This window comes from Pinus tabuliformis, chromosome 6 (assembly GCF_031772625.1).
Source record: "Pinus tabuliformis cultivar Carrire ecotype Pingquan chromosome 6, CPIR1, whole genome shotgun sequence".
Classification (NCBI taxonomy): domain Eukaryota; kingdom Viridiplantae; phylum Streptophyta; class Pinopsida; order Pinales; family Pinaceae; genus Pinus; species Pinus tabuliformis.
In genome coordinates, this window is record NC_142292.1 from 19,527,571 (window position 1) to 19,599,659 (window position 72,089).

At 38.9% G+C, this 72,089-nt stretch overlaps 1 protein-coding gene across 2 annotated transcripts; it reads right to left on the bottom strand.

The window, feature by feature from the left end:
* Positions 1-39,281: 39,281 nt before the first annotated feature.
* On the bottom strand, positions 39,282-54,387 carry LOC149257012 (uncharacterized). Of its 2 annotated transcripts, XM_089413456.1 has the most exons (3): positions 52,311-54,387; positions 52,061-52,149; positions 39,282-39,467 (listed from the first exon to the last, which is right to left on the bottom strand). In XM_089413456.1, exon 1 carries the CDS (start codon positions 54,248-54,250, stop codon positions 52,451-52,453), a length of 1,800 nt encoding a protein of 599 aa, XP_089269582.1. In that variant the 5' UTR covers positions 54,251-54,387; the 3' UTR covers positions 39,282-39,467; positions 52,061-52,149; positions 52,311-52,450. The 2 variants fall into 2 exon arrangements, with proteins under 2 accessions (XP_089269582.1, XP_089269579.1); XM_089413453.1 differs by lacking the exon at positions 39,282-39,467 and having other exon boundaries at positions 51,990-52,149.
* Positions 54,388-72,089: the final 17,702 nt, after the last annotated feature.

The window sequence follows — 72,089 nt, forward strand, 5'->3', positions numbered from 1 at the left end:
CCCTAATCTGCAGCTACAGAAGGCCTAAATCCGCTACCTTATCTGCTTCCCTAGCTGTTGTTTATCTAGCCCTTAATCCGCATTCAAGAGACCTTACACGTAGTTAAAAGGAAGGCCTTAACCACAGCAAGAAAGGGTCTCATCGCTACATGAATAAGCCTGTAAGGACAGCACGTTTGTTGTGATAAAAGAAGTTTTTTATCATATGCCTTAAGGACTGTTTGACAAGCCACAGTTATACAGTGAAAGAAAGCAAGTCTGCTCCTTAATGTTGTTTCATTAATGATGTTTATGTAACTAGGACATTTACTTCAGAGTTGCTATGTGCTAGGCCATAGGCCATAGCATCATAGCAAGGGTCTCTTAGAGCTACTCTTTTGGACTATTTAGTGATTATGAAGAAAGTTTAGGTTTGCCTCAAGTATCCTCATCAAATCAGCAAGCTTATACATGGGTCAGTTGTAATCATGAAGAATCATGTATTGCAACAGCGTGATGTAGCAACAAGGTATTGCAGCATGATGGAGCAACAGAAGTATTGCAGCAGCATGATGTAGCAACAAGGTATTGCAGCATGATGATGATGATGTATTGAGTATGCCTTGAGTGTATGATTGGGTGAAACACAATGACAGGTGCAACTGATGATGAAGTGAAGCATAGCAGTCATTGAGTACATATCATTGATGGTACAGCTCGGTGAGGTGCAGCAAGTGGACGAGATGTAGCACTATGATAGGTGAAGGAATCACCTTGGAGAATTAGTTAAAGCAGCATGTTCAACTGATCTCATGTAGGTATAGAAAGTCAATGTGTTGACTTCTGTTGTAAATGCACTATCTCTCTCTCTCTCTCTCTCTCTCTCTCTCTCTGTTGAACTATTGAAGAACATATAAGAAGAATTGATCAAGGGTTTCCCGACATTGGGGTTTGTCCTTGGGTAGCGCCACATCTTGTGTCCTCTTGTCTTGGCTTGTCTTTTGTGATTTATGTTTATGTTCTATTTGCAGTTTACTTGATGTGATTGCTAATCTGGAAAAGATATTGAGCTAACTGTGAAAATTGAAATAAATTGCTCAAGCATAGAACATACCTAAAATTAACAAAACGGGTAAAAGAAATTCCTGAAATCACAAAACCAGCAAACACCATACACAAATATTGTCAGCATGGAAAGTAGACCAGAGTCAAATTTAAGACCAAGGAACACTCTACTTCAAATCCATTGGAGTTAGTGCACACTAACTTATGTGGACCCATGAGAACTAAAGGGTTGAAATGTGAGCTTTACTTCATATTGTTCATTGATGATTACACTTGAATTATAGCTATCAATTGCATTAAGAAGAAGTCGGAAGCTTTTAAACATTTCAAGTTATAGAAAGAAATGGTTGAAAATGAAATAAATCTGAAGATAAAGTTCTTAAGATCAGACAATGGAGGTGAATTTACGTCCAAATAATTTTAGCACTATTGTAAAGAACGTGGCATAAAAAGGCAATTCTTTGCAGCTAGGACGACTCAACAAAATGAAGTCGTGGAAAGAAATAATAGGACTATAATTGAAATGGCCAGGACCATGTTGAGTGACTCCAAGCAGTTGAAGCCATAGTACATATTTTGAATAGAGGAATGCTTAGGAGCAACAGTGAAAAAACCCCTTATGAATTATGGAAAGGAAGACTAGCAAATGTCAAGCACTTAAGGTCTTCGGCATTAAATGCTACATAAAGAGGGATGACTCAAAAATCGGAAAACCAGATTCCCAGGTGGATGAAGGCATACTTTTCGGGTACTCCACCAAAAATCAAGGAGTCTAAATGTTACAATCTGAGACTCAAAAAAATAGTGGAAAGCATCAATGTGACATTTGATGGAAGTTGTAAAACATAGACTAGACAAGATTCAGCAGCATCAGAGATAAATGAACCAAGGAAAGAAGAGAAGGTGAAGGAAGAACCATTAGAAGAAGAACCAAAGGAACCAGCAGATAAGCAAGCGGAGATTGAAAAACAAAGATCTCAAGCATCTTCTTGAGCACCTAAGAAACAGTACAAGAAAAATCATCCGTTCAGAACATATAATTGGAGACATAGATGCAGGAATTGGGACTAGAAGAAGGTAGCAAGCACATGTGGCAGAAGAAAGAAATTTTTCCTTGCTATCCACCTTTGAGCCTAGTAGTTTTGATGAAGCTAGCAACGATGAACACTAGGTCAAGGCCATGAATGAAGAACTTGATCAAATTGAAAAGAATGATACATGGGAATTGGTGCCAAGACCAAAGGAAAAAAATGTCATAGGCACAAAATGGGTCTTCAAGAACAAGATGAATGAAGATGGACATGTTACTAGGAATAAATCCAGATTATTCTGCAAGGGATATGCATAGGTGGAAGGAATTGATTTCGAAGAGTCCTTTGTTCCCATGGCCAAAATGGAAGCCATCTGGATGTTCTTGGAATATGCTTGCTCAAGAAAAATCAAATTATATCAAATGGATGTCAAATCAGCTTTCTTGAATGGAGAATTGGAAGAAGTTTACATAGAGCAACCTAAAGGATTTATCCTTAATAATAAGAAAGAATATGTTTGCAAGTTAAAGAAAGAATTGTACGGTCTCAAGCAAGCCCTGAGAGCAAGGTATGCCCGCTTGGACAAATATTTGCAGAAGCAAGGTTTCAAATGTTGACAGTAACTTATATTTTAAGATCGAATACGACAACTTAATGTTCATCAACGTATATGTAGACAGTATCATCTTTGGAAGTGATGATGACAAGTCTAAGCAAGAAATTTGTCAGTGATATGCAGAGGGAGTTTGAGATGACTTTACTTGGAGAAATAAAATTTCTTCTTAGGACTTCAAATTTCTCAAGAAGAAGATGGGATATTCATCTCTCAATCTAAGTACATCAGAGACATGTTGAGGAAATTTTGAATGGAGGATTGCAAACTAGTTAGCACTCCCATGGTTACAGGATGCAAGCTAAGCAAGGATGATGAATCTAAGGAAGTTGACCAGAAACTATATAGATCCATGATTGGTAGCCTACTATATGTAATATCCTCCTGACCAGATGTAATGCAAGTAGTTGGACATGTTGCACAATTACAAGTAGCACCAAAAGAATCGCATGTCCTTGTTGTAAAAATGATCTTCAAATATCTCAAAGGGACAACTAGTTTTGGTCTGGTATCCTAAAGGGAATAAATTGGTTATTACAAGTTATATTGATGCAGATTGGGCAAGTTGCATTGATGATCTCAAAAGTACCAGTGGAGCATCTTTTTACTTAGGTGGATGTCTTGTATCGTGGCTAAGTAAAAAATGGTCTTCAATTTCTTTATCTACAATGGAAGTAGAATATATAGCAATAGTAGCATGTTGTACTCAAGTCCTCTAGATGAAACAAATGTTGCAGGACTTACATGTGAAGGTCGATGATCCCATTGTGATCTTTTGTAACAACACCAATTCCGTAAGTATCTCCAAGAATTTGGTCATGCATTCAAAAACAAAACTCATTCCTCTCAAGTACCATTTTGTCTGTGAGTGGGTTTCAGGAAAGAACATAAATGTAGAATACATTGGGACAAAGGAGAAAATAGCAAACATCTTCACCAAACCTTTGCCTCATGAGATTTTTTAGTATCTTCAACAGAAGCTCAAAATTTTACCAAGACCACATTGATCTCTTTTAGTTTGGATGATAGGGGAAGCAAAGGTATGTTGTAGAAATAGAGAAGCGGGCGGCTTGCTAGGGGGAGTCATCCTTTTCCATTTATGTCAAAGGAGGAGAGTAGACAGGACAAGAGGATCAAAGGCATGCAATCAAGGGGAGCAGTAATCACTGAGGAAGATTTTGTATTGCTATCAATGCTAAAGGGGGAGATTGATGAACTATGGTTTTCATTGATGTCAGCCCAAGAAGCACTAGAAGATACCCCGCATTTGTTGACCAAAATGACATGGAAAATCATAGCTTTTTTAGATCAAACCAACCTTGTTGGATTCTCCTCTCAAGTTGATTTCAGTGGTATATGGCACGCCATAAGAGCATTAATAGTTTGATATTTATGCTTGTTTGAAGTTAAAATCCCCAACTTGGGGGCAAAAAATCTAAAGGGAGATGATGTGATACCCTATCATTAGCCAACTCATGAAAGTAGGGTTTTCTATGGCTAAAATAATTCATGGGGGATTTCAAGCTTATGAGGGGATTTTAATTTCGAATAAAAATTAAATCTTGACCCCTAAAGGTAGACAACCTCATTTGGGCACCAAATTTGAATTTTTGAAATAAAGATGTTCCCTCCAAAAATTTTTGAATTTCAAACATTTTTTCCCTCCAAACCATTAATTCGGTTGCCTTCATATGAGCCCATCAAAAACTATATAAGGGAATTCATTAGTCCCCCACAAGCAATCATTTGATGCACATTTAATCAAGTAATCTTGCTCTGAAATTTTCAACGTTGTGGAGAAGAGATAGATCTAAGGAGGCTTCAAGTTGCAAGGGTTTATGGTTTATGGTTTGTTTTAAGGGCATCATTCGATTTCCTCATATCTCTGCAACTGGATCTACTTCATTTTGGAAGGAAAATTGCTTGTTCAAATTCCCTTGATCACATCTGAAGCAGTGGAAGGTGTCTAAAGTTTTTGGCCTCAATTTTCTAACCTTTATTCTCTCTGTGGCCTTTAATCTCTACTTGATTTTTGTAGGTCGTTGAATCTCAGGTCTAAATATTTGAATATTGAAGCACTGCATATTTTCCTTGAAGCATAAATTTTGAACATACCAGTGAAGGATTTTGAGTATAATTTTGAAGCATGGATCACATACAGAGCAAGGCCTAATAGCCCTATCTGTGCAGCCTTGATCACCAACCCTCTACGACACAATTTCTAGGTGGTTAACACACCAATATTTCAAGGATAGTGTGCCCTATTCTGGCCATCTCTATGGAAACACTTCTAGACGTAAGGGTTTCAATGTTTTGTCTCTGTGATCGATCAAGGATCAATGAAGAAGGAATGGAAACGTTGCACCTTATCCCTATGGTCATTAAATTTTGTAGCTGGATTTGTTCCACAATTGTAGCATCAAGAAAGTTGGCTCCTAGAGCAATTTGCGGCCTATACATATATGTATAGTTTGTTGATACTTCTAAGCATTTATTGTTAAAGTTAATAAGGCTTGAATCCCCTAAAATGTCAACCATCTTGGACTACTTTGAAGAGTAAAGGTTTGGTCCTCATCCCAGTGATTCAAGTATTCAACTAAGCACCACTATGTGACCTCATCTCTAGAAGTTGCAACCTATAAACAAGAGCTCAGCACAGACCATCAATAATTATTGCAAAATATCTTGTCACTTTGCCTTCTTGTTCCTAACATTATTTGAAGATGTTCGGTGTTACAATTTAAGCCAGATTTGTTTTGTTGTATGACTGGTTGGCTTCACATTAAACAAGGAAGTTGTTGGTATAAATATATACACATGTATGTGCCTACAAACACCTAATTGAAGTGACTAAGCTATGTTAGCATTGTCTCAAACAAACTTTTCAAATCTTGTACAGACATACCTTTTGGTAAAGACAAAGGTTGTGTAAATGCTTTGCTTCTTGACTAGAAGATAGATCTGGAGGTTTTCTCATTAATTGGCCAAACTTTGTGACTGTCTCTGATAACTTTACTAATAAGGTTTGGATCAAGGACAAGTTGTCTTTTTAAAACATTACTCAAGCCCCTTTGATTGACAATAATCTGCCTTACAAGTATCCTAGCATGATTGAGGCATTCAATTGTTATTGTGGCATTATTGCATCATAATTAGCGGTATTGAAGTAGGTTGGGAAACATTACAGATCTCACAAAGTGATTCATAGTTTGACTAGAACTGCATTGGCCTTATCTTTTGGCATACCCTTAGATCATTGTTCAGTTGAAGAAGTGTGCTCGAGTACAAGGACTTCTACAAAAGAGGCAAAAGGCATCATTGCTCAGTTTCATTGACACGTTGACTGGAAGCAAATGGAAGAGGTCTATGAAGTTGACTACAATATTGACCAAGTTGCACATCAAAAGGTACTGCATCAAGGTATAGAATCTCATTGCCACTATCATTCTACAAAAAATTGGCAAGAAAGACTTCGTTGTTAAAGCTCTACATTCATGGTTCAATTGTGAGGGTTTTATTGTTCCATTGTACATCTAAAATATTTTGCAATAAGGATTTCATTGTCTCATTGTATATCTAAAGTAGAAAGAGTGTGGTTGTCACTTCTAACAACAAGGGTTCTAGTATTGAAGAATTTGGTTGTGCCTTACAGTTAGGGGTTCATTGGTATATCATTTTGTAGCAGCCTATTCTTGTAAGTGGGTCATTGTCCTGGTACGGGAACCCACAATGTAGAAATAACTCAAAATTTGCAATTGCTAACTAAAGCATACTGAAATCAATAGACACAAATCTCTTATACTCAATCTGTGAAAAGGAAAACATATAATAGAAACACATGCAATCATTCAATCACAATGAGCACAATTTTTATTGGGGAATCCAACTGGGAAAAACCTCTCCTCTATTTGTATTATATCATATGAGAATATAGATCTATTACATTGGCAGCTTCAATCCTTGAAGCTCAACCTGCACTACAATAATGATCTCCTCCTACTCTAACCAATACTTGGCCAAAATAGGCCTTATGCTTCCCCCTATTTCCTTGCACATTTGTTGCTCCTAAAGAATAGGAAGATCATGTTTCCTTGCACAAATCCCGAGAAAATTAGCTCACTTGTTGCATGCAAACTTTGTACAGTCACTAGTATACAATAATGATTACATTTATTTCTTTTCCCTCCACACAACTACGCAATTTGAATTGCATGCATGACTAAGGCTATTTTTAGTAAATTGACTAGTTAACTGAGAGATCAGTGAGTTAACAACAGTTACAACTACTCAATTAAACTCCTATTGACTCTATTCATGACTAGAGCTCAGATAATTGAGTTTCACTAACTATAACTCCACTAGATTGTTAGATCTTAGCAATCAACTCATGCACAACTCTACTTCTAGCCCACAAACTCGAATTAACTGACTTAACTAAGTGACTTGGTCATGTCACTCCTGCTAACTGCAACTCAAGTCATCTTGTTGATGTGGAAATTCGAATTTCTCCATTTGACTAAGGCATAAGTCAAATGAAGTCTTTTCTTGCTACAATTTAACACTCCCTCTTTGCAAGAAAAAGGTTATGCACAACCCCAATCTTGCTCCTCTTAGGAATGTATTGTAACACAACTAACACTCCCTCTCACTGTTTGTGTTGCTATTACAACAACTACAATTGAGAAACATCCAAAATACTGAATCAATAGTGTCTTTGAACTGCAACTATCTCCTGAGTCTCTGACTGTTGCTAGCCTCTGCACTGTCGCTCAAGATTTGACTGCATCAACTGACACTGATCCTTCTCCTATTGAATATTTTGGACCCCTATAGCAAGGGTAATGATCCATGAGAAGAGTATATACTACAACTGCTACTGCTCTCCTATGGGTCCTGCCCAAATCTTTGCAACTCTAGGACTAAGGCTTTACATTGCCCCACCTCACTCCTGGAGGTATAGTTGCATACATGATGAAATCTACCTCTAGCTTGTAAATATTTTTAAATCGAGCACCAATTTGTTTTACTTGTCCAGTAGCAACATGCTTTAGATAAGCTCTCCCCTTATTGAACACAACATCATATCCACGATATTCATGTACAGCTACAAAAACTAATTTTTTCTTCGAACTAAGCACATTCATTACATTCTTTAGGTGAAGATGGGAGCTTGACTCCCTCTTAAAGGTGACAGTGTCAATCCCTTTGGTACTATACCTCCTATCATCTCCAAGTTCTATGTGTGATTGTAGTTCCTTCTCCTCCAAGCTACTAAAGAACTCCTTATTTCCTATCATATGAAATGAAGCACCAGAATCTAAGTACCATACAATGCCTCGTACACTACTTTCCATGCATCACCTCCTACTGCTCTTGTAGTTTTCTTACTGGATTTCTTGTGCGGACACTTGGTTGCATAGTGTCCATACTCATGGAAGTGAAAACGTTTAATTTTACTGAGGCCTTTGTTCTTGCCATGGTTCTAGCTGGATTATGCCTCGCCTTGGGCCTTCTTGCCTTTGGCATTCTTTCCTTTGCAAACTAGAGCACATTCTTCTTCCTCATCAAATCTAGATGAGACTACATCTTTAGTGTTTCTTATAATCTCCTCCTGCACCAAGTCAAACCAAAGTCTCTCCCAATTTGGGAGCTTGTCTCTTCCATTCACTGAATCTCGATAGCTATGTCAGGACTTCGAAAGACTAAGGAGTGTTAAGCTCACAAGCTCATATGGCGGCATGGTCTCTCCTACTCCTCCAAGGTCATCTCGGACCTCAATGAATCTAGATAGATATTTAACAATGGTTTCATTTTTTTGCATCTGAATGTTCCTGAGCTTATCTTTCAATGACAATTTCCTGGCATCAGTGTTTCTTTTGAATAAATATGTGAGGGTTTTCCACGTTGCATAAGTAGTCTGCTTGGCATGCAAACTCAAAACCGCATGGTCTTTGACTCCCTCCAATATAATCCTCCTGGATTTTGTTGTCTATCTTCCATTGAGCCGGTTGTTGTGCATCTGATGCTTCTAGTTTTGGAATATCAGTTTGTGTGCACTCTAATACTCCATTGTCATTCAAAACAGCTTCCATCTTGTCTTGACAAGCTATGAAATTTGAAGTGCCCTCCAATGCATACTCAAGCCTCAATCCATAGAAAGACATTGCTCCTGCACTAAAGAAAATTCCTGCACCACAAATCTGTTATTCAAAATTTCTCTGAAAGATGATCAAGAACCTGGTTTCTATGTAGTTTTCAATAGCTCTCATACCATGTAGAAATAACTCGAAATTTGCAATTGCCAATGAATTCAGATTGAAATCAACAAACTCAAATTTCTTCTACTCAATCTGCAAAATGGAAAACATACAATAGAAACACATGCAATCATTTAATCACAATGAACACAATTTTTACTGGGGAGCCCAATTGGGAATATATCAAATGAGAATATATATCTATTACAATGACAGCATCAACCCTTGAAGCTCAACCTGTAGTGCAATACTGATCTCCTCCTACTCTCACCAATACTTAGCTAAAATAGGCCTCATGCTTCCTCTTATTTCCTTGCGCAATTTCTGCTCCTAAAGAATAGGAGTCTACTATTTCCTTGTGCAATTCTTGAGGAAATTAGCTCACCTGCTACATGCAAACTTTGTACACTCATTAGTATACAATAATGATTACATTTATTCATTTTCCCTCCACTCAACTAGGCAACTCGAATTACATGCATGGCTAGGGCTATTTTTAGTAAATTGAATATTTAATTGAAAGATCCATTCGAGGAATTTTAAGCCTAAAGTGATCTCCTAAGGAAAATAATAAAATAAGAGATGAATTTTGAAGAGAAAAGAAGAAAACTACTTTTTTAATTGTATTTTTGGCTTATCTCCTTATAGATTTACTCAAATTTCAAGTGTAAACACTCGTTGGATGCAGAATGAAATTCCACATCTAACGAGTACCCATTATGCATACTTTTAAAAAGAGCCGCATTGATAAAAATTGAAGATACATTAAAAAAGCATATTCAAGATACATTAAAATAGTGTGTTTGAACACGCTTTTTTAATGTATCTTCAATTTTTATCAATGTGTGCCTTCTCAAAAGCATGCACAATGGGTACTCATTGGATGTGGAATTTCATTCTGCATTCAAATTGTGTCTACACTTGAAATTTGAATAAACCTAAAAGGAAATAAGCAAAAACTACAATTATAAAAAATTGTTTTTCTTCTTTTTCCTCCAAAATACTTCCATGTACCTCTTTTTAAATTTAAATGATTTTGATTGGTCTACATATTATGACATGGAAATTGTGTGAAAAATTCTTGACCACTTGTAGGCTGAAATTTCCTCTAATGAGTGAGTTAACAACAATTACTACTCAGTTGAACTCCTACTAACTCTATTCATGACTAGAGCTCAGATAATTGAGTTTCACTAACTATAACTCCACTAGATTGCTAGATCTTAGCAATCAACTCATGCACAACTCTACTTCTTGCCCACAAACTCGAATTGAATGACCTAAGTGACTTGGCCATGTCATACCTACTAACTGCAACTCAAGTCATCTTACTGATGTGGACATTTGATTTTCTCCATTTAATTAAGGCACAAGTCAAATAAAGCATTTTCTTGCTACAATTTAACACACAATTGTTTGTCTATTTTACTATCATTTTTAGGGTGGTTGGGTGGTGTAAGACAAGTGGTTGAAGTCACCTTCATGCTGTAGCCTAAAAACACTTTAGGGTGGTAGGATTATGTTAGGGCAAGTTGGAGCTTGCAGGGCATTGGAGCATCCTCACAGTGGGTGCTGGTAAAATAGGGTGTAGAAGCATCCTTTCAGGAGTTAAAGTTGTCTAATAAAACTAGAATGTTTTTCTAGAGTACTAGGGAGGTGGTGCTTCTCTCTCATTTAGACTTGATGTATTGTACTCATAAATCATATTAGAAAAGTGTTCGGTGGTATTTCTCCCAGAAAGGTTTCCACCTAAAATTTATGGTGCATGTTCTTGATGTTCATTGTTAATGCTCTAAAAATTTATAAATATTAATTGTAATAAGAAATATTGATTCACCCCCTCCCAATATTTCCAACATACACGCCCTTTTAAATTGAATGTTTCCCAACTTGAATTTGAAGATGTTTGTGCTCTAATTTCCAAGGTATGGAATTGGGAGCCAAGACACAATGCGAGATTGGATGGAAATTGTGATGGAAAATAGCAATTACGAAAAATATTAAATTTCTTTAACATTGCGGTAGCATGATCTAGGAGAAGATGAGAGATCCAAGAGGATAAAACTAACTAAATTTTTAAAATTCCTCAAAAAATACCTCGATTCGTCATAATGTTATGTTAAAAGAAGAGGCAACTAACAAAGAACAAGTACTTCCATGCATGGAATAATATCATGCACATGGAGTTAAAATACAAAACTATTTGCAATGGGTTAAAGAAGGCAATGATCCATCAAAATTCTATTTTGACCGTCTAAAAAGTGTGATAATTCTTTAGAAAGGATCATGGGATTAAGAAGCTTTGAGGGTGTTTCAATGTAGGGTTTGATGGAGATTATGCATATGTGTATGCTCCATTTCCAAAACATATATGGAGAGTGTCCCTTATTGTAGAAAGCTATATAATTACCTAAGAAGCATATAATAAGTTTATCCTATACCAAGTGCATAGCACTGATAATTAGCGCATAAATCACTAAACATGGCATTCTTGAAGCACTGGAAAGATGAAGAATAGAAAACCACATATATGAATGGTCTGTAATGTGAATTCCTCAAAAACATGATCATGGGACATGATATTTATACACAACATTATCCAAGGCCACCTATAGACTCTATAGACCAAAACCATGTGGTAAGACATAGTTGCACCTTGACACAATATGGACTAGCCATACATCAGTGGTCACCCCTACATATGAAGGCTCCTATAAAACCATGAGTCCTCAAGTAAGATCGCATGATACTTAGCAATCCTATATAGGACGAGAAGTACCCAAAGTGAACTACAATGGATTAGCCATATTCTAACCAAGACATCAAGATACAAACGCTGAGAGATATGCACAAGCTTGGATTACCTAACACAAAACCTTACATAGTTGTTACAATACTTTGACCTATGAGCTTAGGCTTACAAAGGTGGTGATAAACGCTACAAAATATTTGTATGTACCCCTACTAGCATGTAGGGTAATGGAACATTTTTCAAAACAAAATGATAATAATATAATCATATTAGTAATAAGTGAAATGCGTAGTAATAAACGATAATGAGATAGATAAGTATCTATATATGACTAATGAAAGCAATAGGTTACATAAGATGTACTTAACAGTGACATTAATAAACACATTAATATTCAAAAACCATCACACATTTCTTCAAGGATGGCCGTCCCTTTTCTTTTTTTTGAAGCTAGACCATGAATTTGCATTCCAAAGTGTGAATTTTACGACAAACCACAACAACTTTAAATTAATCAAAACCTGATTAAGAAGCAATTCTTCAAGTGTGATGGAATTTTAATGGTTTAAGAAGGAATTTGTTAGAGACTATCGTAACCCCCTTACTTAATATTTAATTAAATAATGACGTCACCTTCCTTGAATAAGACCCATTAAATAAGTAGTTAATTGTTATTTATTACAAAAGGTATTATTTTTATTAATAAGGCCCAAATTAGTTGATCAGCCCTCATTATATGGGGCCCATATGTAGTTAAGATTATCTATAGAGTAAAATATTATGTAATAGTTGATCAATAACTGTTATTGTATTTGGAGCATTTCTCTTGGAGGTTGCCTCCTTGTAGAGGTAAGTAAATATAACTCCATTTCCTATTATCAGAAAAAACATTTTTTAGGATTTATCTCTTTTTCCTGTGCTCTTGGATTTTGCACGGTATTTCATGTGAATCACACTACAGAATTTTGGGGTAGTTATCACCACCTTGGTAATGTTGCTACCATCTCAATAGTCTAGGCTTACCTTTGCAAGCTAATATTGGACCATGGGTATATCATTTGTCAAAAAGGATGTGTCACAATGTTGTCCATTAGTCCTAGATGTGTGGTTGTGACATATATCTTAGTTTATTTTAACATAATTATATATACAAAACAAAGTTAAATGAAAATAAAATGTCAATTCTAGCTGTTGAACTAGAAGAAAATGAACATAATGACTTAATCCACAATTGAAATTTATTGGATGTCTAATTTTAAGATACGATAAAATTATTAAAGAAAAACAATTATCACCACCCTGGTAATGTTGCTACCATCTCAAGAATCTAGGGTTACCTTTGCAAACCAATATTGGACCATGGCAATATCATTTGTCAAAAAGGATGTGTCACAATGTTATCCATTAGTCCTAGATGTGTGGTTGTGACATATATCTTAGTTTATTTTAACATAATGATATATACAAAACAAAGTTAAATGAAAATAAAATGTCAATTCTAGTTGTTGAACTAGAAGAAAATGAATATAATAACTTAATCCACAGTTGAAATTTACTGGAGTTTAATTTTAGGTACGATAAAATTATTAAAGAAAAACAACCAGCAATTGTTGTTGAAGGTGAAAAAATATGTTGTTACAAAGTGAAAAAGTTGAAAAGTATATTTTTGAAATTGATTGAATAAACTAATAACATGGTGATCATATGAAGGGAAGTTTAGGAATTTTCCCTTTGTCACATTGAAGTAATGTTTGAGAAAGTGCAATGTGTCACACAGATAAAATGCCACATGATTAGTAACTCTGAGTGCAATACATTGTGTATTGCATTTAAAAAAAGATTTGGTGTTAGGTCTATCTAAGGTTGATCACTGAAAAGAACATATCTTTCATGTAGCATTTTTTAAGAAACTTTTGGCTTATGCGCATCACATTAAAAGTACCTTTCATTTATGCATATCACACCTCTTTTAGGGTTGGGTGCATGTTCATTCAAAAAGATTTTTTGGTATGTGCACCATGAAACTTTGTGTTGTGCTCCTTTATGTATTTAAAGTTTTGGTACATGTGAAACATGAAAATAAATTTTCTTTTGTTGTGAAATTTCGTATGGTTGTAAGCTTTGTCTAGTGGCGACATATTTCATCGCGTGAAAGTTACATTTTATGTGATATAACACATCTCATATTATTTGTGTCTTGTGCAACATCACAACATAGCAAATCACTCAAGGCATTCCTTTCTCACAACATATTGCATCTTGTCAAATTCTTTTTTCATGCGACACATTACACCTTCAAACTTTCCTTCATCATAACAAAGGGGAAATTATAAAAGAACTCCCTTTTAATGTATTACATATCTAGCCCCAAGTGTTAGCTCAATTGGTGGTCTTGTTGTTAAAGCACCTCAAGATTGGGAGGTCACAAGGTCAATTCTTCTCGACATCCTCGGGGTTAGGCTCTGATTAGTTTGGCTAGTGGGATTTGATCACATCCCACCAACCAAACTAATCAGAGCCTAACCCATATATATATATATATATATATATAGCAACTCCTCAAACTTTCTATCTCTACAACATAGTGCACCACATGAAAGTTTTGTTTCATAAGATACATTTTTCAAAGGAGGTGCATAAAGATAAGTGTGTAGAGCAACTAAAATGCTTTTGGTTGTGACATCAAATCAATCCAAACTTTTCTTTGTTATGACATCAAAAAGAATATTTTTTTCTTCCCTCACAATATAATGCATCCCCCAAGCCTAATATGAGCATTCTAGGCTAGAGTTCACTTGAATAGAACTCACTTTTTTCTTGGCAAAGGCTAGAGTGGTGTAGCTCAATATGCCAACATTCTCTTCCACCTCTAGTTCTTCTCAAATGGCTTCTATCTCACCTCTACGTGGGATGTAGTGCATAGTGTCCAAGTCCATTGTTGATTGAATTGGGTAGGTAGATCAACTCTTTTTGTTGGTTTTTGATCCACGATGGTATGTCTCCTTGTAGATTTTAGTGATTTTATTGCATGGGAGTTCTGCATTGCAATGGTTTCTCTAATATAAGATTTCTCGTCTTCAAACTAAATTTTAGTTTTAGTGTTTTGATATCACAACGTAAATTGTGCTCTTTTTCCTACTATTGTTTGTCTTTGTCTTAGACACCTAATCCTTGAGGCTTGGGAGAAAATGTGTAAATATGTAAAAAGAGAAATTCAAACAGTTAGAATGAGAAAAGACCTTGGAATTTGAATCCCAAAGGTTTCACGTATATAACGATGCTCACATTAATGCAAATCATACAATTAGGAGTTACCTTCCTGGCCTAACACATTCGATGAGGTGTAAGCCCTAAACCTCAAGCTATATCTATATAGTAAGGACTTCAGTGAATTTTATATACATGTAGTTTATAGAAGCATCTTCAGAATCAAAATACACACACGGTCATATATATATATATAACAAACTAAACCAAAAAGACAAAAAGTAACATTCTACTGCAGGCTGGAACGCAACCCTCGCATATTTTTTACTTTCATTATTTTCCTTCGCAGAGCTACTGGCAGCCCTTTCCATAAACATGTATATGCCCTCCACAAATATGTAGGCATCATTAACCAAATTTCAATCATCCGATCAAAGTGCAGCGGCAACTACAATAACAACAGCATCATCAAACAAATTCCGTCAAAATAATGGAATATCAACTCATTGCAAGAAAAAGAAAATCTCTGTAGCAAAAACATCAAACAAAGAAACTAAAAATCATTGTCTCAGCACCTTAAAAGGTACACATTATCAAAGATTTAAACTATTCTTGTAAAAAGGCAGGATTGAAGTGTGATTGCACACTGCAAATCCAATTGAAAAAACCCACTTCTACCATCCAGATGTTTAGGGATGAGGATAACCTCCTTGGCCAAATGGACCGAATAAACAAGGTTTAAAATGTGCACCCCACTGCTCACATGTATAAACCTCCGCTTTGAGCAAATGCCATCTGCCAAGAGCTGCCCTCGTATTCCATTGAAAATGTCCACACTTGAAGCAGGAAACAACACATCAAAAGGTAGAAGATCTATCATCCCATGGTAGCCCACAGCCCTCCAGTAAGCATCTTCATCCAACAGAAGAGCATCAAAAATAGTGGAAGGGCTAACAGAATTCTGCCAAACATCTCCCCAGCACCTCAATGCTGAAAGTGCAAAATTATTAAAATAATTCACTATATATGTTGTTAAACACCATCGAAGTCTGATTCAGGGTGAAATTAATGTCCACATGACAACGAACAGGCCATTGATTTTTTAATCCATGCCTTGACAACGCCCTGATTTGATTTTAACATTGAGATGTGAAGCTTGGGGCTCAAATATAACACTATGCTTAGTAGGCACCTATTCTCCTCCCCGTCACTTGGGAAGTCCACCTAATGTAAAACCCTATATTGCATAATATATCGCCCTCTCAACAAACTTGGAAAATTACATCCAGAGACTGGCTTGCCACTTGGTGCTTGTTGGGGCTGAACTGATAGCTATATCATTAATTTCAATTTTTCTTACGAGTTCTATTAGGAGCAAAAGGTGGAATATTCCCGCAAGTTCTATTAGAAGCAAAAGGTGGAATATTCCAGCCTATGTTGCGGGGGAGCGCCCCCCCCCCCGAACCCGCTCCCGAATCGCGCTCCGGGCGGGAGCGCGCTCCCGAAAATCGCTCTTCAATTGATGAGTACCAAGACCATGACAAAGACCCTTGACTCTAGTATCCTCCCAAGAACCTTGTCACTAACCTTGATGCTCTGCCTCTTTCCTTTCTTGACTTTCTTCTTAATCTCGAACTGCTCTCCTCAGCTCCTTCTAGAGAAACTCGATCTCTATCCTTCACATTGCTTCTTCTCGACTTCCTTTAGAGAAACTCGGTCTCTATGATCTCACTGGCTTCCTCTAGAGAATCTCGGTCTCTAGATCTCTATCTCGGTTACCCAGAACAAGTATCCCAGAAGAATCCTTCCTTCGCTGCCCCAAAAGAAACCTCTCCTTCGCTTGCCCAAAAGAAACTCTCCTTCGTTGACCCCAGAAGAAACCTTCTTCGCTATGCCCAAAAAAGTCCTCCTTCTATGCCCAGAAGAATCCTTTCTTCGCACTTTCCTTTATAGCCCCTTCTTCGCACTACTTCTTCACCTCTTCTTCGCACTTCTACTTGACCTCTTCTTCGCACTTCTTCTTGTCAAGTTGCTTGCTTTCAAGTGAGGCCGAGTTAGGCTTTATATACACCTCATCTTATTTCCTTTCAGCTGACATGATCACTAGAGGTTAGGCCAACTTCTTCTAGCATGTTCTTCCATCGTTGTAGGCCGACTTGAAGAGGATAAGCGACAAGGTCTTGGAGGATACTTTACATAGACAAGATTGACTTTTTACAGAGTGTCACATGACTTCATTACATGACAATGACTCGATCATTTTATGACTAGATGACAAATAATTCCTAAAGACTCTCAATGGGAGTCTTGACTCAAAAACAAAATCTCTTGCTCATGAAACCCATGAAGCAAGCAATACAATAATTTTATTTTCTTCTTTACGTCTCATTACATAAAATCATAATTACATGTCATTATGAAGACCAAACCTAGTTACACTTTTCAACACTCCCTCTTAACTAGGGAGGTATTCATAATGGTACTTGGACTTTCTCAATCTGAAGAATTTCTCATAAGAAGAATTTGGATTGGTAACTCATTTGTATAACATCATATCAACCAACATTGTTACATAGCAAGGCCTTGACTAACAGCTCCATATCTCCACAAGATCTGAGCTCAATGTTGGTGAGACCAATGATTTATAGACACTCTCATCATTGTCTCTCTCGGAACATCCCCTACTTAGGTACTCAGGGTGTGTTCCATGAGGACTATTCTTATCTTGGACTCCCCAGCCCTCAAAGAATATCGGTCCTCCACGACTACTCTTCTATTGGATGCCCTATCTCATCCTCAAAGAGTATTGGATGCCAAATGATTACCCAATCCTCCATTCTATCTTCCCAAGTGAAGACTAGAATGACATGTCTATCTCTCCCTCTCAAATAGGGAGGACATATTCCAATAAAGGAATGTACTCATTCCTACCAAAAAGGAATGTACCTAAGCTCCCTCTTGGCTTAGGAATTTCAAGTTTCTTCCAAGTAAGAAACTTCTTTTCAGGCTCCCTCTTAACTAGGGACCTACAACAGCTCCTCATGTGGAACAACCAGCTGCTTGAAGAACTCCTCTCTTCTTTGATGTCATAAATTTCTTTTGTCATGGAGTCTTCATCTTTCGGGGACTTCTTCATAGGGCATAGACCATCCATCACTTTCATCCATGAGTTAGTCATGTCCTCATATCATCAGAAAGTGATCCATCAGTTTTCTCTAGCTTTGTTGCATGTCATTCTGCTTTCATGCCATATTTTCCGGAAGGATCTTACATCCCTTGATATGGTCCTCTTGGAAGTCATCCACAGATCTTCCTTTTGGCAGTTCTATATAAGCCCATCTAGATATTAGTTCAAAAATAAGAAATGAACACTTAAATCAAAATTACCTTTGTGATGGCCTTTCTGTTGAAGAAAGTGTAACTAGGTTCAGTCTTCATAATGACATAATCTTTGTAAATGACGTAATAAAAGAGAATAAAGTATTTTTGTATGCCTTGCTACATGGGTTTCATGAGCAAGAAGTGTCATAGGTCAAAAGACTTCTTCTTGATGTCTTTAGGATTTTATTATTATGTCAAAGAGTCAAGTCATGTATGAAGAAGCTCTTCATGAGCTTATGTAAAATGTATTCAAGCTAAAGCAGCCCTCCAAGACCAAGAACAATCCTCCATTAGCAAGCTCAAGAAGTTTGCAAGCAAATCATCAAGGAATTCATCATGTCAACTCCAAAAATGAATTAAATACATAATTAAATGTCATGTCGGCTTGGGCAATAGACATGTCGATTCATGTATTCAAGTCGGCTCAATATAGGAGGCAAAAACCACTATAAATACCCGTCTAGGGTATCCGCAAATGGACAGGACAGAACTTGCATTTCTCTCTGAGATTTCGTATGTATAGAAGGAGAAGATCCGCATTAGGGCAAGTTTTTAAGGGTCTGAGAGCACCTCGGATGGGTATAAGGTGTAGGCAGACTAGGTCTCGATGGATAGAAGGAGCAGGAAGGAGACCTCGCATTACAGGAAGACAGTAGATCAGTTCCACGGATGGAATCTTCACGTGAATAAACAGAGGTACAGTCTCGGCATTACAGTCAAGAGTATTTGGTCTCCTAGCAGCCTCAACATATGTATATACATGTATCTTGGTGCTCTCACAAGAGTAGTGCATTATCTAGGCACTTATTCCATAAGCAATTACAATTTAGGCATCATTGTGAGAATGGTTACAATGATACACTCTAGGCATCACTACAGTAGATCTTGGTGCAAGGAGATCTTAGCCTCAGTGAAAGTGCAGACACGGTCCTAATCTCAGTGACTATCACAATCTCGGTGTAATGAGAAGGAGCAATACCATAGTCTCGGCATAATTAGAAGAAGCAGTGACAAGGAAGATCAGTCTCATCATAATGAGAAGGAATGACAAGGATCATCACAGTTTCAACATGATGATGATGAAAAGGATCTCATAGTGACACACGTACAGTCATGATCCTATCTCAGTTATGATCCCGGTCTTGAAGGTCATGATCTCAATGAAGACAAGAGATCTCAGTGACATGATGAAGAAGCAGCAATGAAGATCTCAGTGATGCAGCAATAATAGTTTCAATGGTGTAGCAATCATGATGATCTCAGTAGTGACAGAGAAGAGGATTGATGGCTTGGTCTTGGAGTGGCAGAATGTGTCAAGGGTCATGGTCTTGGTATTCGTCAATTGGAATCTCTATAAGAAGAATTTTTGTGCGGGTTTTCCTCTCCAAGAGGGAGAGGTTTTAGCCCTAGCAGAGAGCCAAATATCTTGTGTTATTGTCTCTTTATTTTGGTAGCAGTTTGATGAAGTAATTACACACATAATAATAAGAAGATCAAGCTAAGAAGACCTGTAAAAGAACTTCACAAATTTGTTATCATGCTAAGAAGAATCACCTTAATTCTGAATGCCCTAGATTCTTCAACACTTTCTTCATGAAATCTTCATGTAGGTATCAGCATCCTGCATACATGTGGACACATTTCCCAAAGATATTCATTGTCAAGGGTCTCCATCTTTTTCCAACTCCTATCAGAGTCTTCATATCTTTCTAGGAGATATTCTAGTCAACTCTTCTTTGTCTCAGATATTGAATGCCTTCTACCTTTGTTGCATAATTTTACGATCTCTTCCTTTCTTTTCACACTTCATTCCCATGAACTTCCAATCAGGGTTCCTCAATTGTAGTCAGCTTCCTCGTGATTCATATGAGAACATACTATGTTGATTTCATCTAGTATGACTTATGCTTTTCTGCAATCTTTTAGAGCAGGAGATCCTTTCTTCTTTTGATCATATTTCCCAAGATGGAAATAGTGATCCATATTAACTGCAACCATATGACATGACTTTCATAATATCAAATACAAGTATACATACCTCATTTACCTTTAGGTCATCTAGGCTTCTTTCAGTAGCTTCCTTCATTGAAAAGATCTTCAACCCCTTGATCTGCTTCATCTCTCATGTCATCATACCATCATCCCATGAACTCCACAAGTTGGAGTTCCAAGATGACTGCAATTTTTTGAGCTTGTTGTTGCAATAGTTGCCCTAACTATTCGCACGTGAGAGGTAGTAACCCTAAAACAATCCTTAATCAAGTTGGTTTCTTCTTGTGAAATTCATTGGCCCAATAGAATTTTTTCTCCTCCTCGATCAAACTTCTTGTGATGATAAATGGATGATCTCAAATATTGTCAACTTCCTTGTATATATCAGTGTTTTAGAAAACGGTCGGCTTGAACTGAAAACCGGTTAAACCGGTTGGTTCATTAGTTGACCGGGTTAAACCGGCAGAAAAACTGGGTTCAACCCACCTCCTCGCCCAAAAATCAGAAAATTCGGTGCTAACAGACTGGTTTAAGACGGAACCAATCGGTTTATGGTCAAATCGACAGGTTTCGTCCTAAACCAGCAGGTTAGCTGCCAAGGCCGCGAAGGATCCACGCAATGCACTTTAGGAAGGTTCTAGGGTGTTTTGGAGGGAAAATAAGGGTTGTTCCCCACCAAAAACACCCTCTCCAAGCCTTTAAAAGGAGCTTACCCCTCTCATTTGTCCCACACTTCTATTTCACTGCTGTCCATGTATTAAATTTTTTTATGTGTTCTATGCTATCAAATCTCTAGTTCTATGCTATCAAATTTTATAGGCTACATGTGCATTTGTTTTCCTAAATTTAGCTTTGGTTTTCCATTTTTCTTAGCTGCAAATTTTTTTTAAATGGCAGATTTCTTTGCAAATTTTAATTATTTCAAGCCAACATGGCTCCAAAAGCCAAGGATAGTGCATGGGCTCATTGTGATTTGATTGATGGAAAAATGATATGCAAATTTTGCCATAAACCTATTGGAGGTGGGGGTATTCTCAACTTGAAACAACACTTGGCTACGATAAGAGGCCAAGTAAAGTCATGTGAAGCACCAAATGAAGTGTTAGGCAAGCCCTATTAGGGCAGAATACCTTTCCAAGTTTGAAAATTTTGAGAATAAGTCTAGGGAGAAGGCCACCCAAGATGACATTGCAAGGAAGAGGGAATTATTAGAAGCCATGAAAGAGAGTGTGTATGATGATTATGAGATTCAAGTCTCCTCTTCTACCCCTTCCACCAATGACCCCTTTCACTATGTTCCTACTTTTGGCCAACAATCAGAAGGAACAAAGAGAACAAACATCTAGAGTTATTTCTCATCCTATGCCACCATTTCCTTTTCTAATCCCACTTCTTCCAAGCCAAGTCGTCAACCCACTTTGGATCAACATGTACATTGCTAGATGGTGGTATGATGCAGATAACCCATTTAATTTTGCTTGCTCCTTATTACCAAGCTATGTGGGACATTGTTATAGCTACAGGAAAGGGCTTCAAAGGCCCTAGTATGCATGACTTGAGGGGAGCTCCTTTGCAAAAAGAGATTTCTTCCATTGATGAGTATTTGGCTGAGTATAGAGATTCATGGCTCAAAATGGGTTGTTCCATCATGTCAGATGGATGGACCGACGGAAAGAACCGCACTATCATTAATTTCCTTGTTTCTTGCCCTCAAGGAACCATGTTTTTGAGATTTGATGCATATTATAAGGTGAAGGATGCAACCCTTCTATTTGAGCTTTTGGATGGCATTATTCAGGAAGTGGGGGAGCAGAATGTTGTGCAGGTCATCACTGATAATCCCTCAAACTATCTTCTTGCTGGAAAGATACTTGAGTCCAAATATAGGACCATATTTTGGACTCCATGTGTTGCACATTGCATAGACTTCATGCTTGAGGACATAGGCAAAGTGGAGTGGGTAAAAAACACCGTAGAGCATGCCAAGTGCATTACAAAATACATTTACAACCACTCATGGGTATTGAGCCTAATGAGGAAAAACACTAGGGGCAAAGAACTTGTTAGGCCTGCAATTACAATATTTGCAACTCACTTCCTCATGTTGCAATGTCTCAATGCTCAACAGAACAACTCACTTCCTCGTGTTGCAATGTCTCAATGCTCAACAGAGAAACCTACAAAGAATGTTTTCTTCTAATGATTGGACTGAATCTCAATGGGCTCGTAGACAAGATGGCAAAGACACCAAAAAAAAGTGTTTGATAATTATTTTTGGAAAAGGTCAACAAAGCTTGTGAAATTACCGAGCCCCTTGTTAAGGTGTTAAGGATGGTGGATGGGGAAAAATTGGCCATGGGCTGCATTTTGTTAAAATTGGCAACTAGGGCCAAACTCCATGTGGATCACCTTATTTATGGCTTCTGATATTTTTCCTAGATCCTCTCATCGAGAGGTGTAGGATTGATCTAAAGATCATCCGATTCCGATAAATATTTATGGAGATATGAATTTATTTTGATTATGGACAATCAAGGTCGGCCAGCAAACTTATGTAGGCTCAGAAGTCCAACAGTCACGTCTATTCACCCTCAACGTTTGCATATAAATACAAGGAGCCTCCTCCTCATTTGGACAATTCATTCACTCATCTTCTCTCTCTCTCTCCCCTACGCATAAAAGGAGCCTCTCTCTCTCTCTCACACACGTGTGGCTGAAAGGAAGACATCCTAGGGTAAGGAAGACGCAGAAAGGACGTTAGGGCAGCAGGTCATCTCTTTGACCAGCGTTGACCAAGCATTGACCATCCAGAAGTGCGGATTGGGTGTGGTTGCCTCTCCTAGGCAGGCCACAATTTTTGGCACGAAAACCGAGGTGATCTGACCTCTGGTTTGACCAGTGTTGACTGCCCTAGTTTAGGGCTGCAAGTTGACTTCAGAAATCTGCAAATTGACTATACTTTTGGGGTTGTTCAAGGATTGTTTCTTCAGGCTGTTCGAGGACAAGTTGACCGAAAATTGACCAAGCATTTTGGAGGTCAATTTCAACTAGTTTGACCAAGTTTGACTTTGTTGATCTAGGGTTTGTTGCTGCTGATATAAAATTACAAAATTCATATTTTGTACTATTTCTCTCTGCTGAACTATTGAAGATAAAAGAAGATTTGATCAAAGGGTTTCCCCGCATTGGGGTTTGTCCATCGCTAGTCGCCACATCTTGTGTCTCTTGTCTTGGCTTGTTTTCTGTTGATCATTTAATGTTCTATCTACACTTTACTTAATGCATATGTGATTGCTAATCTATGGGTAATAAGAAGAAGAATAAGTAAATTGTTTTAAGCATAGAACATACCATAAGTGAACATGGTATCAGAGCTGAGGTGAAGACAAAGTCCAAGCAAGAGCAAGAGCAAGAGCAACCACCGAAGAGAAGGTTGACAAGGCTATCTTAAAGAAATCATGGGGTCCTCAACGCACTTCCCTGTTGAAGATAAACTCTGTGAGAAGTTTGACTATCACGGATGGAAGATGTCTCTCGATCTAACATTAGAATAGGAAGTGTTGGACCATGTGAGAGGCTGAATTGTTGAGCCTCCATCAAATGCATCCGCAGCTGCTAGGAACAAATGGACCAAGGGAGAAGTCAAAGCAAGGAAGATCATCCAGGACTCTATCAACAAGCACTTGGTGGCCTATTTTTCCGAGCTGAACACCTCCAAGGAAATCTACGATAGACTGGTGAGTTTACTTAAAGTTAATGATGCAAATCAAGTCTTGTTTCTTAGAAATAAGCTGAGGGAAATTAAGAAGGGAAAAGATGAGAGTATGCAAGCATATTTCTTAAGGATCGCCGAGATCAAGAACGATCTCCTATCTATTGGGGAAGTAATTCCTGACAAGGAAATGACACTCACAACTCTTGGAGGACTGCCATCTGAATGGTATATATTCAGGACTACTCTTCTCAACAATAACATAATTCCTGGATTTGAGGAATTAATGGCCAGATGCATCCATGAAGAAACGAGGATGGAAGAGCAAGAAATGCCCATACTTAAGGTCATCCCTCTGCCTTTTCTTCACATACTAAAAGAAGAAACAATTCCAGGGCTAAATTCAAAGGAAAGGTTGGACCAAAGGGTGGAAGAAAAGGACAATGATACAATTGCAATAAAACAGGTCACTATGCAAGGGAGTGCCCTGATAAAAGGGACTCACACCGGGACGATGATCAAAATCCCTCTCAAGGCAATCAAAGGAATGGCAGGTCAAATGGCAGAGGTAAAAGAAGTGCCAGAAATCAAGGAAGAGGACAACCATTCAAGAAGACAAGAAATTCCAGGTATGAATCTAACACTGTTAACAATAAGCAAGATGAATATTATCTACCAGCAACTCTATCTACTATTGCTCCCCCGAACTCGCTGGGAAATTGGCTTATTGATAGTGGTGCCTCAAGGCACTTCACTGATTACAAAGAAGCTCTATATACTCTGATAGAGAAGGAAACCAACCTGGAAATTGTTCTTGGAGATAATTCAAAATATCCCGTGAAAGACGTAGGAAATGTCACTCTTCAATTGAATCAGGGTAATACCATCCACTTACAAGATGTATTATATTTACCTGCTCTCAAAAAGAACCTAGTGTCCATTTCAGCAATGGAAGACAAAGGCTACAAGGTGGCCTTCAGCGATGGCAAAGTACGTGTGTATGGAAAAAAAACTTTAAAGATGCTTTTACTCTTGGGTTTCAAGTTGATTCATTATATCAGGTCGAAGGAAGTCTGTTGGGTGTCATGTCTCGTGACACATCTCTTCAATCTAAACTATGGCATCGGAGGTTTGCTCACCTTCATTATAAAGCTCTACCCGATGTAAGAAAAATGGTGACCGAGATGCTTGAGTTTAGATTAGAGCAAGAAGGTGTATGTCCAGGATGTGCCGAAGGAAAGCTCAAAAGGGGACCATTCCCCTCAAGCCAAAGCAAGACCTCCGATATATTGCAATTAGTTCACTCAGACATATCCGGTATGATGCCTATGAACTCCTTCGGAGGCTATTTATATTACCTCACTTTTACAGATGATTATTCTCACAAGACTTCGATATACTTCTTGAAAAAGAAGGATGAAGTGTTCTCCTGGTTTCGACACTTCAAAGCCTTGATCAAGAATCAAACTGAAAAGAAGATCAAGACCTTAAGGACTGATAATGGGACTAAATATGAATCCAATGAGTTTCATGACTTTTGCAAAGAGGCTAGCATTAAGAGGGAGACTACTACACCATATACTCGTGAGAAGAATGGTGTGGCGAAAAGGAAAAATCATACAATTGTGGAAGTTGTCCGTGCTATGCTCCATGATCAAAGACTTCCAAAGTTTCTATGGGCCGAAACTGCAAACACTACCATATATGTACAAAACCAATGCCCTCATCAGGCATTGGGTTCCAAGACTCCCGAAAAAATGTTCACCGATAAGAGACTGACGTATCTCATTTTAGAATTTTTGGAAGCCCTGTATATTTTCATGTGCCTAAAGAGAAAAGGAATAAATTGGGTGCTTCTGGAAAGAAAGAAATCTTCGTGGGCTATAGCGAAAATACTAAGGGCTATAGAATCTATGTAGCTGGTCAAAGGGAAGTCGAGATTAGTCATGATGTCACCTTTGACGAAGATATGGCTCTTAGCAAAGTAGACAATTTTCCTACTTTAAGGGGATCTAAAGAAGTTGACATCGAGGAACCGAAGGAAAATGAAGATGAGACGATGCCCGATGTGGAAGAACCTATGGATCCTATTGACCCTCCTCCGCAAGAGCCTTCCTCTTCTAGGAAGAGGCCTTCATGGCTTAGGGGGGCACTTGATGATGCTGCAGGACACATTGCACCCTGAGGAACCTTCTGTGAAAGTAAGAAGCCGAACAAGTATCAGGGATACCTGACCATCATGAGCACGATCATCCAAAATGAGCCTTCATCATTCACAGATGCCATCAAGCATCAAGTACGGAAGGATTCTATGATCGAGGATGAGTCCATTATGAAAAACGATGTTTGGGATGTGGTCCCCCAACCCAGGACAAAGCAGTTGTCACTTCAAAATGGCTTTATAAGATAAAGCATGCAGTTGATGGAAGTGCGGAAAAGTATAAGGCTCATTTTGTCGCTCGTGGCTTCTCCCAGAAGGAAGGTATAGATTATGACAAGATATTTGCATCTGTTACCCGATATACCACCATCCGCTCGATCATAGCCCTTACTGCTTCGCAAGGATGGAACCTACATCAGATGGATGTCAAGACTGCGTTCTTACATGGTTCGATCAAAGAGGAGGTCTATGTGGAGCAACCCGAAGGATTTGAGATTTATGATCGAGAATCTCATGTGTGCAGGTTGAAGAAGGCCCTCTATGGGCTAAAGCAAGCACCCCGAGCATGGTATGAGAGGATCGATAGCTACTTGATGAAGCTGGGATTCACTAGGAGTGAAATCGACCCTAACCTTTAATTTAAGGTTATAGATGACATGCCTCTCATACTGGTGCTATATGTTGACGACCTCTTTCTAACAGGTGCAAACCCTCTCATTCACGAATGTAAGAGGGAGATGGCTTCTGAGTTCGAGATGAAAGACCTAGGACTTATGCACTATTTCCTAGGACTAGAAATCTGGCAGAAACCAGGGGAGATTTTCCTATCTCAAGGAAAATATGTGGTGAAGATATTGGAGAGATTCGGCATGGTGGACTGCAAAACTGTAACTACCTTGATCGAGCTTGACTTCAAGAAGTTAAGCGGTAGTGTTGTCAGACCTGTTTTACGAAATGCTACCGAGTATCGTCAACTCGTCAGAGCATTAATGTTCTTGGTGAACTCCCGTCAGTATATATGCTTTGCAATCAACACATTGAGTCAACATATGGTTGAGCCTCACCACTCACATTGGATTGGTGCCAAGAATCTGTTGAGATATCTCCGTAACATAATCACTCATGGGTTGAGATACACTGCTGGAGATGTGAGACTACTTGGGTATACTGATGCTAATTGGGCAAGCAGTGTGGTGGACCGAAATAGCACTTTCGAGTGTTGTTTCTCTTTGGGATCTGCCTTGATATCCTGGATGAGCAGGAAGTAGAAGTCGGTGGCTTTGAGCACCGCTGGGGCAGAGTACATTGCTACTAGCATGGCCTCCTGTGAGGCAGTGTGGTTGCGAAAGCTCTTCAGTGAGCTGTTTGGATTTACATTGGATACCACCGTGATCCTGTGTGACAACCAGAGCGGGATCCGTTTATCAAAGAATCTCGTATTTCATGATCGCTCCAAGCATATTGATATCAGGTACCACTATATTCGAGATATGGTGCAGCGAGGAGCAATAAGGCTCCAACATATTGGTACAGATGAACAAGTCGCCGACATTTTAACAAAGCCCCTAGGAAAGGTCAAATTCCTGACTTTCCGAGAACGACTTGGTGTCGTTCAAAGACCCTCTTATGAGGGTCGAGTATGATGTATTGAGCTCTGGGAGCTCCAAGGGGGCACGGGGTACTTCTTGGAGCGACATGTGACCACAGGGCGACTCACCATCCCCTGGTGGTGCACTATGTACAGGGTAAAGGTTCAACCTTCCTCTATGACACCCCGTGGCGACTGTGGAACAGGATGATTAGTTCTCCTGTGGGCCAGGATAATTCGTTCTTCGTGGCGACTGTGGAACAAGATGATTAGTTCTCCTGTAGGCCAGGATAATTAGTTATCTGTGGCATCCACTGGACAGGATGATTCGTTCTCCTGTGGACAGGATGATTAGGTCTCTTGTCGAGGCATCCTACCCATGCAGTTTAGGACTCATGGGAAGTACCTCTCATCTGATCAATGAGCAGGGAAATGAGGATAGGGACCATAGTAGTACCATCGATGGATGCATCGCTGTATCTACCATACTCGCAATGCTAGGATGACCTTCATTGATCTGGGATCGATGATACTAATCTGGGATCAGTGAGAGTGGTTCACACTCTAACATTGTCTTCGGGTCAGTGGAGGATGGTATGATACATCCTCAATCATTTCTTCTTCTTCATAGTTCGAGCAGAGCAGAGCAAAGTGGGGTGAAGTTGTACAGGACAGTGCATTTGATGGAGGGATAGCAGCGACAGTCTGACAGATTACAGATGAAGTTCTCCCAAGTTGAGAGGGAGTGTTAAAATTGGCAACTAGGGCCAAATTCCATGTGGATCACCTTATTTATGGCTTCTGATATTTTTCTTGGATTCCTCTCATCGAGCGCTGTAGGATTGATCTAAAGATCATCCGATTCCGATAAGTATTTATGGAGACATGAATTTATTTTGATTATGGACAAATTGTCAAGGTCAGCCAGCAAACTTATGTAGGCTCAGAAGTCCAACGGTCACGTCTATTCACCCTCAGCGTTTGCATATAAATACAAGGAGCCTCCTCCTCATTTGAACAATTCATTCACTCATCTTCTCTCTCTCTCTCTCCTACGCATAAAAGGAGCCTCTCTCTCTCTCTCACATGTGTGGCTCAAAGGAAGACGTCCTAGGGCAAGGAAGACGTAGAAAGGACGTTAGGGTAGCAAGTCATCTCTTTGACCAGCGTTGACCAAGCATTGACCATCCAGAAGTGCACATTGGGTGTGGTTGCCTCTCCTAGGCAAGCTGCAATTTTTAGCACGAAAACCGAGGTGATCTGACATCTAGTTTGACCGGTGTTGACTGCCCTAGTTTAGGGCTGCAAGTTGACTTCAGAAATATGTAAATTGACTATACTTTTGGGGCTGTTCAAGGGTTGTTTCTTCAAGCTGTTTGAGGACAAGTTGATCGGAAATTGACCAAGCATTTTGGAGGTCAATTTCAACTAGTTTGACCAAGTTTGACTTTGCTGATCTAGGGTTTGCTGCTACTGATATAAAATTACAGAATTCAGATTTTGTACTATTTCTCTCTGCTGAACTATTGAAGATAAAAGAAGATTTGATCAAAGGGTTTCTCTGCATTGGGGTTTGTCCCTGGCTAGCCGCCACATCTTGTGTCTCTTGTCTTGGCTTGTTTTCTGTTGATCATTTAATGTTCTATCTACGCTTTACTTAATGTATATATGATTGCTAATCTATGGGTAATAAGAAGAAAAATAAATAAACTGCTCTAAGCATAGAACATACCATAATTTAACAATGAGGCTATAAATCAGGCAAAGGAGCAGATATGGGCATCTTACAAGGACAGGTTAGCTAAATATGGTCGTATATGGGAGATCATTGATAACATATGGAACAATCAACTCCATCGTCCTATACATGCCGCTGGGTATTTTTTGAACCCAAAAGTATCATTATAAAGCTCAGCTAGGAGATCTACAGGATGGGGAGGTCAGCGCTGGATTGATTGATTGCTTGGAGCGCATGGTCCCTATCCATACAGACCAGTTGGAAATACATAGACAACTTGCTCTTTTCAATATGGCAGCTAGTAAATTTGGCAAAAATGGCAAGAGATGTGGATCAACCAGGTAAGCAATTCCAATTTCCAATTTGTTTTTCTTTTCAAGTTAAATTGTTCACAAATTTACAATTCAAATTATCTATAAATACTTGTAATTTATAAATAAGTAATGAAATGAACTAAGTTACTAATTAATGTCTTTTTTTTTTGCAACACATTGGTGGGAGTCATTTGGCAGCCAATGTCCTCAATTGCAAAAGTTTGCAATTAGAGTCCTCAGCCAAACTTGCAATGATTCACATTGTGAACACAATTGGTTTGTTTTTTGAGCGCATACACAAGAAGAAGAGAAATTGTTTGGAACGAAAACGGTTAAATGATATTGTCTTCATGCAATACAACCTTTGACTAAGGCAGAACCAAATGATGAACAAAACACCCGATCTAGATCCCATTATGTTTTACGATATTGATCCAACATTAAATTGGGCGGAGGAGACTGAAGATCCTGTGTTTGATGTTGATTTTGATATTGACATGGCATGAGCAAGGGGTGAAGCAGATTTAATGGCGCCATCAGAACCAGGATTAGTAATCGCATCAAGGAAAGGCAAACAACCAATGGAAGGCACTAGTCATGCAGCTCGACCAACTTGTGCTTCTATTAGGTCCACTTCAATTGTTATTGGTGGCAATGCTACTGAGGTTGCCAATGAGGCTGAGGCATCCTCGGACTCTAAACCAGATGATGTCTATGTAGCTCTTGTTGATGATGATGATGATCATGTGTCTAGTAGTGGTGATGAATTTGATGATTGATCATGTGTAGAGTCTAGACTTGTAGTCTTGTAGTAGGCCAATGGCCTCATAGCTTGTAGCATTGTTTTTGGACTTTATAGGCCATTTAGAGCCTCATTGCTTATGTATTTTGTTGATGATATGTATTACACTCGGTGCCATTTTGATATATTCACCTTTACATGGTATATAAATGAGCAAACTTTGCATATTTTGTCTCTATTGGCTTGGAATCATGGTTTTAAATCTTAAAAATAGTTTTTTTCATTAAAAAATAATTATTTAATGTATTTTTTAAAAACCAGTTCATTGAGATCTGACCAGTCCTGGTTTGACCAGTTCCAGTTTGAAACCCAGTTTATTAGGTGGACCAATTCGGTCACCGGTTCTGGTTTTTAAAACTATGGTATATATAGGCTTCATGTCACTACTTGTAGGCCGACTCGTTGACTACATGTTGACAAGGTCTTGGAGGGTCTTTTATGACACTTTTGACTTGCATAAAATTTCTTTGACTTGATACATGATGCCCAAATGGGTCTTATACATATTACAATGACTCAATTGACTTCTTTGACTCAATAACAAAAACTAAAAGCACTCAATGGGTGCTTGACCTACAAATAAAATAATCTTGAGCATGAAACCCATGCTACAAAAAATAAAAATAAAAAAAAAAAATCTCTTTTAATCAAACACATCAAATCATGATTACAATAGACATTTTGAAGACCAAACCTAGTTACATATTTCAACACCCCCTCTTAACTAGGAAGGTATTCATAATCCATACAAGGTACTTGGACATTCTCATATTGAGAATTCTCATAAGAAGAGTCGAATTGGTAAACCATCTCATAAGCTATTTACTCAGCTTATCTCAATGCATCTCATCACATCAACCAGCATTATCATATAGCAAGGCCTTGACTAACAACTCTATCTCTCCACAAGAATAGAGCACAATGTTGGGGAGACAATGATTTATAGACACCTTCATCATTGTCTCTCAAGGCACATACCCCATCCGGATGTTCAAGGTATGTCCTTTTAGGACCATTCCCATCTTGGATTAACACATATTCATGGAATTTCCTCTTTTGACTACTCTTACCTATTGGACGCCCTACCTCATCCTCAAAGAGTATCGGAATCAATCTTAGATGCTTACCCAATCCTCCATTCTTTCTTCACAACATGAAGACAAGAATGATGTGTCTATCTCTCCCTCTCAACTAGGGAGGATCTACTCATTCCTATAAAAGGAATATATCCAAGCTCCCTCTTAACAAGGGACTTGTCCAAGCTCCCTCTTAACAAGGACTTGCTATCAAAAGCAGCTCTTTTCGATGGAGATCATGGTACTATCAGGTACCTGTAGGACTCCTTCTTTCCGCATCCTATCATGAACTTCAATTTCTTAATCATGGAGCCCTCTTTTTGTAGGGCATCAGCCATCTTCTTCATCACTTCCCTTAATTGAAACATCGTGTTGAACCAATAGTCATATCATCCTTATCTTCATCGGAAATGATCCTCTAGTCCACATTTGGCTTTCCTTCATATAGCTACCTCTTCCAAGTCACCGTTCTTTCAAGAACTTTCATCCAATCTCATGAGTATATGTTGTAGGTGAGTTCTACAACTCTCTTTCAGTAGCCTTATTTCAACCCAACCAGATGATTTCTCAAAAATCAAAATGAACATTAAATCAAAGTTACCTATTTATGATGGCCTTTCGTCATGACATCTACTTCTTGTAAGATCAACATCTTTTCACATACTATATGAATCCATCTCCAAGTCATGCCTTGCCAAGGTTCTTCTTCTTCAACACATCAAGGTCTTCATACCTTATTCATGGAGATGTCATAGTTAATCCTTCTAGTCATTAGATGTTGATCATTTATCTTATCTTATGTGACATCAGATGCATCTTCTCGTGAACTCTTCTTTCACCTTCTCTTCATCTATTGCTTCCTCAATATCGTCTATACACAGTTCCTTTCATCATAGGAACCATAGTTGCTAACCACCTCATATTCTTCATGACGTCATATTATGTTGATTTCATCTTGTCAATATGTAGAAGAGTTCTAGGTACTTTGACTACATACCTTTATGCATCATTTTCTTCTTCTTTCATGACGCTCATAAGATAGAGCATTTTACCCATTCTATCTGTAAGCATATGATGACATGACTTTACCTATCAAATATACACATACTTCTTTCTTTTGATCATCTAGACTTCCTTCTAACAACTTACTTTCCTTGCTTGAAGATGAAAGTACTTCAACTTGACATGCTACACTTCTTTGTCATCATACTATCATCCTTCTAAACTGTAGATCCCACACATGGTGGGATGTATGCTATCAGAGAGACATTTGCTTCTTCAAGTAGTGGTGAACCTTGTAATGAAGATCCCAAAGGAGGATCTTAATGATCCTCATTCTGCAAATGCTTCTTCCTAATGATGATGATGTATGATGATCTCTTTATCTTCTATCTTGCTAGATGACTTACTCCAACCATATTTACCTAATATACTTTCAATGAAGATGCCATGAGCTACTTCCTTTCTATCATGATGACTGCTACAACCATATAGAATTCTATTTTGGCTATCCTTCCATGCTTCTATGATGTTGTCATCTCTATCTCAGCTCTAATGCATCTATCATACTTGATGCTTCCAACAATTACTTGCCAACTTCTATGTACATGAAAATGTGTGAGAGACCTTCTAATAATGGAGGTCTATCACTTCCTCCTTCTTTGACTTCTTCTTTTCAGGTTCTTCTACTTCTTCGGTGATATGGGCTTCATTTCTCTCCTTTCTTTTCTTGTTGTACTTCTTAAGTTTAGGACAATTCCTTTTGAAATGCCCATATTCATTACACTCATAGCATTGGATCTTTGACATATCAATTCTCTTTTGAAACTTCTTTCGAGGCTCAAACTTTCCAAATTTTCCTTTCTTCTTTGTTGATGTTGCATATGCTTGAACTTGTTCATTTGAGCCAACATCATTCTTCGCCTTCAACCTGGATTCTTCAATCTTGCATAATGACCATAGATCGGTGAATGGAGTGGTTTCCTTCTTCCCATAGATGCTTGACACAAAGTTGCCCCATTCATCAGGTAGTGCATTGAGCACAATGATGGTCATCTCACAATCAGACATTACTTCTCCAAGTTCTTGTAATTGATCTTTAATCTGAGATACCTTCATGAAATATGAAGCTATCCCTTCTTCCCTTGAGATTTTTATCTTGTACAGTTCGATTCTTAACAATATGATCTCTCCTGTAAGTCTTAACAATATGATCTCTCCTGCAGTGCTTACAAAAAATAGCTCCACCAATTTGTCATAGATTTCCTTCATTGTCTTCAACTTTGCAACATAAGGGATGAGAGGATCCTTAGTGCCCTTATCTCTCCTTTCATGTATTTTGATAGTGCTTGAGCTTGCTCTTGAGATGGTTTTGTGATGGAACCTTTTACATATTCAATAACTTCATTCTCCATGAAAATTAAATCAATTTTCTTCTTCCATGCAAGGTAGTTCGAGGTCCCAAACAATTTATTGTTCTCCTTGCAGAACGAAGTCATTTTATTTGAGGATTGAAACATAAAAATATAGAATGCTTACTTGTCAAGTGAAGATGTTCCTTTGATAATGATATCTTCAACTTGATGCCTTCTTGATGATGTTGATAACTGAAGATGATTGCTTCCTTGATGATTTCTTCCTTCTTCAACGATGACAATGCTTCTTTTTCTAGATGATGAGAGATGTCTTTCTTCAAGTATGCTTGAGATGTGATCCTTTCTTTAATGGGAGGGGGATTACCTTGAATTCTTTGATGATGATGGCAATGTTTCTTATTGCTTCCTTTGGATGTAGAAATGTAGAGTGTGGAGACTTCAAATGTAGAATCTTTTTTTTTATGGAGGTAGGGTCTTTGAAGTCTTCTTTTCTTTCAAAGTGTTGTTCCTTCCTTCAAGATGTTGTGACCCTTGTCCTTGTGATGTGATGGATGGTTCTTCTTGATGCCTTGACTATCCTTGATGATATCCTTGTGCTCAACCCTTATGTGTATTTCTTCTTCGTTGCCTCGTCTTGTAGTTGTCACCTTAGCTCTAATACCATGTTGAAAAATCTAGGAGCAGCTAGATTAGGTGATTTCTCTTATTTTGATAACTATTTGTGATGTATTTTTACTCAACTTGATTAGCTTTTTCTTTCACTTGATTATAATTAGTTTTCTTATCATCAAACAACTACCAAACTAAATAGACAAGAGGACAAAAAATGTAGGTTGCAAGCCAAGACCAAAACCTCTCTTCTTAAGAGGAAAACCCACAAGAATTTTTCTCTTCTTATAGAATGTTCAGATGACAAATTCCAAGACCTATGACCCTTAACAAAGACGCCTCCAAGACCAAGTCAAACTTCTACTAGATGAACTTGCTTCTCACAAAGTCAATCCCAAGTCAATTTGCTTCAGAACTTCAAATATCAGCCTCTCCCTCAGAAATTCGGCTGCCACTTCAGGACTGCAATTTCAGCCTCTTCTGCTGAAACCGTAGATCACACGTGTAGATCTAACTTTATCCTTTTTACACTAGATTTCAGCTTCCAAGATGACTGCAATTTTCCAATCTTGTTGCTGCAATAGTTGCCCTGATTATTCGCATGTGTGAGAGGTAGTAACCCTAAAACTGTCCTTGACCAACTCGGTTTCTTCTTGTGAAATTCACTAGCCCAATAGATTTCTTTCTCCTCCTTGATCGAACTTCTTGTGATGATAAATGGATGATATCAAATGTGGTCGACTTCCTTGTATATATAGGCTTCATGTCACTGCTTGTAGGCTGACTTGTCACTTTATGTAGACCGACTTGTTGACTGCATGTTGACAAGGCCTTGGAGGGTCTTTTATGACACTTTTGACTTACATAAAATTTCTTTGACTTGATACATGAGGCCCAAATGGGTCTTATACATATTGCAATGACTCAATTGACTTTTTTGACTCAATAAAAAAACCTAGAAGCACTCAATGGGTGCTCGACCTACAAATAAAATAATCCTGAGCATGAAACCCATGCTACAAAAAAAAAAAAAAAATTATATTCTCTTTTTATCAAATCATGATTACATTAGACATTATGAAAAGCGAACCTAGTTACATATTTCAACAGTCTGCTGTGTGTGTGTGCACTAAGTCTAGTGCCCAAAATTGTAGCATATAATTTTAGTTGAGACCAAAACCCTAATATTATTTTGATACCTAGTCTGAATCATGCATGCATGAAACACTTTTTTTGGACTAGCAACTAAATATAAGGCTTTGACTAAAGTGAATGGTAAAATAGAATTACATTTCAAAACATCTCAAACTACTTGCACATTCACATTGAACCTATGCAAAAGTTCCTATCTAAGCCAACATTTCTCAACAACCTGCCCGGGATGAGGAAAAGTTAAAACATATAAATTCCTATGAAGATCCACTAAGGAAAGACCTATCTCATGAAGGCAGAGAGCATCCTTCAATGCTTGATTAACTATAAATAAACTGCAATTGTAAAGGAAAAGGCAGTAAGGTGACAGCAATGTATCTTATGTAATATTTGCTAAATTACAATAAGATCTTTATCAGCTTCTTTACAACCCGCAATAATTGTATCTAGTGTGAATGGGTTGTGTTAGAGCAATTGTTTAGTAATTGTTTTAGTTTAGTGCATAAACTGTTTATGTGTTTTTGTTATGTTCTTCAAGGTTAAGCTCTATTTAGTTAATCATTGTACACTAAGATGTGTTAATTCTTGATACAACCTGGTTTTGCTATATCACCAATAACACGAGTTTTGTTGCCTAAATCACACTACATAATGCAGTGCTGAGTATGTATGGTAAGATATGGTGGCCACCACCCTCAACAGTCTACATTGTGTTGCCCGCCAGCAGAATCTAGAGCTATCCACCATCAATGGTGGGAAGAAACTAAACAATGCATCCCATGCCTGTTAGGTCCTAATATTAAACTAAACTTTGCTCAACTAGAACAGTTAATGCAAATTCTAGTCCACCCATAACTCCAACTCTGTTCACTCAAATCCAAATAATGCAACATCTATTGAGGAATTACAACTTGTTACAAAGTGCTTAGTTGAAGTGCTGTCTGAAGTCTATGTTACTTTGGGTTCAAAGACTCCCTTGTTATCTCTCGCCCCACACACACATTTACGATTGCAAGTATAGAAGATAGCTCTGACACTTCCACAGATTCCTGCACCAGGTTCAAGAATAGCAATTTTAGTCATGACTACTCCAACTACCTATGCCAACACTCTTCCACTGCTCCTATTTCTTCATACAACGAGACACCCAGTGGTAATGAGCACTTTTCATTGATGGAAGATATCTTTCCTCTCCTCCCCATGGAGTATGTGATGAATGAGCTTTCAATGCAGTTACTTCGCCTGCACCTTCACAAAGATGCTTTGAGATGGTGGGTTACCCTCATGCCCTATCCTACCTCCTATGAGTGGCATGACCTGTATTTCAAGGAATTTGTTGAGACAACCAGTGCACCCGACAGCATCCTCTGCACACCCATCATGGAAGATATGAATAACCTTTATCAGTTTCCATTTTTCATAAGTCTTGACCCTAGCGTTTCTGCAACTCCCCATCAAATCCAAAAGTAAATTTCTTATGTCCACGAACTTGCGCACGAAATTCAGGACCAGATGCATGATTTGCAATTGTAAAAGACTAAAAGTACAAAGATCCCATACATATAAAGTTATTGTACATAGGTTTTCTCGGAGATTGCTACCATTATCATACACAGTGATCTTGTGAATAGAGTTATTGTGTTTCGTTGCAACATTGTTTGAATTTCCTTTGTGTAATTTCTTTTTTACTCCATTCTCTCTGTTATAACACATTAAGTCCTGAAAATTGATGTGTTATCCACGAGATTGCTCCTAAATCTGGATTAAATCAACTGGCAAGTTAGAAGAATAGTTCAAAAAATTTACAACAAATTAAAAGATAAAAAAGGTTCACTAGATATAATGCTGTATAATAAAACGGGTGGCTGGAGCACGTCCTTTTCTTGTCCCTTCTACAACAGTCCTCAGAGTTGGATTTCACAAAGACAGCAAATAGATCCTCATTCTTTAGCATAAAACGATAATAATAAAATGGTCGCAATCATGCATTCTAGCAAGAAAGATATCTCCTTCTAGGGCATCAAACATCTCCTGTAGAGGCTAACTAGGGCATCAAACATCTCCTTCACTATCTTCTCCTTGGATATACGAGGAATCATATGATCCTTTATGGCATCCAAGATCATCAGCTTGACCTTCACTTCTCTCTTCTTTTGAGCTGCCAACTATTGCAGCTCGGTAGGCAAAGGTACAACATCCTTGACAATATCCCATATATCTTTCTCTTCTAGTAAAAGTATAACCCTCACCTCCCATGATAAGAAATTTGAGGCACCTTCCAATCTATCCTCAAATGTGATGTGAGTTGATGCTATCTCTAAGACCTACTGTAAAAAGTTAAAAACTCGCAAATTTGAAAATTAGTCTTTGTAACCCTCTAAGTATTAGTCCTTCTTCCCTGCAATTGATTTACTGATACAAATCCTTGAGAAACTCAATCAAAGAAATTAGCTCAAATACCATATAACTTGTTAAATTTCATTAATGCATAAATTAAATTTCAGACCATAGCATCAATTACACAATAGCTGGAAATTAAATGGTGAAAGAATAAAAACAATTTCATACATACACAAATAATTTCTCCTTCAAATTTAACTTTTCATTCCTTCAAAAACTTTACAAGGAAACCTCCACAGTTGGCTAAAACTAAGCAACTGCAGAGTAAACAGCAATCACCCTAAACTGAGCAAAATGGCCTGTGTGAGAAAGTACAGCCTCACTGTATGACTCAATGTGGGAAAAGTCGACCTCGGGATTAAATCGGCAAGGGTCCAGAAATTGAAAAAGTCATTAAAGTCGGGAGGTTTTTGAAAAAATCTGCGAAAAGTTGGCAAAATTAAAAAAATACAAAAATATTCATTTTTATTTTTTATTTTTTAGCATCCAAAGTATCCACAACATCAAATAAATGCATTTCCATGTAAACATGAAAAGAATGCTAATATATAGTATGTATATGAAGTCTAGTGCTACATCACATAACAAAATAGTGAATCAAGCCCTGAATCTTGAGTCCTGACTCAGTCTCAACCAATGTCGCAAACATTGGGATAAAATCGGCAAGGGTCCAGAAAAAACTAAAAAATTGTAAAATCGGGAAAATATCGATAAAAATCGACAAACAACAGCGAAATTAAGATACCATAAAAATATCTTTAAAAATCGGCAAACATCGGCTAGGCCAAAAAATCGTGATTTCTGGATAAATGGGATGTTATCGAGATGTTCGCAACACTGGTCTCAACTCTCAAGAGTCAAAATATCAACAAAAATATAATAAATGTATAGCATGAGTCATCTACATGTCATAAAGTAATCAGTCACTGAGATCCTCTGCCCCTTTTACAGGAATAGGGAATGGCTTTGCCTTTTCCTATGCCCTGTTGTCTTTGGCATCCTCTTTATCATGTAGTGATTTAATGGCCCTCTGGATGATTTCTGGAGTTACTTTTTGGCAAAGTTCTATATTTTGCCCTGGAATTTGCCCCAGATGGAATTTTAATCTGTTGACACCCCCTGACATATGCTTGCCACACAACTTGCAAGACAAATATTGTCTATTGACCCCCCCACTGTCGGGTATAGGATCAGGTTCACCATATTCCCACATAGAGTCCAAATTCCTCAACATTTTGTTTGAAACTTAACTTGAATTTGAACCTAGGGCACAAAAAAAAATTGAACAAAAAATTAAAAATTGTCCATCACATAAGAAGCAAACACAAATGTAATTGTTTATTTTAAATTTTAAATGTCTCTTCTCACTCACTTGCACACACTCAGATTCTCTAAACAAGGGTTTGAATTTTTTATTCTTGAAAGTTGAAACTTGAAACATGTAAACAATCTAAACTTTTGGAAGTTTTGATTCAATCTAGATTCTAAACAATGTTTTGATTCAAATTTCTAAGCAAAAATAAACTAAAAACAAAGTAATAGAAAGATTTATGAAGCCATTTGTGTAACAAAAACTGTGAGAGAAATTAAAATACATACCTGGCAGCATCAAATTGGCACCTTGAGTCTCTCACGTTGACCAATGGATAAATCTCCAAATCCACACCACAAAACTAGTAAATCTCCTCCTTTTCAGCAATGTCAAACAACTCTGTTGGACACCTAATCCTCAATGGGTTAGTGTGGAAGCGGAATAGACAAAAGGAAGTCCAAGAGACCTTGGGATGTGGAACCCAACGGTCAAACCATGTACCATAAATGTATATCAGTTGTTAATAAAAATGAATTGTCATGTTTTTATCCTTCAGATTATGTTGCTGCCCATGTGTGTTTAACATGGTATCAAAGCGAGCTATTGTTGGTCCTGCTCCAATATGAGCCACTTGTTTTGTGGTCTCTATATACATGTCAGTTCTGCCTTTCTCCTAATCAGATTTGATCAGAATTGCCACCTTATAGAGCATTTTACTATGTGCAATGTGCATACATACCTATTTCATTACTAAGCAGATTTCACAGGGTATCTATCCGTTTTCCTTGCCACACGCCTATGGATCGAATCTCTCAGCATGAATCTTGCTGAGTTCTTTTCCACACCTATCAAATATGCCTCTAAATTGGTCAGATTTTGCCAATCCAACAGCCTTCTTGACAGCATTAATTAATGCCCTATCTACTTGTCAGAATTGAGCGTTTTATTCCTCATTCTGCGCCATATTCCTTCCTTTCCTTTCCTTTCTGCGCTCTGTGGGCTCTCTGCCATAACCGTTGTCTGCCATTGTCTGCCATATTCCATATATTCTCTGGTCCGACCTGCCGGATACGAACCAGAGATTCAATATTGTTCAAGCTAAACTCAAACTTTTGTGAAACGCGATCCAAATGCTCTACTGCTAACTTTGAAGCCATTTCATAACCTTCTGCAATCCTTATGAGGTGAATCCCCCGTTCCAATCTCATAATCCTGACTGCGTGATAGTTCTACCATCAGCTTTAACGCTGCTCCCATATTTTGTTTAACGTTGTCCCATATTTGTTTAACGCTGCCATCAAAGCCTCAGAATTGCAATTTTTGCATTCGGAACATTGCAGGTCTTTGCATTGCTCCTGAGGCCAAAGAAAGAGCACAAGTTTCGAAGGTACTGGAATGTATATCATCACAGTCTTGGTTATATAGTTGTTGTTTTAAGTATACTGAACATGTTCAAAGGATTTGATATTCTGAGACCTGATAACAAGTGGAAGCGAGCTTTGGACTGGTGCGCATCAGTTGCCTCCACGCTGGAACGAAGAACGCTGCTTCGATGAATGCGAGTTGAATGTGTTGAATTTGAAACCTGTAGTGCGTTGAATTTGAAACTTGTGGTGCGGTGAATTTGAATGTGTTGAATGTGTTTAAGTGTTGTCTTACATTGAAATCTGCCCATACATTTAAGCATTGTCTTCGCTTTTGAATGTCTTTGCATTATTATAACAAGGGCACAGAAGATTCTATTTTACAATATCCATTCATTCCATTCCATAACCTATCACGCCGCCGCCTCGTTGAACCCATGCAAACCACCTCAAATATAAAAAAAAAAAAGCTCGCCGAATCTGCTTACATACCCAAGTGCCATTTCAATGTCTAGCTCAGTATTGCGATAAGCAGTTGTCAAAATTTGTTGTTGAACGTGCTACCAATATCCTGGGTCGAATCTATGCATTAAAGGGACGGATATATCTCTATCGAAAGGCTAGAGACACTACATGTGCATATGTATCAAATTAATTACATTTGGGTGCATGCCGGAGTCATCATAGACTGCGTGGGAGCTGAAGACTTTTGCCCATGCATACATCTCTTTCTCTGAGTAACGTGCTAGTCATATTTCAGTGGAGGGCCATCCTGGGTGGTCCCATTTATCACCAGAAGCTGACTGGACGTGTGCTTAAAACTGGAGCCTTAACTGTCTACGTTTTACTTGGGCATTACATTCCAGAATTTCCAAATCAGAGCATCACTTATCTCTACTGGCAGCCATTGTACCCAGGCTCTATGTTATTCTTCCTGTTGTGAATTATTTCGTGTATAAGAAATAAATGATGTATGTTGTTCAAAAAAAAAATGTGTGTTCAGAAAATCTAATGTTGCATTTAAGACTATGTCGCTTCAAGAATATCTTATCACTAAAGTTAAAATACCTCTGCATCTTGCGGCCTTGAAAGTCTCTAATGTCTAGCAGACTTGAATGTCTTCATTTATGAAATGTGCAGAGTTTGTTGAGACCTAGATTGTTACAGTAGAGGTTTCAGAAGATCCATATATATACTTGTTACAGTGCCTAACAAAATGAAGCCGACCTTAGTTGAGGCTAACTTTACTATCATTTAAGCAACAGTCAAAAATTGACTCATTACAGTGACAGTATAGAGAAGAATATTGTATGGAAGTTGGTCAAATCAAATGCTCTTAAAACTAACAAGGTATGTTTTGTAGTAGTTTTTGTTTTCGAAGATTTAATTCCCTTCTCCTTCAATAAGACAAGAGGATTGAGGACAGATTGGTGAAGGTTTTGTTTGGTGGCTATAATAATCTTGTGTATTGATGCCATGAAAAGGCAAGGGTTTCTCAAGAACAGAGATGCCACATATATATTGATGATGTCTAGTTACAGTAATTAAGGAATAATCAGGTTGTATTGGTACAGTAAGCAAGGTTTCACAGTTGCATTTGAGCATAGCCTTGTCACAGTGTTCTTGTAGCAGTACACTATAACTTTGTAGCTGGAACAATCACTTCACCTTTGATACAGTGTTTTAGCATTCAAGTGCAGTGATATCAAATACTCATATATTGTACTGATCATTATCAAATACACAATTTCAGTGATATCATCATCAGCGATATCATCATAGCATCAAATTTAAGGTCTTCAACAGTAACATAACTTCATCATCTTATTTTTATATGGATTGTAATTGGTGCTTGCTAGTTGCACACTGATCATTTGTTGCACATTTATAAAGGATATTGCTAGTGGGTATTACTTTTCTGCATTGAGTAGTAGTTGTGATCAGTTTTTAAGGTGTAATTCTGACAAAATGGCTAGAATCAATGAAGTATTAGAGTTCCTCAAAACTCTGATATTGTCTACTACTCATGATACATTAAAAGTCAGCAAAGTTTCTCTCACAGACATTCAGGTCTGTCTACAAAATGCACAAGAGAAGATGGAATTTTTGCAGCTCGAAACTCAGCTACAGCAAGAAGAATTAAAACAGAGGAGTCATCATTCTTAACCTGTTTCTATTCAGAACAATGAAACTAACTCCCATAAACAGCAAGACAATATTGTTGAAGTTCATTCAGATCCAGTGCCCAATAAAGTAGCAGTTGTACATGCAGATGCAGAAACTCGGTTTGCACTTCCCAAGCCCATCATCAGACCTTGGGAACAGCTTGTCCACAACAAGCACAAAACTGATCTTGGATATGAGAAGGACTTTTCCTTTCATATTCCAGACTACTCAAAGGCCATTCAGTTTCAAAGTGCTAGATTCATTCATGACAATTCACATCCAGCTGTTCTAGATTATGCTCCTCTTCCACAACAACAACAACAACAACAGCAGATTGTGAAAAGCCAACACTGTGACCAAGTTGGCCATTTGAAAGATCACTGTTTTGATCTTCATCCATGTAAGCACTGTCATAAAACCACCCATTCTTCACACAGATGCTTCAGAAACAAACGTCCTGCAAGAACAAAGATTCATCTTGGATGGATCGCTTCTTAGCAATGGGCATCAACAGCCAAGAAGATATTCCAATCACATGTCAGAACTTGTTCCAGAGTATTGAACAGTCTTGCAGTTGAGTTTTCTCCATCATCTCACCTTGTATCTGACAGGGGGGGGAATGATGGTCATCTACAAGCTTCAAAGTCACATCAAGTGAGCCTGAGCCACAACCTGCCACACCAGTTTCAGAGTTGTAGCCAAAGACAAAGATGCCCCTGAGCATGCCTTCAATTGGTAATCTGGGACACTTCCTCTAGCAGAAGACTTCAGCTTCTTGCCAGTTTTGGAAGAATTCCAGGAACAAAATTGAGAACACTTCCTCTAGCAGAAGACTTCATCTTCTTTCCAGTTTTGGAAGAGTTCCAAGAATTGCATTAAGCATTCCAGAGTTGTTGGTCATCCTTAAACCATCACAGGTTGAGACTTCCCTTTTCAGGTTGAAGTTCTCCCTTTTATGCGGGGTGAGACCTCCCTTTATTGGTTGAAGGTTTCCCTCTTCAAAACAATAGGAGCACTTCCTCTAGCAGAAGACTTCAGCTTCTTGCCAATTTTGGAAGAGTTCCGAGAATTGCACTAAGCGTTCCAGTGTTGGTGGTCATCCTTAAACCACTGCCCTTTATACCAACATTTCAGAGAGCATATTCAGCCTAGTGTTTCCATGCATTTTTGCACATTTTGTATTACAGCGCTTTTCTTGGACTCATACATAACCCTTTGAATTAAGGGGGGAATGTTGGACACCTAATCCTCAATGGGTTAGTGTGGAAGTGGAATAGACAAAGGAAGTCCAAGAGACCTTGGGATGTGGAACCCAACGGTCAAACCATGTACTATAAATGTATATCAGTTGTTAATAAAAATGAATTCTCATGTTTTTATCCTTTAGATTATGTTGCTGCCCATGTGTGTTTAACAACCTCCTCTCTCCACAAGGTTGAATGGCAGAAAGAAGAGTGAAAAATGAGTGATTTTTCGGCCTTTTCCCTCATTTATATGCAGCCTAGGCAGGCTTCGTGATTTTTTTGATCGAATCCCGATTAAATCACGACTTTTTCGTTTTCGAAAAAAATCGCCAAAAAGTTGGTCGATCAAATCAGCTAGCCCAAAAAATTAGACTTCGTCGATTTTATCACAACTTTATCGTGACTTTTTCCACACTGATATGACTTCACTGTATGAACTGTCGAGCTCTGTCCGTACAACTGTAAGGCTTGTCTAGACTCTATACAATTGTATGAAATTGTACAGCGTTTGCCTACTGCCTACAAACACCTCTCACTCTAGTCACTCTATCTAAGTCACTCAACTTGCCCCATTGTTCAAATGTCTTTAAACCCTCCATCTTGACCTGTCTTTATACTTTCAGCTGACACCAAAACCCTAATCTTATTTTCAGAATACCCCTAACCTAAGCCATGTATGCATGAAATACACTTTTTGGGGGACTTGATAGCTAAAACATAAGACTTTTCACTTTCCAGACCAAAGTGTCATGTCCCTTTTCCAAGTGATTACTACAGGGAGAATGATAGATTTAATTAGATTAAAATGTGGTTAGGAGAACATGGGGGGACTTTATAAAGTCACATTATTATGTATTTACTTGCCCATGGTTTTGGTATCCAGCCTCCAGGGTATTGGCACCCATGGAATACTTCCATAATATTGGGATGGCCACGGATTATAAAGGGAGTTCAAGATCATTCTCTAGGCATGTATGGATATTTAATGGATTGTTTACCTTGGCTTTTGGAGTTTGCTTGAAGGTTCACAACCCTGAGCATGATCTTCTTCAATGGAGCAATTACCCACCCTTGTTGACTAAAATAACTAGTCTTTGGTGGTGTAGGACTCCACCCTAGCTAGTCTTGAAGGAGGAACTACTCAGATTCCTTACCAGGTCAATTCGTGGAATCTTAACAGGTATATGGAGGAGCCATCCAAGTTTCTCATTGGGGCATCAACGAATTCACTAGAGAATCATTGTCAGCCATTTATATCTTCAGCCATTTGTGCCATCTTGTTGGTGTCTTAACAGGTTCTCATGTATATTCAGATTGATATTTGATATAATAAGGCTGAGTTTGTTGCTTGTGTTTACTATCAAACGAGAGTTTAATGTTAAATTGTATGAAATATGCTTGACAAAATGTCCTTATATTTATAATTAGCAGTAAATCATTGGCAATCTCATTTTGCAAAGTGCCGGTTAAAAATGTCTCAATGGTAATTGTGAAGATTATTGCAAATTCTAGTTTGGAGCATTACACAAAGTGACTTACAAAATAGAATTACTTTACAAAATATCTCATATCTCAAACTACTTCTTGCACCTTCACACCTATGCAAAAAAAATTGTCCAAGATACATCTCTCAACGCACTACTGTAATGTCTTCTTCCAATTAATTGGCCAAGGAAGCACGAAGTAGCCTATCCAACCTCATAGGCTATAGACATTGATAAAGGGGTAAAACCCAATTATCCAATGTTTGGGGCAACATTGGGTAAATTTTGGGGTAGCTGGTACAAAAAGCTCAAATTGGGGTTGCACTTGCAACCCCTCACATTAAAAAGAACCCCATGAACAAATCTATAAAGAAAGGAGAGTTGGAATCATTTTTGTCATCATTGACTTGGATTGGAATATCTTTGATTTTCTTGAGCTGAGGTTTTGAGGGTTTTAAGACCCCTTTCTCCTTGCCTAGTATCGGTGGAGGTGATCACGCCCTAGGTAGTTTCTACTGATTTCAGTGGTGAAAGATTCCACCCTAGTCAGTGTTCTCTCTTATTCTCTTTTCTCTATCATTCATCCAGGACAGCTTGTAGATTATTGTTTGGCATCAATCTGGTCAACTGAAGGATTTTGTTGCAGCTTGTTGAAGACAGTTATATTGATATTTGGCACCATTCTTGGCCAGCTGAGGGAGTTTGGTTTGTGGACAGATTGATTTGAAGACAGCAAGGCATATTTGGTACCAATCTTGGCCAGCTGAGGAAATTCGGTCTGCACACAGGAAAAACAGCGAGTTATATTACGAACAGCAATAGTCTGGCTTGTTCCCTTGAACTGTGGCCTGATACTCGGCCTAGCACTTAGCCCTCTAGGGTTGCAGGTAACCACCGCAGAGCAGAAGGGTTTCAATTCAAGGACGAACAGGGCTCGTATTTCTGTGACAGCCATCCACACTGAAGCAGCGGCTACCAGGAATACTTGTGGCCACCTGTGAGGGCAATCCTGCGGCTGTCAAGCCCTCCTCCTACCCACAGGGAAGACTCAGCACCTAATACAGTAATCTCAGAACCTTAGATAGTGAGCTAGTGAAATAACATTTGAATTGGATTGTTTGTTGAAAATTGGTTTACTTAATCAGTGTTGTATATGGGAATTTAAGTGACTGCCAAGTGGGTATATTCGTTGTTGCCAGCAGCCAACCCTAACTTTGGAATTGTTGAAGAATCATAATTACTGCCCAATATAGTTGTAGTGTGATCTGAATTATACTGTGCATCTTTGGCTGGGTATATTCTGTGTTTCATAGGGCAGTCAGCCCTAAGTTAGTGTGATTAAATTGAAGAATGGCATTGCTGTCACATTTTTATATTCCTGCCTACATACTGTTATGAATGTGTACTACTGTTAATGATTTACTGAAGGAAACCCTAGCCAGAATAGAAACCCTAAGGGCAAAAATTTCCTTGGGATATTACACCTACCCACGATGAGGAAAAGATGTAATTCCCTATGAAGATCCATCAAGGCAATACCTATCTCATGAAGGCAAAGAGCATCCCACAGTGATTGATTACACATAAAAAGACTACAATTGTAAAGGAAAAGGCAGTAGCTGAGAGCATTGTATCTTATGTAATATTGCTAAACTACCATAAGATCTTTATTGGCTTCTTTACAACCCGCAAACATTGTGTCTTATATGAATGGGTTGTATCCCTACATTCATGAATTAGTGTAACTGTTTTGTTATTGTTCTAATTGAGTATGCAAATTGTTCATGTATTTGCTTTATGTTCTTTATGGTTAAGCTCCATTTAGTTAATCATTGTGCACTAAGATGTGTTAATTCTCTGTACACCCTAGTTTTGCTATATCACCAATAACACGAGTTTTGTTATCTGAATCAGAATACATACAACAATGTTGGGTACGTATGGTAAGATGTGGTCATCACCACCCTCAACAATCTATATTGTGTTTGCTTGCTGCTAGAATCTCAGGCTATGCATCATCAATGGTAGGAAGAAACTAAACAATGTGTCCCATGCCTGTTAGGTCCTAATATTAAACTAACTTTGCTCAAATCTAACAGTTTTGCAAATTCTCGTCCACTCATGATTCCAAGTCTGTTAAGTCAAATCTATTGATGAGTTGAAGTTGTTACATGGTATTTAGTTGAAGTGTTGTCTGAAGACTATGTCACTTTGAGTGCAAAGACTCCCTTCTTCTCTCTCCCTGCATACACATCCGCATTTACTATTGAAGTATAGAAGATAACTCTGACACCTCTTCAAATCCTGCACCAGTTCAAGAACAGAGATTTTGGTCATGACTACTCCAACCTCCTAGACCAACACTCCTCCACTTGTTCCTATTTATTCATACAACGAGATGCCCAGCAGCAGTGAACACTTGCTGTTGATGGTAGATATCTTTCCTCCCCCAGGAGCATGTGATGAAGGAGTTTTCGATGCAGTTACTTCACCTGCACCTTCACAAGGATGTTTTGAGATGGTGGGTTACCCTCATGCCCCATCCCACCTCCTAGGAATTACATGAGCTATTTTTTGAGGATTTTCCTGACACAGCCAGTGCTCCCCACGGCATCCTCTGTGCACCATCATGGAAGGTATGAATATTCTTTATCAGTTTCTATTTGTTATACCTCTTGACCCTAGTGTTTCTGCAACTCTCCACCAGCTCCAAGTGTATATTTCTTATGTCCACAAACTTGTGCACGAAATTCAGGATCAGTCGGAAGATTTACAATTGTAAAAGTACAAAGATATCTTATAAATAAAGTTACTGTACACAAGCCTTCTCGGATATTGCTACCACGTATGCACAGAGTGTTCTTCTGACTAGAGTTATTGTGTTTCCTTGCAACAATGTTTGCATTTCCTTTCTGTAATTTCTGTTTTAGTCCATTCTCCCTGCTATAACACGTTAAGTCCTGCAAATTAATGTGTTGTCCACCAGATTGCTCTTAAAATCTGATTCAAATCAACTGGCAGGTTAGAAAGAATAATTCAAAAATTTTACAAAAACATAAAAAGGTAAAAAAGGCTCACTAAGTATATACTGTATTATAAAACGGGTGGCTGGAGAATGTCCTTTTCTTATCCATTCTATAGCAGTCCACAGAGATGTATTTCACACAAAGACAGCTAATAGATCCTCATTCTTTATCATATAAGGTTGAAAATAAAATGGTCGCATTCATGTGTTCTCGGAAGAAAGACATTATGATCTCTCTTGTGAGAAAAACATGGCCTTATACTTCATAACTAACCAATCTAAAGGTGTTGGCTTGAGGAGGCCTAACCCAGGTTCGGAGTTATTTAGCCAAACAAATCCCTACACTACTGGCCGTTTCGGCATTAGCCCGCGGAGCGCAAACTAAAGTCTCACCCGAAGCAGTGTAGGGGGATGCTGGAACCAAGTTTCCGCACCCTTGAGATGTCTGTGGTGTCAATTTAGTCCAACTGTGCTTATCTTCACGCCAGTTACTTCGCGCACAGTTCTAACCTTCAATACCCTCGCGATCTGTTATAATCGCCTTTCGCGCAGCCCTAACCAGGAGCTGAGATGCTTTTGCGCTGCTATGGAAGCAAACTGCACTATTTCCCCAAACTACACCGCGAATTTTACTTATCTTCTTACAGATGCTAGTCAACTTCGCGTAAACAGATATTCTATTTTGTATTCACTTAATCAATACAGTCATATATATTCACGCATCACATAACAATAGAAGTGCAATTTATACACAATATATTCAATGCATAAAACAAGAAATAAATACACAGAATTGATATGAAACTTCTCTTTATTAATGCTTTCAACTGTTACAGACTTGACTCGCCCTGCACACTCAGCTACAGAGCCTTCTCCTACTCTACGACCCAAACTAGACTTTACACTTCCATTCTTCCACTATGCTTCTATTCCATGTTTTGATTAGATGATGTGATGTCTTTATCTACTTAAAGCCTCGCTTTATTTATACAATCCCATGGTCTATGGACCATGGTTAGATCTCTACAGCTGACATTACATTACAAAATTGAGGGCAGACAACCCTATGACTCTTTTACGAGCTACGCGCTCCGCAGTCACAAAAGGCGCAGTCTTTACATCGAAGTTATAATTTTTTACCATAATCTGGGCTCTAAGCCTCAAAAATTTCCTTGGGGGATCCCACGCCTAACAGAACCCCAACACAAACATCGTGACTCGCCCTCGAGTCACTCTGTCGGTGTGGAGATCTTTGCGCGAAGACCTCACAATTCTGCCTGAATCGCTGCAAGATCGGCAGCGCACTGAACGATTGCCTGATGTACCTCCTCGACTCGCTGTTTAGAGACCATTGTAGTTGAACTGCTGCCCTGAACCTTTTCCTGTGTTGCCTGCAGCTGCGCAAGCTTTACTTTAATGGAGGTTGTAACGATGTACGCCTCATCAATCCACGACTGTAAGCGCGCTTTCAAAACTGCTTCCTTATATCGAGCAGCATCCACCTGCTCCCTGAGTGCTTTCGCCTGCTGCATCCTCACGGGCCTCTATGTAAGGGCAACCGTCTGCGCGGTCCCTTTTACTTCGTCGTATTTCTGTTGTAGCTCGCACTCTTCCTCGACTGCCTTCTGCTATTCTTCCGCCAGTGTCGCGCGCCACCTGGGCCTTAGCTGCTGCCGCTTCACTCCTGCGTTTTTCTGCAAACTGCGCCATCCGTTGTTTCGCCTCATCCTTTTTCCGCTGTGCGGCGGACTTTTCTGCTTCCACCACAGAGCTAGCTGGAGCGCACCACTCCGGCGACCACGACTCAAGGACTGCGAAGATGACGTCGTCTGTTGCCAAGTAGGGTAGCTAGCGCCATGTCTTTGCAGGGTCCTTCCATGCCCTGATGTAAAACATGATGGAAATCTACCTTGAACTCTGCGAAGCTCTGCAAACTCTTGTAGACCGTGAGCGATAACCGCAGCTTGTGATTAATCCCCATCCTGATGTTCATCTCCATGAACACCCAGAAGATTTTACTGTCTCTTATCCTCTGCGCATCTTGGGTTGCCCACAGCAAAGCATAGTTCGCTGCCTCCGAAAGGTCCTGCGCGATCATCGGGAACTAGCTGTCTTCAGGCAATTTCCATGCCACCAATACTATGGACAACAGAAGCCAGGCATGGTGAAAAGTCTTCCCCTGCTCCTATGAACTCGCAACAACGGAACCATTTGTTGGCTTGAGGTGGCCTAACCCAGGTTTAGAGTTATTTAACCAAACAAATCCCTGCAATACTGGCCCTTTCGGCCTTAGCCCGCGGAGCGCGGACTGAAGTCTTACCCGAAGCAGTATTAGGGGATGTTGGAACCAAGTTTTCGCACCCTTGAGATTTCTGTGATGTCAATTTAGTCCAACTGTGCTTATCTTCGCGCCAATTACTTCGCGCACTGTTCTAACCTTCAATACCCTCACGATCTGTTATAATCACCTTTCACGCAGCCCTAACCAGGGGCTGAGATGCTTTTGCGCTGCACTATTTCCCCAAACTACACTATGAATCTTACTTATCTTCTTACAGATGTTAGTCAACTTCGCGTAAACAGATATTCTATCTTGTATTCACTTAATCAATACAGTCATATATATTCACACATCACATAAACAATAGAAGTGCAATTTATACCCAATATATTCAATGCATAAAATAGGAAATAAATACACAGAATTGGTATGAAACTTCTCTTTATTAATGTTTTCAACTGTTACATACTCGACTCGCCCTGCGCACTCAGCGAAAGAGGTCCGTGCACTCAGCTACGGACTACTAGGCCTCTACGCATTCAGCTGCAGAGCCTTCTCCTACTCTACAACCCAAACTAGACTTTACACTTTCCTTCTTCCACTATGCTTCTATTCCATGTTTTGATTAGATGATGTGATGTCTTTATCTACTTAAAGCCTCGATCTATTTATACAATCTCATGGTCCGCGGACCATGGGTAGATCTCTACAACCGACATTACATTACAAAATTGAGGGCGGACAACCCTATGACTCTTTTACGAGCTACGTGCTCCGCACCCACAAAAAGCAGAGTCTTTACATCGGAGTTACAATATTTGACCAAAACCTGGGCTCTAAGCCCCAAAACTTTCCTTGGGGATCCCGCACCCAACAAAAGGGGGAAGAGCTTTTAATCATTGTTAGGTATATCTATATGGACACACTGGGCATACCTTGAAACTACAATACATGGGTTGAGTCTTGACAGAACAACTTACCAAGATACATCGGCATCCAAGTTGTCAAGTCCATGTAGACAAAGGCATCGCGAGGATGACCTATACATATCTCCAGCTTGCCATCGAATCTGCAGATATGCATAAAGACTCTTCATCAGAAAGAATATGCTATCCAGGTATTTCCAACTGACAAAAAAAAATATCTTTGTAGACAGGAAAAATCAACTGTATACACTATAAAGTAGCTAAAACATTTTCTTTGCAGAGAGGAAACAACAACTATATACACCTTCGGGTAGCTAGTTCCTAGAGAAGAAATAGCTCAATGAACATTTCCAGAAGTCTCTCAGTTGGGAATGGCAAACTGCACTCCATTCAAATCATTGAAAAGTATCCACATAACAACTTATGTTGTAGGGAACTTCCTTTTCAAGTTTGAATGGCCTGTGCTCGGGCTTTAATCACTCTGATAAACTGGCGTGCAGTTTTCACAATGTTCTCCTGATGATCCTCGCGAGTTTTGTGGTCGCCTTCTCCCTGAAGCTGCTTAGAATTTTTACCAGCTATCAGTCTTTGAGAAATTTCTTGGGCTTTATTTAGTATCGTGTCTGTAATTTCCTGTTTCTCATCATCATCATCCCTTTTGTATTTATTGGGTAACCGTTTGTAATGCGGAGTTGCGGCCATCATCTCCGAAAGAATTTGAGCCCGATCAGGCTGATTTGTTTTCCTCAACCCATCCATGAGTATTTCGTAAGTGATATATTGTGGCGAAATGCCCTTCTGGATCATTTTCTCGAACTGTTCACAAGCTTCTTCTAGTCTTTTCGACCTGCAAAGCCGATGAATTAACATAGTACAAGTTGCAAGATCAGGGTCACAGCCTCCAGCATCCATCTCCTTCTTAACCTGCAATGCCAACTCTACTCGGCCCTTTTCGCATAGCATCTTTATCAACAACTGATAAGTGAGCCGATCCGGAACATAACCAGACTGCGCCATCTTCATGTACAGGTTCATTGCCTCCTCAATTTTACCATACTTACAAAAAAACCTAAAGAAATAGCTATAAGTTGTGACAGTGGGAAAGCAGCCTCTTTCCATCATCAACTTAAGCATTCCACTTGCACCAGGCAAATCTTCCTGCTTGCAGAGGCCCTTGACGAGCGAGTTATAAGTTGAAATATTAGGTGTGCAACCAGTGGCATTCATTTCATCCAGCATTGAAAGAGCATCTTGGTGTTTTCCAGCTTCACCGAGGGCATCTACAATGGAGTTGTATGTGACAACATTTGGCTGACAACCCTTTTCTTTCATGGTGCCCAACAGTTTAAGTGCGTCTTCTAAACTGCCCGCCCTACAGTATCCATCTATAAGAGTAGTATAACTCACAACGGTGGGAAGGATTCCGTCACCTACCATTTGATCGAAAAGCTTATGGGCCCTTGCAACTCTCCGGAGCCTGCACCATCCATTGATGAGAATATTGTAAGTCACCGGAGTGGACTCGAGTCCGGACCTTCGCTGTTCAAAAAACAGAGTTGCAGGATGCGCTTTGCCTTCTTTGCAGAGAGCATCCAGAAGAATATTGAAAGCATCTGAGTCAGCTTTGCAGCCAAAGTAATCCATCAAATCAAAGGTGCGAAGGGCAGCTTCGGGCATTCCAGCCCTAGCATATCTCCTCATCAGAACTGCGAAGGTTTGGGAAGTAACGAGGCCCTGTTCTCTCATGAGGCCAACGAGAACCCAAGCGGAATCGAACTCGCGCATCTTGGTCATCATGTTGATCATCAAATTGAAAGACTTATTGTTATGCATGAAGCCTAACTGGTTGGCTGCCCATGAGAAGCACCTCAACATGGGTTTCCATGAATACTCGGCCCTCTCCAGAAGCTTCTCCATGAGTAGTGGGTATATCCGAAACCCACAGTTGTCCAATGCACTCTCCATGTCATCGCCATTCTCCCTCACGATTTTGCTGATTCTTGCAAGCATGGATTCTTCTTCGGCTTCGGTTAATTGTTTTCTTCCGTCCGTAATAGGTGGTTTAGGAGTGGTGCTCTGATCGTGGCGGACTTTGAGAGGCCAATCCCATTTAAACAGGGGATTACTGGGATCCGAAAGCCAGGGGCGATCAGAGCCGGCAACTCTACTTAAATTTCTCTTCTTTGAAAAAATGCGATACAGAGAAGGCGAAAAACGGTGGCCAGTGTGAATAGCCAGCGCCATTGCCAATGATGGGAGCTGCTCCGAATGCTTTCCAGTACGGGACAATATATGTGATTCCCCTGATTTCAAAGATAAAAGAAATTATTTTTCCGGTACCAAGGAACCATATATGTGATTCTCCCGATGTCAAAGATACAGGAAATTATTCCAAAAATTGTGGTTAATATTCAATTACAATTAAAATTGAAGGCATGTTAATCTTTTATTTTTAATATTTTATTTATTTCAATTAACATAAATTTAGTTAAGTAATTTTGTTAAAATTACAACTTTTAACTTAATGGTGGTTAATATTCCATTACAATTAAAATTAAAGGCATGTTAATCTTTTATTTTTAATATTTTTTTATTTCAATTAACATAAATTTAGTTAAGTAATTTTGTTAAAATTACATTTTTTATAAATTAAATTTGATGTTTTTAATGTACAAATATATTTAGTATTTTGAATAACCCTATTGCATTTGATGTTTATATGGGGTGCTCTAAGGTCTACATGGTGTGAAAGTATGATGGCATTAGTTTGTATTTTGAATAACCCTATTGTATTTGATGTTTAGATGGGGTGTTTGGAAAGTCTACATGGTGTTATTGAAAGTATAATGGTATTTGTTTGTATATGTGGTGGGTAAAGCTTTTGATAATGGTAAGGAGAAAGATTTTCACTTCAAAGTCTTTTTGTATGATTAGTATTAGTTGGCATGATTTGGTTATTAATACTACCAAGTGTATTATCATCTCTGAAGTAGGGATGAAAGTTTAAATGGTTGACCTGCAATGCAGGAAATAGAGAAATGTTGGAGGGAAAAGGGAAGTTGTGCTTTGTAGTAGCTTTGGTCTCATTACCAAGTTTGATCATTTTGGGTTGATTTTGAGTTTCTTTTTTCATTTAGCAATCTAGTTTATCTTTTCTTTTAGTTCAATTCCCTATCATACCTCTATAAGCAAAGCTCTCCATCCATTATTCGACAAAATTTTGTGAGTTGGTCTTGGAGGTCCCTCTATGGTTGGCCTTCCAAGTAAACTCTATTAAAAAGAATGTGGTTGGAGATACAAAAAAAGCGGGGTGGGGGGTGAAGGGGGGCGGTGAAAAGCAAACACAATTTGGGAAGAAGAAGGCACTAGCAAAGGTATGAAGGACTAAGAGGAAGAAGCCTTCTTAAAGATCAAAAAACAAAAGAGATGTTGAGCCTATCCATGAAGAGCGACGGTTCATCCATAGCAATATGCAAGACATAGCCAATGAGTTAAAATACACATTTTTTCTATGTGAGAGTGTATAGCTCACCCTTAGTAACAATGTTATGAGCATAATAAAATCCCCATTGAATGTTAGTTCTTCCATTTGAGTTTCTATGGTAAAAATATGGTGTGTCTACAATGTAGTTAAAATGCTTATGTGGTTGTCAAATCCTACTAGTGTGATAAAATTTCAAGGGTTATTGTAAGGAGGCCAAGGTTCGAAACTTGTGGTAGTTGAGAGGAGACACTGAAAAAATTCCAACCTTGTTAAGGGTTTGTGTGGCCTAGGCTAAGTGTGATCTCGTAGTGATTTTGATAGCTTAGATGCCCCTAGGTCACAGTTTCTTAGACCACAAGCTAGTCCCCTGAGTGATCAATACACTAACAAAAAAATACGTCTATGGTTGAATGTTCTTTTAAAAAGTATTATTGAGTTAATGCAACATCAGGGGACATATAAAATGTGTGCACATTATCGTCTTCACTCTTAAACTAATTCATGGAATTGTAAATGATTTGATAAACAATTGTAGAATGTATGACATTGCGATGATCTCGGTCTCATCTTAAGGCTTATTTGAATTGCTTGAATTTGTTCTCTTTGTGTCGAAGCTATTATACCTCTAGAAAGCATGTTATAGCCAAGCTTGATTGCAATTCAATTTTCTATAGTCATTTTCTATTTTGTTTTAGATTAAAATGGCATATTTACCCATAAACCATATCCATACTCCCTTTTATTGTGAATTGAATGACAACTACATCCATCAAGAATGGTCTTTCTGTTAGGAGAGTGTATGTGTATCTTTGTGTGTGCATGTGTTCATGCATTCAATTGCCACCAACTAAGAGTGCACAATTTGGGAAGAAGAAAGCACTAGCAAAGGTATGAAGGACTAAGAGGAAGAAGCCTTCTTAAAGATCAAAAAACAAAAGAGATGTTGAGTCTATCCATGAAGAGCGACAGTTCATCCATAGCAATATGCAAGACATAGCCAATGAGTTAAAATACACATTTTTTCTATGTGAGAGTGTATAGCTCACCCTTAGTAACAATGTTATGAGCATAATAAAATCCCCATTGAATGTTAGTTCTTCCATTTGAGTTTCTATGGTAAAAATATGGTGTGTCTACAATGTAGTTAAAATGCTTATGTGGTTGTCAAATCCTACTAGTGTGATAAAATTTCAAGGGTTATTGTAAGGAGGCCAAGGTTCGAAACTTGTGGTAGTTGAGAGGAGACACTAAAAAATTCCAACCTTGTTAAGGGTTTGTGTGGCCTAGGCTAAGTGTGATCTCGTAGTGATTTTGATAGCTTAGATGCCCCTAGGTCACAGTTTCTTAGACCACAAGCTAGTCCCCTGAGTGATCGATACACTAACAAAAAAATACGTCTATGGTTGAATGTTCTTTTAAAAAGTATTATTGAGTTAATGCAACATCAGGGGACATATAAAATGTGTGCACATTATCATCTTCACTCTTAAACTAATTCATGTAATTGTAAATGATTTGATAAACAATTGTAGAATGTATGACATTGTGATGATCTTGGTCTCATCTTAAGGTTTATTTGAATTGCTTGAATTTGTTCTCTTTGTGTTGAAGCTATTATACCTCTAGAAAGCATGTTATAGCCAAGCTTGATTGCAATTCAATTTTCTAGAGTCATTTTCTATTTTGTTTTAGATTAAAATGGCATATTTACCCATAACCCATATCCATACTCCCTTTTATTGTGAATTGAATGAGTAAGCAAAGCGGTATCAGGCAGGCAGGCAGGAAGCACGTAAGTAAGCACGCCCGTTGTTTCTTCTCCTAGCCATCCCGTTGTTTGTTTGTATTATTTTCCTAGCACGTGCACCCGTTTCTTCTGCCAGCAGCCGCCCTTTCCTTTCGCCCGCCATAAATCTAGCAAGCGGCGAGGTTCCCTTTCAACCTAAATAAAAGCAAATGATTTCATCCATCCCAAGGTAAGTAGGTGCTAATATGAATGCATATATTATATATGTCATTATGCTTTTCAATTAGTAATTACACTTTAGCAGACAATTAGAATTCATGACCAGCGATAGATATGTAGTTCGTAGAGTATCGAGATCTCTTTTTCACATCGCAGAATATAACCCCGCAGTTACCTGTTAAGGAGAGGGCTCGACCACCGCCCCCCCACCCAATAAGTAAATTGAAAGGGATTTGGTTTTGTCCTTGCAGGCAGAACCCTCTCACTGGTGAGTGAATGAGGCGAAATCATCTTGAGGAGAGTGTATGTGTATCTTTGTGTGTGCACGCATTCATGCATTCAATTGCCACCAACTATGAGTATGGACTCTCAATTATAGTGGTCTATAAATGGGAAAACATGTCGTTGTGTGTCTTGCGGGGGGGTGGCAAGGGGGGCTTGAGAGATTTTTGAGTGCTATAATTTTTGTAAATAGAGGCATGCTCATTTAATTGGCAATTGACCACAAGTGAGCAAACTAGGTAGGAAACAATATGAAAGCAAATCCATTTCTTTATAGATGTTGATGATTAGTAGCTAAGAAGGTTTGCACTTGGAATTGCACCAAAATCAAAGAACAAAATATAGTTTCCACAAAAGATCCTTATTGATGAGACATGTGGGCTATAAGTTCCTCACTTACAGATCTAAAACATTCATTCAAGTATAATGTGACTTGGTCCAAATCTACATCTAAGATTAAAGTGCCTTCTTCAAAACACTTGCCTCCCTAATGAACCAATTACTCCTTTGTCTTATAAGTCTCAATTCTACTTGCAATCCTCCCTTCCAAGAATCTTTGTGATCTCATCCCTCTCTCATGATTGAATCTTCTCTTTCTAATCAACAATGTGCTCATCCTCATCCACAATTCCCTCATGGTATTGTTGAAAATCAACCATAATGAAAGTTGGTGAGAAATCCAAACCCTTAATCAACTCAAGCATATAAGCATTATCAAAAATATTCTTCAAGATCTTGTAAGGTCCTTTTTTTCATTCATAGTTTGTTATATGTGCCCTTTGGAAACCTTTCTTTTCTTATGTGCATTATCAAAATTTCTTCTTTCTCAAACTTCTTTATTTGCCTGTTTCTATCAACTCTCCACTTATCTTATTGGCTTCTCCATTGTAACCTCTGTTTCACTTGCTTATGCACTTCCTACACTTGCTTTACAAATGATTCTCCATATGCATTTATATGACAATATGTTTAGTTGATGAACTATCCATCCTTTACCCCCATTTCATGACCTAAATCCATTTTATGGGCTTGGGTTAGGGCCACATAGAGCACATCCTCTAATCCAAGTCCTTGTGGACTTTAATTGGTGTTGCAGAGAGCCAATCCTTCACCCTTGAATATTTGGGCTCAAGACCATTCTTTCCAAGACAGAAAGTAGGGGATCCTAACCCACTTTCCTTCTTTCTTTCACTTCTCCACATTTATTTCCCTTTTTGCATTCCTCCCTTTATGTCTCTCACATTCCCTTCTCTCTATCTTCACCCTCCTTTGGGTAGAGAGAAAAGGAACCCTTCACTTCACTTGTTATCCTTTACATTTACCTCAACATTCACTTTCCAATGCCATAATTTGTTGTAATTTGTTGTCCCTAGGATGGATAACATAAGTATCTTCTAATTTAATTTTCACACTTTGACTCCACCCCAACTAACATTTTCCTTCCTACAATCACCATATTCCCTTACCTTATTCATCCTAAATTTCCATTCCCATCTACATCACACTTCACTTCACTTTCCTTTAGGGTAGAGGGTAGGGGAATTATTAACTTCTTGTTTATGCTTTACCTCCACCCTGTGTAGTTATCCTTTTGCTTTCTTCTACCTTACTTATTACCTTTCCTTTATCATACCTTCCATTCTTCATGGCTTCCCTTGGAATGGAGGTGTTGGGTATATGTTATATTCTTTGCATGATTAATATTAAACGTTGTTATGTTGTGTAAGGCATAGCAAGGGGGCAGTAGCCCTCTTGCACGGGGTTCAGAGAAGTGCCCCAAATATTCTTTTGGGGCGGACCCACCCATGGTTTTGTACATGGTTTTACGCATGATGGTTTTTCCCATGGTATTTTGTAGATTTGTGTTATGCGGTATTTACAATTGCGGACAAAAGTATCTCCCCTAGGTTTGGTGGCTAACCTAAAACAACATAGATACGAGGAACCCAATGCTTTCCTTAAAGTAAATAGATGACAGAATGAAGCCTACCTAGAATTTGTTGCATGCTTCACTCCTTCCTTAGCTTGAATGCTCCAATTCCATCTCCAATTGCCAAAATTAGAACTTACACTGTCAGATAACAGAAGCCAAGAAACTATGAGATCTATGCAGTATCATCTAAATACTTTATTCAATAGATCAACATGGTATTGAAATACATGAAATAACAACATCACATATAGGAAAACAAAGAATTATTTGCATTAATATAAATGGAAGGAGTTACAACCATAAATAGATGTTGATCTTGCAGAATAACTCCCCCGGGCTGACTTGTCCTTTCCTTGTCACAATGTGCACCTCCAATCACCCTAAATGCATGAAATGAAACCTCTCACGATAACAACATAAGGGTAGAATAATACTCCAAAAGCTAACCTCTTGCATATGGAAGGTTGTAAATATATAGAGGAGTGGGGTAAGTTGGGAGTTCTTATCCAATTACCAATCTAAGGTTTTAGATCCACCTTTGATGGAAACTCTAAAGTAGGGTAGGATAAGATCTAAATGTTTTATCTAAGGTAAATAGTTGTAACAAATTCTGGAAGCTTCTGGAAGAGGAAGCTTCTGAAATTTCTCTCTTTCTCCTGAATTTCTATAACCATGCAAGTGCAAAGGGGAGAAACCTGTAGGTGATCAACGCAGGCCACAGTGGAGCAACCTGTAGGTGAACATTGTCTAACAAGAGGCCAGGGAGCGTTGGTCCTAAAACTAGCTCAGGTGATGCAGTTTCAGGCATAAATTCTGGGAAATGAAAGAGGCGTGCTTAGGGATTCGTACCAAGATGATGACAATGGGGAATAAGATGTTGTTTAATCCCATTAGGAGGCCTATTGATCGGATGTGACAAAATGGCCTATAGAAGATTGCCCCCTAAAGTGTAAATTTAGAAATGACGACTGATGACTAAAGTGCTTTACCTTGTGACAAGTCGAGATTAAGAACAACCAACGAGCTTCATATGTTACAATACATTTTCATCATGACATATTTATTGCTGAGGGAGGCATACCCATACTCAACACATAAGCTAACATAACATGTACAATGATCAAAAGACACGTCCACAGATGACAACTAGTGGACCCATGATTAAATGATTGTCTGTATGATCATGTTCGTCATATAATGCAGTCTCCATATAAATCCTGAAATCGCATCTTGAATGGATGAAACTAGATCTAGGGTCTTCTATCTCCTTCACATGACCAACCAATGTATGAGTCTAACCATGTGAATCAATGAGTTGAGGTCGAACATGGTAGACACCATATGATTACCGACCAATGATGTAAGTTGTTAACAAACACGAGAGAAACCACCGATGATGTTAATGTCTCTCAAGGTACTATAATACAATCTCTATGGTGTAAATAAATGAGTTGATTTTGAACACCACACAGAGTCTTTTGGTCAAAGGCCATTGATGTAAACTTGTCGCCAAGAGCGAGGAAACTTGTCATTAATGTAAGCAAGCACCAAGGTACCAAAGGGTTATTTCTAAGCCAACTTCCTGGATAATGTGTTGATGTCGGCAGGAAGCGACCCGTCGCAAGAGGGGTGTTACACCAGACAATCCCTCTTGCTAAAAAGAGCAATCTCCTAGATCCTAAATGGAAACTAGAAACAATCATGACAAATGAACTGACTCTTTCCCTAAGTTGAACTTGTTCGAATTATACGCAGACTAGCTAATTGATAGACCTATTACCAGTTTCATGAAATGCCTGATGACGATCCTTGGTTGTGACTTGATGTAGCTCTTCAATGCTTGATAAAACTTGCAAACATAAACCATAAAAGGATCAAAAGCACTTGTGATATAATAATTCAAACAACTTAGCCTAATGATCAAGGAAATTAGGGGTTGAACCTGCCTTAATGAACATAATAAACAATTGCAAGCTATTCATCATTCACAAAAGACAAAATCAATGGGAGAAAGTTCTCATTTGTATTAATCAGAAGATAAGAGGAGCCTTACAACCTTCGCCTTGATGATGTAAGGTCCCTCCCAAATGCCTTCAATCTCCTCCTCAAATGACAAGCTCTCCAATTCCAAACTAACAGTATAAGTTTGTAATCTCTAAATTCTGACCTCCTTCATCCCTAAACCCTCTAGTCCTTTTATAGGTCAAAGAGGGGGGAGTTCTAGATCCTTAAGAAGAGGATGAACCCCCTTTAATGAAGGATTAGGTTACCATGAGAAAAAGGATGGAGATGCATCTTATGAGGGTTATAGTTCAAATATTCATCACCTGGAAGCATTCAGTTGGGAAATATTCGACCAACTATGTTTCTAGAATGTACTTTTTATTTTACTTTATAGAATTCACTTGTGTGGGTTTATAGTTACAAACAGATCGCAACTTTGCGTTGTTCTTAGAGTCAATTTCAACGCATGTGCAGGAAACGCTAGAAAAATCGGCACAGGTGGAACTTAACAAGGTGTGAGAGCTATTTGAAACAAATTTCTCATGTACTTCAACATATATTGAGTTGTTTGACTTCTAAGGGAGCTAGTTTCAACATGTTCACGGATGGTAAAAATATCCATAAACTGATCAAGTGTCATGGCGACAAATTGACGTGTAATAGATTGCCCCCTAAAGTGCGAAGTCTGAAAAATAAGTTTAAAGATTGAAGTGCTTTATCATTCCAAGGATCGGATTAGAGGCAATGGTCGGAAACCTGCAAGGAACATTCAAGGGAACATAATGCAAAATATATATCAAAAATCATCTTTGAGGTAGGCATTCCCATACTCAGAGTAAAGCGAACTCAATGAACAAGCATGGAAAAACTAAGATCATATAGATGGTAGACATAGCATGGACACAACCATCTATCTACCTAATCATGAATATAAAATTTCCTCGCAACCTAGATTGATGAAACTAGATCTAGGGTCTTGATCTCCATCTCTCGATCCACAGTACGATTCTAACCATGCGAGTGAATGTCTCGAAGTTGAACATGGCATAAACCACTTGATTATCGGTCAATGATGTGAACCGTTAACAAGCGCGAGAGAAACCACCAATAATGACAATGGTTCTCAAGGTACTCCCAGTACAATCTATGAAGTGTGAATATGTGATCTGAAGTCGAACACTCATAGAATCGTTCGATCGAAGGCCAATGATGAGAACCTGTCGTCGAAAGTGAAAAACTTGTCATTAAGGCATGCAGGCTTCAAGGTATTGAAGGTTTCTAAATCAGCTTCCTAGATAATGAGCTGAAGTCGATAGGAAGCGATTCGTCGTAGGAAAGCCTACAACATGAAACATGATATCAAGTTTTGAAAATAATTGCAAGGACTGACTCAAGGATGGCTGACGCGAATGAAGGTAAATATTTTGCAAAAGGATTTGAACCAAGGTTGAACTTCTCTTGAACACATAACGACACTATAATGATTTGGCAACATTTGACTTAATGATAATACCCAAAACCATGAAGACTTTCAATGAGGTTTGATTAATTGTAAGGCAAATGGATTTCCCAACTCGTATGAATCTGATGGAGCGTCGTGTTCAAGAGTGACATGCTACCTTTTAACTGATGATGTAAAATGTCCACCTTGCCCAATTTCCCCCCACCATTACCGGCAAGTACCTCTTTATTTTTTACAAGCTTGAGGAGGATAACATATGCTTGGATTGTAAGCTCATCCTTCAGATGATTTCATTGAATTATTTTTAATGAACCCTAAGAAGGAATGGTTTGGTCTCATCATGCTTAACGAGTCATATACTGTTTAATTTTTTACAAGTCTAGTAAAGGGGTAACTCGATGTCATTTTCTTTTAAGAGTTTGAAAAAGACACAAAAAGAAAACTCATTTAGCTCTTTAACCGTAAAATTTTAACGAGCCTAGAGAAAGTAAAGGTCGACCTTCTTCATTTTTAGAGAGTCAAAAAAAAAAAAGTAGACTCCATCAGGTTCTTTTTCGTCAGTTTAATCTCTTAGGTCTGAAAAAGGATAAAATAATACAAGAGAGAACTCTATTGACCATTTTTTATCAACATATACCTTTTTCGTAAACAATCCTAGCTCAGTTCGTAAAAGGGGTAAACTTATACTGAGTGGACGGTTGTTCATTTACTTTTACGAGTTCGAACAAGCAAGTACTCGACAATCATTTCATTTTGAAAAAGTCTAAAAAGGGCTTAAAAGAAGACTCCATGGTTTTCGCTTTTCGTAATTTTTAAAGAGCATAAAATGTGATAAAAGTCTGCTAAAATGTCAAAAATAATTTATCTTAACTCCGTAAACGATCTTGCACATTCAAACTCAATACCCTGTCATAACTTGCCCCAAAAGGTGTTTTCCCTCTTAAAAAGATTCAAAATATAAAAAATATATATTTTTAAGCTAAAAAACTTTTAAAAGTGGGAAAAAATAATTTATTTTTACCATTTGCATTTTCACCAGTTCAGAGTAGAGAGAGGGGTTTTTATCGTGAAACTTCCAGGACTAATTCCAAGCCAACTGATGGACGAAATCGTGCAACATTTCCTCCAGGTAGAAGATATCTCCATAACTTAGCTTTCTGTCCATTTATTTTTCATTTTAAGCTTTCATTTGGTTTTTTGGGACAAAGATTTGTCCAAAAATGTGCCCTTGGCCCTGTGCGGGTTTCATTCAATCAAGCCCGCGCAGGCCGATAAAATTTTCCATACAAAAATTCCCAGCCTGCACGGAATTCTACCCGAAATTTCCACGCAGTTGTGCCCTGTCCATAAAAGGGCAGCGACGCAAGTTCCTTGGGCCATTTTTAAAACAAATTTTGAAGTCCAAAAAACATGAAATGAATTTCAAAAATGCTTCTAACTACTTTAAAATGGTCATTTCAAGTCATTTGATTGCTCAAAAATGGAATGGAGGGAAAGAGAGCACGAAGCCAATGATGTGGCTGCTTTGGCGGATCTGGCCACTTTGCAAGCTCTCAGGACTTATGGCATCCTAAAATATTGGCTAACCCCTGGGATGAAAGCCCAAGTAGATTTGATGCCATGGTTGGTGAGGACCTGGAATGTCCAGGAATAGTGTTTTGTGATTGTTGGTCATCGCCTCACCATTGATGTTGATGACATCTATTTCCTGACTGGGTTGTCTCATCGGGGAGCCGATATTTCACTATTTGGATCGAAAGTAAGGGGAGATACTATTGATGAATACCTACGGTGCTTTTATAGGGGTTCATCGCCCAAAGATGGACGGGTTAACATTCAGTCCATTAAATTTTTACCCTTGAGGACCATTGCTTTCACTGTTTTCAAACTGTGTGGCAGAGCTGCCCTTCATCTAGCCACATGAGAACAGATGTAGATGGTCGTGGAATGTTGGGAGTCCAGGGTATACAATTGGTGCAAGGCAGTAATGGTAAATATGAAGGGCCAGTTGACTAGGTGCAAGAACGGTAAAAAAAAAAAAAAAAAAAAAAAATTGATTATGTTGCCATTCTAGTTGCTTTTGCCCTAGAGAGGGTTCTTATTCTTCGGCCACAACATATTCGGGTAGACAAGGGGGGTTTGTGGGATCCACGCTTGATGAGGTGGGTTGCACTGATGGTACGCCACAGTGGTGACGGTCCTGTAGTGAGGTATACGATAGAGTTTTTTTACTAGCTGAGCTAGCAAATTGTTCCGATCGAGGACTTTCTGTATGCTGGGATGGATTATAGAGGTGATCCTGATATCCCACTTCCAGCCGGAGATCAGTGGGGTGATCTAGGTAAGAATTTTCTCATTTTGAGATATTTTCAAAATTTTCAAAATTTTAAGTGTTTTTGTCTTCAGAGGCTAAGTATCTGAAATGCATGTGCATATGTGGGTTCAACTCGACCAACCGTGATGAGACGGTATGATAGATGAGGCGAGCAACCTATGGCAGCTACGTAAGCAAACCTAGAGGTAGATGACATCCTGACAGAGTTAGAGCACAACCTTGAGAGGTTGACAACCAACATCCCTGTTACACAGTAATTTGTCCTGCCTTCACCCCAGTCCTTCTACTGTGTCATGTGTCCAGTAAAACATGCTCATATTGAACAAATTCTCTCTTATGTTGCCAATTGACCCTCTTTTCCTAAGTTTTCAGCCTCGTTGCGATAATACATTTAATATACACGACGGACCCCTATGATAAGCAGTCCTGTCGCGATCCCATCGCGGGAGTACACCTATTTCTAGCGACGGTCAGATTTCATGCCCCAGCGCGAGGCTATTAGCTATCTTTAGCAACGATCAGTCTGCATACATTGCTTCCTAGCGATGTCGACACTAAAGCTCAGTTAACGACCAGCATTGATCCAGATTGGGCGAATTCGTTCCAACAGTCGGCCTTCTGGATGTCTCTGGATGTGGTTGTTGGGTTAGTTTGGGTCGCCCTTCCCCCTCTAGCATGGTAGTTCCGTCTTTTGTGCTGCTTGCCCTGAGGATAAGCTCCCTCTCCCTCATTTCATGGAGACTCCTTCTCCTATAAAATCACTCACCATTGCTTTCATATGCTGGTTCTTTTGGTTGTACAGTGCTGTTGCTGCTTTTGAGTTTGGTAGATAGTTTTGGTGTGAGTGTGTCAAGTGTGGGATTGCTTTCTAGTTTGCAAGAAGGTGTGGAGTACCCTTAACCTTGTGTTAAAGCTTGTGAATGAGAGAGAGATATATATTGCTATTTGGGAGACCCATCTTTGAGAGTGAATGCTTGAAGAAACACACTGGTTGGACCCTCTGAGAAGGCTTGCGACGTCAAGACTTGGTTGTAAGCTTTGCTCTTAATTTATTATTAATATAATCAATGATGATTTCCTATGTCTTGTATGTAATTTACTTGATAGCTCATGACTTCTTGACTTTGTGAGTAAATGGATCATTGTTGTTTCTCGGTTATGTGCTCTATTGTTTCTTTGTGGTGTTTTAGGTTGATCGCTCGTTAAGGAGAAGGAAACGGAAGCTGGAGCAGCGCAATGGAACTTCATCAACCACCGATTTGAGGTAGGCCTCCAATGATGACTATTTAAGGGAATTAATTGTTGTTTTGTCCTTGTTGTGACTAGACCCACTCTAGGGCTAGAGGGGTTGCCTCTGTCCACAAAGGGAACACTTTCCTGCATCACAAGTTGGCGACTCCACTAGGGACCGAACCCAGAATCTCTAGTTTCGTAGACCAGGATAGTTTGATCTTGTGTCAACCTCATTAAAAAATAAAACAAGGTGTCCGAGGATAGTTTTGATCTTGTGCCAACCTCGTTAAAAAATGAAACAAGGTGTCCGAGGATAGTTTTGATTTTGTGTCAACCTCATTAAGAAATGAAACAAGGTGTCCGAGGATAGTTTTGATCTTGTGTCAACCTTGTTAAAAAATGAAACAAGGTGTCCGAGGATAGTTTGATCTTGTGTCAACCTCGTTAAAAAATGAAACAAGGATCATCAAGCATAGTTCCTTGTCTTGTGTCAAGCTCGTTAAAAAATGAAACAAGGGTTATGATGATAGTTCTTTTACTGTGTCAACCCCATTAAAAAATGAAACACCTCCCTTTTCCAAATCGAGTCTTTGCTTAAGATCTCGTCAAATCCAAGTCGATTCTTTCCACTATCTCGAAAGTGAACCTTAATTCCATCCACCTCGTTGAATGCAATGAAGCTTGGGGGGCATGCACCTCGATTGGCGTCATTATGCTGGGGGCATGCGAACTTATAACAAGCATAGTTTTTCATTTCAAGCTTGTGTAAACATGAAACCGAATTCGAATCCAAGCAAAGTTCTCCATGGTTCAAGCTTGTGTAAACATGAACCCATAGCTGATTTACATCTCGTGATTGTCGTTTTTATCCGTTAATTTCTGCTAGATGACCCTTGGTTGTTTCATTCCATCGCCACCATCTCTTTGGCCGATCATATGCTTTCACTTGGTTGTTTTTCCCTTCCTGAGGAACCGCAACAATGAGTGGTTTTATTAGCCAGCCTCTTGACCATTACATGTTTTGAGCAGTTCCACCATTGTTGGAACCAGTTGCTACCCTTTATACCACTCGTTCCTCCAGGACGAGTCACTTTTAAGCTATTTTATGACTCGTAAAATATGAAAAGATTGCCAAGTTTTTTCTTTTTGACTCGTTAAACAGAATTAAAAAGGTGGTCCACTTTCAGCTCTTTTCCGACCGTATAAATGTGAAAAGATAGCCGAAATTTTGTCGTTTTGGGTTCGATACTGGTTACGAAACGACGTGTCTTCAATCGCTTTTCTACTTTTTCAGATCGGGACCACTAATTACGAAAAGTACTCCTTGATCGTAATGGTCAAGCGGTTCTCTCGAGTATTATTTTATACTTTTTCAGGCTCGAAAGACACAAATGTACAAAAAAGGACCCCCCTGGAGTTTTCTTTTCCATGTCTTTTTCAAACTCTCTAAACATGAAAAAGACTCCGAGTCTTGCCTGTGTCGGACTCGTTAAACCCTGACGACATTGGATTTGTCACCATGATGAGACTCGAGCTTCTCCTCCATAGGGCTCATTAAACTATCACTAGGTTGGATTTGTCCGAAGGATGAACTTATATTACAAGCATTTGTTATCCCCTTCAAGCTTGTTTCAAAAAATAATTGGGGTACTCGCCAAGTAATGGTGGGGGAAAATTTGGAAGTCATCATTGGTTACCTACGGCAGCTAGTCACCCTTGAACATCAACACTTTTGCTTCTTGTTGGGTTGGGATATCCATACACCGTCATTTGGCCTTCCAGGGTTTTGGGTTGCCTTTTCGCTTCATTCCATCTAATCCATGTTGTCTCCTTGGTACCTAAATGCTGCCACCCCCCGGAGTCATGTCATCGATATGTTCAAGAGTATAATCCTTCTACAGTTCACACCCTTACCTCCTCCTCTGATACTCTGTTTTACCATCTACCACTTGTTCCTTATCTCATGTCATTGGTGGGGGAAACATTATGGCCCTCCTGCGATGGATCGTCTCCTATCGATGCCAGCTCATTATCCAGGAGACTGATCTAGAGATCCCCCTTGGTACCTTGGAGCTTGCATGCCTCAATGGCAAGTTCTTCGCGCCTGATGGTCAACTTTCATCATTGGTCGTCGATTGGGTGATTCCACGAGTGTTCGACTTCAGATCATTCTTCACACTTCGTGGATTCTACTAGACAATACCTTGAGAGCCATTGGCATTATTGGTGGTGTCTCTCATGCTTGTTAATGGTTTTCATCATTGACCGGTAATCAAGCGACTTTCTATCATGCTCGACCTCAGCACATCTATTCGCATGTTAGAATTTGTACTATGATCGATTGGGTTTCAAGACCTTGAACTCAGATTACATATGTTCGGGCTGCGTGGATTGGTTCATGATCACATACATGACTCTTTGATGGATGGCTGCGACCATACCTGAGTCTTCATGGATGGCTGCACCCATACCTTTATCATTATCATGGTCTTACTAGCTGGATGGTTGCATCTATACCACAGACCTAGTTCATATGTCTTTTGAATGGCTGCGCCCATGCCTAGACTACATGTATTTCACTATCGGAGATATCAGTTGTACTTGCGTCTGTAGGTTCTTCCAAGTGGTGTTCCAGTTCAGACAGTTTCGTAAAGCATTTCACCCCTCCCACTCTCTCGGGCTTCATACTTTAGGGGGCATCTGTTACACAGTAATTTGTCACTGCCTTCACCCCAGTCCTTCTACTGTGTCATGTGTCCAGTAAAACATTCTCATATTGAACAAATGCTCTCTTATGTTTCCAATTGACCCTCTTTTCCTAAGTTTTCAGCCTCGTCATGATAATACATTTAATATACGCGACGGACCCCTGTCATAAGCAGTCCTGTCGCGACCCCGTCGCGGGAGTACACCTATTTCTAGCGATGGTCGAATTTCATGCCCCAGCGCGAGGCTATTTGCTATCTTTAGCGATGATCAGTCTGCATACATTGCTTCCTAGCAATGTTGACACTAAAGCTTAGTTAACGACCAACGACGATCCAGATTGGGCGAATTCGTTCCAACAGTCAGCCTTCTGGATGTCTCTGGACCTGGTTGTTGGGTCAGTTTGGGTCGCCCTTCCCCCTCCGGCATGGTAGTTCCGTCTTTTGTGCTGCTTGCCTTGAGGATAAGCTCCCTCTCCCTCATTTCAGGGAGACTCCTTCTCTTATAAAATTACTCACCATTGCTATCATCTGCTGGTTCTTTTGGTTGTACAGTGTTGCTGCTGCTTTTGAGTTTGGTAGATAGTTTTGGTGTGAGTGTGTCAAGTGTGGGATTGCTTTCTATTTTGCAAGAAGGTGTGGAGTGCCCTTAACCTTGTGTTAAAGCTTGTGAATGAGAGAGAGATATATATTTCTATTTGGGAGACCCATCTTTGAGAGTGAATGCTTGAAGAAACACACTGGTTAGACCCTCTGCGAAGGCTTGCGACGTCAAGACTTGGTTGTAAGCTTTGCTCTTGATTTATTATTAATACAATCAATGATGATTTCCTATGTCTTATATGTAATTTACTTGATAGCTCATGACTTCTTGACTTTGTGAGTAAATAGATCATTGTTGTTTCTCGATTATGTGCTGTGTTTTTTCTTTGTGGTGTTTCAGGTTGATCGCTCATTAAGGAGAAGGAAATGAAAGCTGGAGCAACGCAACCGAACTTCATCAACCACCGGTTTGAGGCAGGCCTCCAACGATGACTATTTAAGGGAATTAATTGTTGTTTTGTCCTTGTTGTGACTAGACCCACTCTAGGGCTAGAGGGGTTGCCTCTGTCCACAGAGGGAACACTTTTCCTGTATCACAAGTTGCCTCCTTAAATATTGGCTAATCCCTGGGATGAAAGCCCAGGTAGATCTGATGACATGGTTGGTGAGGACCTGGAATGTCCAGGAATAGTGTTTTGTGATTGTTGATCATTGCCTCACCATTGATGCTGATGACATCTATTTCTTGACTGGGTTGTCTCATCGGGGAGCCGATATTTCACTATTTGGATCGAGAGTAGGGGGAGATACTATTGATGAATACCTACGACGCTTTTATAGGGGTTCATCGCCTAAAGATGGACAGATTAACATTCAATCCATTAAATTTTTACCCTTGAGGACCATTGCTTTCACTGTTTTCAAACTGTGTGGCAGAGCTGCCCTTCATCTAGCCACATGGGCATAGATGTAGACAGTCGTGGAATGCTGGGAGTCCACAGTATACAACTGGTGCAAGGCAGTAGTGGTAAATATGAAGGGCCAGTTGACTAGGTGCAAGAATGATAAACTGAAAAAAATTGATTATGTTTCCATTCTAGTTGCTTTTTCCCTAGAGAGGGTTCTTATTCTTCGGCCACAACATATTCGGGCAAACAAGGGGGGCTTGAGGGATCCACGCTTCATGAGGTGGGTTGCATTGATGGTATGCCACGGTGGTGACGGTCCTGTAGTGAGGTATACGATAGAGTTTTTTTTACTAGCTGAGCCAGCAGATTGTTCCGATCGAGGACTTTTTGTATGCTGGGATGGATTATAGAGGTGAACCTGATATCCCACTTCCAGCCAGAGATTAGTGGGGTGAGCTAGGTAATAATTTTCTCATTTTGACATATTTCCAAAATTTTCAAATTTTTAAGTGTTTTTGTCTTTAGAGGCTAAGTATTTGAAATGCATGTGCAGATGTGGGTCCAACTCGACCAGCCGTGATGAGACGGTACGATAGACGAGGCGAGTAGCCTATGGTAGCTACGTAAGCAAACCTAGAGGTAGATGACATCCTGACAGAGTTGGAGCACAACCTTGAGAGGTCGATTGCCAACATCCCAGAGACTGGAGTCGATGACATTCCACCCACCTATCAGAGGCACATAGTTGGGATTCCAGGGCCTCTTAGATGTTTGTTGTGTCGAGTTGCTTGTGCTATTATGTGTTATCATGAGCATCATCAGGCTTAGATGTTCTAGTTTCTAGGACCATTTTTGACTTTTTGGTGTGAGCATATTTGGAAAATAAAAGGCCATGGGGCCTTATGTCCTCGGATGACATATTTTCTAGACACACCCAAACTCTATTTTAATGAAAAATCTGCTACTTTTATCTCGATCAATGTATGAAGGAATATTGTTTTTAATTTACAAATGTTACAAATGTCTATTTAACACATGATTCGTCAATGCATTTGTCAATGTGTTTAAATATCTCTGAATGTGTTGATATTCGATATAATCAAATTGCCTTTCCAAGAGACGAACTCGTAAAATCATCCTTAACATGGTTGGACTCCTTACTGAATAAACATCATTTAAATGTAATACCACGAGATGCGAATCTAACCTAACAATCAAACGTCAGATA

Bases quoted from the DNA above. Each gene is read 5' to 3' on its own strand.
- LOC149257012 (XM_089413456.1), bottom strand. From the start codon at position 54,250: ATGGCGCTGGCTATTCACACTGGCCACCGTTTTTCGCCTTCTCTGTAT.